At 44.6% G+C, this 72,089-nt stretch overlaps 2 protein-coding genes across 2 annotated transcripts; both read right to left on the bottom strand.

Annotated features, from left to right (window-relative positions):
- Positions 1 to 7,691: 7,691 nt before the first annotated feature.
- On the bottom strand, positions 7,692 to 8,865 carry T265_14656 (hypothetical protein; the record flags this gene model as incomplete). The annotated part of the gene is made up of 3 exons (XM_009174634.1): positions 7,692 to 7,934; positions 8,048 to 8,091; positions 8,613 to 8,865. Coding segments are annotated over 3 exons (540 nt in total), but the record flags the coding sequence as incomplete, so codon positions are not given.
- Positions 8,866 to 19,483: 10,618 nt separating this feature from the next.
- On the bottom strand, positions 19,484 to 59,163 carry T265_08743 (hypothetical protein; the record flags this gene model as incomplete). Its single annotated transcript, XM_009174628.1, has 21 exons — positions 19,484 to 19,979; positions 21,098 to 21,317; positions 21,801 to 21,881; positions 21,971 to 22,164; positions 23,281 to 23,556; positions 24,107 to 24,352; positions 25,414 to 25,833; positions 26,321 to 26,467; positions 27,142 to 27,283; positions 32,045 to 32,380; positions 36,530 to 36,820; positions 37,926 to 38,595; positions 43,832 to 43,904; positions 46,170 to 46,310; positions 46,497 to 46,571; positions 48,540 to 48,809; positions 49,181 to 49,627; positions 50,547 to 50,737; positions 53,599 to 53,657; positions 53,696 to 53,771; positions 58,797 to 59,163. 21 exons carry the CDS (start codon positions 59,161 to 59,163, stop codon positions 19,629 to 19,631), a joined length of 5,073 nt encoding a protein of 1,690 aa, XP_009172892.1.
- Between the last annotated feature and the right edge of the window lie 12,926 nt (positions 59,164 to 72,089).

The following is a 72,089-nucleotide window of genomic DNA, read 5'->3' as shown; positions in this document are numbered from 1 at the left end:
CCGAGTCTTTCAATAACGCTTGATATTCATCTGCATTTCTCGACGGCCTGTTTATTTTTCTGCTATGCTCTCCGGCTCTGATGTGTAGACCCCTGGCCGTCTGTCCTATATAGACTTTGGTGCAGTCGCTACACTTAATTTTGTAGACACAGTTCCTGGTTCTGTTTGCCGGGAGGCGGACCTTCAATCGCACCACTGCAGACCGCAGTGTTACCGCTCTGGAAAGCTACTTTTTTGTTAGCCGTATTTAGAGTTCTTCGAATGACCTCCAATGTTTCTGGTTTAAATGGAATAACAGCGTGTTTCGCCACCGCTACCAACAGCCTTTGAAAGTGACGCGTGATCAAGCTAGCTGGACATCCAGTACCCCGACGTTTGTTCTTTACTTCAATTTGGGTCGCTGTCCGATCAGCTTCTTCCGTGCGTAGGGCTCTAGCACGCCTAAACACTTCTATGAGAGCTTGTTAGTAGCAAATATTCAATGACCATGCGGGGATTTGAACTCCGGACATCTGACATGCGAGTGTGTCACCTCTACTCCACTAAACCACGTTTGACGCATCTGAATTTTCAAGTCTCAACAGGCGAACATGTTCACGCTTGAGCGATGTGATTGGTGTGCCCGACCCATCGAACGACGACCCAGTAACCGTCCTGGTTGTGACGATCGAATTAACCCGCCAGTCATGACTTTCCAGTGAGGTAGCGTCACACACGCCTGAAACCCAGTGGGCAACTTTTTGGTTGCGGTTTTGGCGTTAACCGGTGGGGAATTCTTCGGTCCGACGCAGCATAAATTAAGTAGTAGGGGAGACTCATTTAATTTTGGTAGCACGAAGCTATTTCTTCAACACAGGTAATATTAGGCAAACGGCCAACAAACGTTAGAGTAATACTTTAGTGCTGCTCATAACGTTCGTGATGGCGCTTAACACTTCATGATGGGTTTCCCCGTCTTGGAGTACATCGGGCAGACTCAGTCCCCAACATTTTATCAAGCTCCTCTCTTACCAGGACATCAGTAAAGAGTGATTCTTACGAGGCACACCTATACTGCCGTCACTGGTATTTATGTTCGGTTTAAGGACATTTATTAATCAACAGGACTCGGATGAATAAAGATAATTCCGGGTCAGATCCACCGTGGTGATCACATTCGCCTAATGCATTGTGGCTTTTGGAATGGGTTGGACAATGCATGGAAATATTGGTGGTTCACGTGTGCCTATTTGCATCCGGTTACTTTGCCGGACCTGGTCACTGGTCCACAGGAGTTGCCTCACTCTTAGATTTGATATAATAGATGTGCAATTAGGATATCGCATAGAAAGCTAACGAAATGTTACACACTCATGAGACAGATCACCAACCTCCTGATTAGATCCCAATGGAAAAATCGTGTGAGCTAAAGTAATTGGACGTTGTTTCGTCTCCCTGCGCTTGGCTAAGGACACCACAAATCCTGTATACATCGTCAAATGCGTATTTGTAACTTTTTGGAGTCCAACGGTAACATTCGTCTATGAACTGTTTTAGTTATATGTCATCGACATTGGTAAAACTAAGCCTCGGAATTGCCCCAGTAAACAAGTGTATTCAATTCGTATGTATCCTTTCTGAGCACTCTCACCAGCTGCGAGAAAATGGCCAGTTTCAGTAACACACATGCTAATGTGAACACCCTCACGCTAGCTGTTTTTTTTATTTTAAATGATGACATAATCTTAACAATGTCGAGCTTTTTAAAATTCGTGTCTACGTCTCTCGGCCAAGTGAATAAAATAGATCAGTGAACACCACTTTAGTGTGTAAACTTTCTAGCATAGACAGAACCTCGGATTAAGAATTCTTGACAGTATGACGTGGATTTTATCAGCAAATTGAAGCATCAGGAATATTCTGGGACCATTGCATCCAAAAGTAAGACACGACATAAATAAGACGGCTTTTTTACCAAGTGGAAATATGGCACTGTGACGTCCGCCACAGAGATGGCCCACACACATACAGTACACACAACACAAACAATATGTAATCTGATTGATGGTATCTTGGATGAATTAAGTTTATGAAATTCATGACCTGGGCAGATGAATTCAATGAATATCTTATTATCCTTAATGAAGTAACGCACATAATCTGTTGGCGCAAACACGAATATATTAAAGGAGGTCATCTTTGTCGTAGGATATTCATTGCAAGATGCCGCCTCCTGGGTTGTAAAATAGCGTTTGAACAACCGTTTTGATCAACAAAACATTGAATCTCGATAAATGTATACAAACAGACGTCAATCAGTTTATAAATATGCCAGAAAATGATAAGTATAGTGAAAGGAGTTAACTAGCTCGTTAGAATAATGGGCAAACTGAAGCTTCAACATTTCAATTATCGGCAGTAGTTTCGTTTGTGGTAGACGTGCTGGCGTCGACAGCATGCAAAACACTCTTAATCGCCTGCTTGCGTACTGTGTGCGATGTGGCTATCAACAAACAAGGGTTCAAGGCTGCGCTTAGGGTAATTAATAGGACACCAACTTGTTGGCTCACAGAACCCACTTCGGATACAATGACACCCACATTTGCAAGAATATATCTGATGGACTCGTACAAATGGAAAAACACAAGCGAACCGGCCATCATCGACGTCGTGAGGATAAGTCGTCGGGCACTTTTCCGAACATGCTGCCCGCTCTGCTGCGCAGCAGCCGGATTACGTATCCTGTAGATAACATATGCATGAGAGCTGACCATAACAAACGCAGGTAGCAAGTAGTTGAGTATCATCCACAGATATGATTGTATCTCAAAGAACTGTTCAGTAGTGGGACTATCGATGGTGAATGCGGAATAACACTTGTTCGATTTGTATAGACGCAAGAAGAAATTGGGAGTAAACAAGAACAAAGTCATCAACACCTCATACAGGAAGAACGCAACAGCTGGTCGTATCTGATGTAGTTTATAGTGCCTTGGAAAACAAACGGCATAGAATCTATCGAGCGATATGCATGTCAAATTCTGCACACTTGCTGCGACTCCCAACCAAAACAAATTATCTCTGGACCACAGATAGCAAAGAATCTCGTCCAGCACAGGTAACCCCGTGTCGATTTCTGGTCCAGCAAGCTTGTAGATTAGTATGATGAAACAGGTGTATGCGTCAACTACACTTTGAGTTCGAAGTAGCAAGGTAGTGAGGCGCGAACCGATATGGCACTGACACAGGACGTATAGCTGAATAGTGTTCAAAATCGTACCGACGAAACCGAGGTTGGAAATGAGTAATAGCACAGCAACTGAAGCCTGGTCCATTCACACAAACCTTTGGTGCATAATCTTGCCTACTTTATCTCATGTGTTTAATACAGGATAGCGCACACCCACGATGACTGTGATTGGGCAATACACCCCTTCGTCTCAAAGCATAATTTGAGGGACATTGAGAGAGACATTGAGTGGGACAACAGTCCTGGTCCGTTGCTTCCGTTTCCCCTTTTTTTGCATCGCTGTGAGGTTCTTGGTCCCCAATCTACAAATAGTTTTGTTGTTTGAAACGTCTCATTATGGTAGGTTGAAGTACGTCCTGAACCACCAATCTAGGTGTGAAAACGAGGCTTATTTTGTAAGCCGACTGACCTCTCGTTATTTCAAAAATATCATTGCTAGAATGGTCTAAACAAAGTCCATTGACCAAAGTCACCAGTAAACGATGTTCCCCCAAGGGTTCAGTCACAATAAGCCAACGACCATCTACGCTACCTGAACTACTAACATTTACCTCTATAGAAAACCCTAGGATTTTTGAAATCAAACAGTTAATGTTCTATCTCAGACGACCAATGCCTGTTGAATTCACATTCTTCTTGACTGGGCAAGACTTCAAAAGTAAAACAAACACCAATGTGGAGAGAACTATAGGCGGTTCAATTTACAGCTTTTTATAACCGAACAACCATGGCCTATTACCGCAGCAGTACCTAACAGAAATTTCTGCACACAGGAGAAGAGATCACTGTTAGAATAGCCTCAACAATGTTCAAGAGACTGATAATATTATTTCCTTTGAACGGGTTATCTTAAATCGCCTGCATGCGAATGTCAAAATTCGAAATTGACGCTCCCAATGAGCTCACGGCACACCAGCTAACTTAAAGTAGTGTCCCGGTTGAAATTTTACATTCCCATAACACACATATCCGCTCCTTCTTACTGGCACTCTATCCTCAAGGTTCAGGTACTCAATGCGCTAAATATGGTAACGCCAACAACATGTGACAGGCAGGAGTTTTTGTACATGGAAGTGGAATTGGAAGTACCTGCAGCATGGACCAGGTATGATGTGATCCTGATTACGGAATGTGTCATTGCGGGAGTACTACCTGATGGTACCTGCTACACAGTATAAACATCATTCGACGGCCCTGGTCTGGCGCGATTATTTAGGCAATATCATCATTTTATAGCTACATAAACGCACGTGGCCGACCGGAAAAAGTAAACTAAGTTACAATGCCGAAAATGTCGTTAATAGTATTAGTTTAATGACGGAAGCGATTGATGGAAATTATGTACCTCTTTGAGGCACTCAAGGTGTCTCGCTATCCACACAGAACACCGTGTTGTCATATATATGCACTGTTAGCATATTTTTCGATCAGCCAGGCCATAGCAGGGACAACACCGAAATACCTTCAAGGTTACGCCCACATAAAATAAGGAACAAGTTCTTCGAAGCTGTCAGTCTGCCCATAATTTATAACCCTGTAAGTGATCAGTGCTTCGGTGTCATGTGTATTGTCCGTCACATGTCAAAGAGTTGGGTCCTTCGAAATTTATGAATTCTGAGGTTCATCTCTATTTCTGAAAGAGAAGTACATTGGTTCACTAGGTAACTGCCTTCTCTGACCACAGCTCAATATATTTATTGTTGACATAGGTCATCATACCTGAATTTACTGGAGCATATCTGCTTTTATTTAAATCTCATCTCACCAATTTTATTAATCCAAGTACCAGTCAACCCGAGGATGTTGTACAGAAACGAAATTCATTAAAAATGGGTGTGATTCTAAAAATTCTTTCCTCCCAATGAATCTGACCGTGCCTAAACATTCTATTTACAAGTGCTCTACAGACATTCAAGGAATGTGAGGTCTCACAAATTAAGGCATGCTCAGAACCATTGCGTACTGATTGACTTGTTGTCTAACGTACAACATTTACACAGCAGACTACACGTCCAATCGAGCAGGCATTCTTTATGGCAAAAGGAGACGTCGCAGGAGGGATGCGAAAACTTCTTCGGGTGAACGACATTCATTTTGTGTTAACAACAACATATTTGTAAATTAGATTCCTGGGTTTGAATCACTACAGACTAGTGAAAATGTTTAGTTATGCTGCAGTAGTATAACTCGCTCGGTTTACGCTTGATAGATTTTATTACTGTAAGTAGAAAGATCGATCAAGTTAATGATGAAAGGGAGCGTTGAGAAATGATGTAGTGTGTAGGAGAGTGGGAAGAAAAACAAAATGATATAAGGAAATACCAGCAGGAAATGAGCACATGTTTCAAGCTACTTTGCCGCAGTTAAATGCAATCCGGTGTTCATTGGCGTGACGAAGTTGACGGTGATTCATAATATGTGCAAATTAGAGGAAGACCAACAAGTTACTTCCAAAAGCAACCTGTCCAAAGTTACTGCTCAGCTTTATGTGGTGTCACACCTAGGAGATCACGTAGATATCCAAAATCTTCTTTCGAACGCAACACACGGTTGCTTTTGTATATGTTTGCTTCAAATCATGTAGGAAAGATCCATTTACGACCAACGTTTTCAATATACCTCTTTGCAAACACATTTCAATGCGCTTTGAAGCAACTACAAAGGCGATGAACACAAGAGATAATCAGTCGCAGAAGCGCTAATGCCTACAGTTGCTTTGGATACGCCCAAGCCTGCGAACCAAACGGATACAGCGTAGTTCGAAATAAGATCTAGATGCGCAAATCAGTACGAGTAGTATATGCTGATACTTGAATGCCAGACTTTTCAATTAAGGAATTTGAGGCTACGCAGACAAACCATATTACTTCTCTTCCACACCGCATGTTCAGAGAACTCGAGCCATGTCTCGCTCGACTACGAAAGCGCGAAATGGGATAAGGTAGATGAAACACTTTTTCTATTGAGAAATGAGCTGAAACATGAGACAAACATAGGCATATAAAATCAAAATGTTCCGGGGAGGAATTAGGCAGTCGGCACCAAAATAACCACGCGGCTGAATCTTCAGTCTATGTACTCTTCAAAATTGTAGTTCTCCGAATAATCATCATAATCCCCTCCATGCACCTTGTAGTCGAATACTGAAAACAAGAGAAAGTGAATAAGCGGCCAGCATAACGAAAGCTAAATCACTTAGTTTAGTTGAACATGTTCGAAAATCAACCAGCCACCTTACGATTTGATTGGTTCTGTATATAAGGAACAGAAATTGAATAATGTTTTATGCTTTTACCGAACGACTTGCTTAAGTGGGAGGAGTTTTTTCGTCTTAGATGGGAAATGTTACCTGCATCAGATGCCCTTTGTTTGATCGCGTGGAGGAGAAACGCCACTCATGAGCGTTGGAAATTCGGGTAATGAGTTCTATGCGGTAAGCGGGAGCTGAATGACGTCACCCAGATAAGTGAGTGGTTTTTTATTCCAGGGGCTCAGAGGGGATCCATGACCCCTCAGGGAGTTAATGTGACGGCATGCACAACCTATCTTGACAGAATGTGGTCAATGCTGTGTACTATTACGACCATGATTTGGTCAGTTATCGGTCCGGATTTTAATCCGACAATACTCGTCTGTGTTTCGCCAGCTACAAGAATTGGTACCTTTGGTCATATCTTCTACTTACACAAGGAAATGAGTTTAACCTGCCTTCAGCTGTGGAGAAGTTTCAGGCTGGGATTATGAGAAGTTCAGTCAAATTTTTTTGCAAAGCGCTTACTTCATTTCCAATCGATTAAAGTCGATGTATTTTTCGACGATGTGGTTGTTTTCACCCTTCTTCCAAAATTACCCCAGTAGCATCCAGAATATTCCGGCAACGCTATCCACTATAAGTTGAACTAACAAAGCTTACTGTCATTTCTACAGTTGTGTCACATGTGGTGACCAGTTTGGTTGACTACGTTGACTCGCGTTATGTGTTAGAACGTTCGATATACAAACACCGTGTTTATAACAGTATTTGATGCGCTATCCGCATAATCGGAGTGACTAGTTCAATACGACGGCGACGTTGAAACATCGAGCAACAACACTCACGTGACCTCTATGCCCGCTTCGGACTTCAGTTGACTGTATCGCCTGAATCACATGGCCGGCTGAACAGGCTAAATCATGATTACTGGTGCCGGCACAATACCATTCGCTCATCTGATTTATCGCCATGCTTGGCTGTCAGGTTTACGTAACTCGAATTAAAGTGCTTCAACGAACGGCATAACCGGATGCAGTTTATAGTTGAGCCCTTCAGAATCCATCCATTCCACCGAGCAATAAATACCGTTTGGCTTAGAATATAAATGAATCTAGCTAATATGACACAATGTTACCTAACCACAAGAATGAACTGAAAGATCCCACCAATTGCTTCCTGAAACGAGAACAAAAACCAACGCCACCTACATTCTTCATCCTGAACTCCGCCCCAATAGCCGTTGAACAGACACTCCTGGGCATCCATGTTCAACTCTTGCAGAAACAGTGTATGCACGTCGTAATATTCATACGGATCAAGGTCGCAGCGAAACTCCGTCGTATCGAGATAGTACTTTGCCAAAACATGACCGTCTACTGGAACAGTACTGTTTTCGACGGGTTGACAACCGGACACGTAGAATCGTCTCCTGTTAAACATTTTCTCATCCAGCTAGAGGGCAAAGTGGATTAGATGCATAGGAAACATTATTGTAAGCAAGGATGTTTGGCCGAACGGCACAATAATTTCTATAGATCCTGCTTCATACTCCACCCATATCTTACCTGATCACAAAAGCCCTCCACATAAGGTCCAACAAGAATGAAACCTATTTGAGTGAAAATGTCATAATGAAAGTATTGCGATGGAGGCAAAGTGAGTTTCATTCTCAACAGGGATTTGAAATTTCTGCGCAACGTTCCAAGACACAGAAGACCAAAAATGCATTTTCACTGGAGTACAAATCTACCCCCAACCTCTCTTGCCGTGGTAGCTTGTTACATGCATGCCACATATAATCAATTCGTGAATTAGCATTATCCATAAACTTACGGGTCACGTGGCATGGTCAGAGCCATGTTCGGGATAACTGTGAAACGTGTCGAGGACAATGTCTTTGAGTATGAAGTTAACCGGGTGACTGTGACACCATACAGATTCACGCAATCCACGCACTTACATTTACGAGGCGCGTACTCGGAGACGTGCGTCGATGCTGAAATGCATATACATATGCGAATGGATGAGCGTTCAGTTGGTCTTAGTCACCGAGTTTCTGCCCTACGTCCTCACAAAACAAAGATCAAATTGTGGCATTTTAAGCACAACTGTGACCAGGATTTCACTCACGTATCGCGTCTTTTGTCTGGGCTCTGCCGGTTGTAACAACACATGTTGTATTTCCCCCATTCAATAGACGATTCAAGTACCACATACGGAAATCATACGACAATTCAGCTGGGTAATCCTCTGGTAGGTTGCTGACATTCAACTTGACATGCATCAACAGTTCCCTTTGGTTGCCGGTTTGATTCTTTTGGGTCCTTATATCACAACCGTACACTGTCTTGTCCTCCCAAATTTTTCGATTCCGCTGTATTATCTGAAAAATTGTGTGAAACACAACCAGGGTTATGCAACAATTATTTGTTCGTGTTCACAAAGTTTCGTCGTCAAAAATTAGTCTACAATGTGTGGTTACAACCCGGGGAACCCAGATGGCTCCACGGGGAATTTAGAAGCATACCTGATTGTTCTGACCGAGGGAGTGTCAGTGATCCAGGGGGAAACCTCAGTCTCCCATACATACAGCTCAGTGATCACCTATATACAGTGAAAATGCTTACGAAATATGCCCCTTGACCGAAGCTCCATTAATCAGCCAAGTAAGAAACAGAAATCCGCCTGTCCAACTGTACACTTAACACTAATCCGCTATTTCGCACATACGTATCAATGTCCTGAACAAGCAACCTCTGGAATACTTCCGGCTGTTTCGTCGACTTTCTTTCGAAGCTATGTTTATCCCATCTGTCATTCTTACCCCTCTGTTGCTTGGCTGTATAGTCTACGCACTTGTACAAGACGTCCTTCGCTTGAAAATAGGATTTTTGAAGGGAATAATGCACTTAGATTGACCTGATATCTTGATTGCCCGAACCATGATGGTTCTAACAAACAGGTCTTTATAATCTGGTTGTTCAAACTCCCTCATAAAATCACCAAATCACGCAGCTCATCTGTGAGCGATACTTCTACAAATCTGATTATATACACTCATATAACACTGCTTATAAGATGGATAGAAAATGTGGACCGTCTGCAAGGTTTCGTCCTTCTCGAGACGCATCAGGTAAGTCTAATCCCCGAGTATCCAACAATCGTACTTCGTAGTGAGTATTTGTATCCCTCAGGTTACCTTATGAGTTTTCATTGTTTTCAGAAAAATAGTTCGTGATTCATCATCAGAACATGCATAGGTTTCCATTTTGGAAAATCATGTCTTGCTATGAGAAATAATAGCACGTGATGCGAATAAATATACCATCAAAGTTACTATACTACACTATACTATACTATCAAAGTAATCAAGTGAACATTCAATTCAATCCAACACTCAACTCACCAGATCACAATCCCCAATTCCGCCCGCTTGTTCGTTTGGCACAAGAAGTGAAACCTCGACTACTAATGGAAACAAGAGTATGAAGTTATTGTGAAGTGAATAATATTGGTGAATGGGCAAGCATAAAAAACGCAGTGACACATTTGCCATGATTTTCCCTCAATCCGTACTCTGCCTAGATCCACTTACATGCCCAGTCGGCTTCACCGAGATACGTAGCCAACAAAACGAGGCATGCACTAAGAAGTAGCATTGTTTAACTTGTGTGTGACTTCGTCTGGCAAGTGAATCCGAACCGTTTAAATAATACCAACTGTTCAAGGTCGGTACTGGTTGAACTAATATATAACCACATGAGCATTCAAACTTTCTAATCGTCCTTCAAGTTTATCTGTGTGAATGTTTTTCTTGTTTTATGTAGATGCGATTGAAATCCTTAAATCTTTGTCTCTGATGGAATGCTATGGTTATTTGGTGATATAACCACATATGATTGTATTCCAAGAATGGACGACCACTAAAGTCTGTTGGCATATGAAAATGAGGGACACCACTTATAGAACTTCGCTGGAACACGCACACCATGGGAGCCGATATCCATGATGCTTTGGAAGCAGTCACTTTAGTCCGACTCAATAGTTTTTTAGATTAATTTTGAGTCTCTGTCTCTGAGCGGAATCTGAAACAGGGCCTCTTCTTATACCCCATTTCATACAGCACTGTTTATGGATTTCTAATAGCCTGCTGAAGAACGGCTATAATTCCTAGGTTTTGCCATTGTCTCTGCTATCCATCGGTTGATGTTGCTACCGCCAAGACACACGGTGCCAAAGCTTTTGGCAACCTGAGCACGGTGCGTTTGCTCGGTGTGTTCTGAAAACGAATATCAACCAGGGAAGAGTATTTGGGAAATGAGAGCCTAGGGAATTTCTAAAATTATGAAGATGGATACACAGGGCGTCTCTGGCGGTCTCTACACCTTCGGTTACTATGACATCATATTTGACATGACGCGTTTCATTATGGCGTACGCCTTCGGCAGATACGTCTCTCTTGAACATTCATAAAAAACAGACGGGGGTTGGGGAAGTCAACGTTTGGGGATCTGTTTGTGTGCTGCCTACTGAGGTGCTGAATACACGGAACATCAGGAAATGCAGTGGAGGCATTAACCTCTGAGTAGTCTGACGGCAAGCCTTGCAGACATTTGTACGACAGCTTTAGAGTAACCATCCACAATACAATAAGCCGCATTGCCTAGAAATTACCTCTTGGCGCTGAATTACTTTTACCTCTATTGAATCTCACTTGACAACTTGATAATTCCCCCATTCATTTACATACTGTGTTTGCTTTGTTACTGATCTCTAGTGGTTTAACTCCACACCCCCTATTCACCTTTCTCGTAAAAGCCGCCATGACTGACGCTAACATGCTAGCATGTGTGTTCATATGTGCCACTGTCTTATTCGTCTATACGCGTCCTTGCTCCGTTTGCTCGGCCTCACATAACCTGTTCCGCCCTGATCCCCGTGTGATCGAACCGCCAACTGGAATCAAGTGATTAATTTTCAAACATCACCATAAAGCCAAATTTGCCTTCACTGTTATTTGGTGTACGGGCCTTGACGCGTCGCTGCACCGGTCAGTGGCAAACTTATACTGTTGTTGACGTGGAAGCTTCAGTTTGTTGTATAATTGTGGTTATTTGTGTGTAAATAGTACTGTGGACATTCGAACGCAAGTTTTATAATGGGGCACAAAAACTAGGCTTAAAAATCCATTCGGTAGAAAGCCCCAGCACCAAACGAAGTTCGCGGCTGATATTTAGATGAGTCTTCTGCACCAGGACAGCAATATCCCCTGGACAACGTTTGACGGCAGAAAAGAAAGGAAATCAGTCTATATCTCTACATTTACTGATTCAATTTAGTGTCCTATCCTCGGGTTTTACAATAAGCAATATTATTACCATATCACTTCAGGGAACGAACGGTGAACAGCCTAATTTAAGCGAATCCGTCTCATTTCCGCCGGCCACCATTTTGTCATTGAGTGTAAGACTGAAGTTGGAAAACGACTTTACTATATTTTCCTGAATCCTAAGGAGCGTGATCATTTCTCACATTGGTTTCTCTTGAGCGATAGTTCTTCTAAAAGCAACAGATAGACATCTTAAACGCATACCACTAAATCCGGTATTTTCCCTAGAGAATGCACGTCGAATGTGTGCTAACATTAGTTGGGTTACCAGCATATTCTGCTAGTTTTGCAGTTATGTTGGTTATTGGACTGGTGGGGGGAAATATCTTTGGTGTTACACAGCCCAGTACTTGTTGATGACAGTTCTATCTTCCTCTACAGCGATCAAGATAACTCACCCCAAATTGATTGACTTTTATTAATTTTCCTGGCAAAACGTTATTCCCAGTAAAGAACACCTATCGATGGAGAACAATCCTAGTCGGTCTCCATAAGAGCAGTGTTGGTCCGGTTTCAGTTTACCACAAAACTTGAGTAGTATTTTATGAAAATGGAGCAGCAACTAAACACGGATTTCCCCTTTCTTGGACTAAGAAAGTGCCGACAGAAAGCGATCGTACTAGGATACCTGGAGAAAGCGAAATGTGGAACTAATAATCCTCATTATTAACTCTGCCTCCAATCAGCCCCACTTTTCGAAAGGTCATCGAACATCGTGGTGAAAATTTCCAACTTGAAGTTATCATATGTTATCCCGTATTACTTGATGCGGATATGTAGGACTTCATTATGAATACCTCGATAATCAGTCATTAGTAATTATATACTAATATAGGAGATCACGTACCCTGAAATATGTCTGCTTTCATTTGGTCCGAGAAGACCTTAAACCGTCTGACATCCATTTAGCACCCCATGATTCCCATGGTCCAATCCGAATTCAGAGCATAGTGGTAGTGCATTTGATTGAACCTCATTTGACGGTCAAATTTATAAGTGGATTATAAGGTTTAGGGGATCCAGATCGTACTGGTTAAACCCCAATAGTTGAAGACAAACGAGCGCCAGTATATGGTTTACCGTCAAAAAACTTTAGTCTGGTCAATTTGCGAACTTCGCTGGCTTCGTCAAAATGAGTTGCGTAAAATACATCGTTAAATTCTGTCCCATGGGACTCAGCCGATCCGACCCACGACATCCTTGATCCGAATCGTGAGAACCCTGACCGGGAAGAGATACCGTGGGATACTTGCGTGTAGAAACGTAGTGCACCGTATTGGACAGAATTCAGATAGCGCATTGCAAGTTCTCGCCGCATACGACTGCCGTTTGTAAGCAAAAAGTCAGCTCTCGTACTTCAACCAACAGTCGCTTGTTGAAAGGCTTTCAGTGCAATGCACGTAAGAATATAATTCACCAGTACACCCTTGCTTAACACGAGTCTAAGTGATGGATTGAAAGTCTGTGACGCTTAACATCTAATCTGCTGATTTTCTTGTGAATGTTCCGCAAAGTATGTATGGCTTGGTGTCTATATCGGGGGGTTGTGGGTTAAAATCAGACAAACCGAACAGCTGACCAGTGCAGCTACATGCTACCTGTTCGTCAAGGATGACCGTGTTCAGTCAGCTTGATCGTTCAGTGCAATAGCTTCAGTGTCAGCTAATCTCTTAGCTACCTGAACACACGATAGGACAGAATTTACTTTGGCCAAGTAGTGATTTATCTCTGAAGGTGACTATAATATTCTTGACTTTTAAGCAATCTGATCTCACTTATCATTCCCACATCCTGGAAAGCTGTCTGAATGCAAATGTGTAATCGCAATGACCGCTGGTAACCATCTCAACGTGAAATTTCTTAAGATCTTCGCGTACAAATTCAACAAATGGCCGCGAATTCGGTAGCCAACCCCTTCGGCTGAAAGACGTTGGATTATTGAATGCGCTGGTTAAAACCGTAAGGAAAAAGTCAATAAGCTTCCCTTGCGTGCCTGAATGCGAAAATCGATAGAAGCTAATTGTTTGGACGACAATTACCGGAAATACAGAGTTACACCCTAGTACAGTTAATGTGAGAAGACGTGGACTTATCATGCACCGCTGTCCAATACGATTGGCAACACGAAACAGCCTGAGCACTAATTATCATTATGCTTACTGGGAACGCCTTGCGTTTACTATGTTGATTTGATATCCCGAAACCGCGGACAATGGGACCAAACTGTTTAAACTTGACTGTATTGCACTAATTAAACTATGCAAATAAATCTGAGGGACTTTCATCCTATAATCCTAGGTTTCAAGGAGCTTCAGTAGCGAGTGATGCTTCTTTGCTCCAGGCTAATATTCCTCATTTTCACATCAGTTAGGCCACTGAAGCAAATTAATGGTCATGAGGTCCGAAAGTTTCTTTCCGCACAAAGATAACGTTAATTGATTGTCAGAAAGCAGATAAATATTCACTTTGAGGATTCATGTCACGCCATGGCGAGTCTGAACGACAGGATGTGGTGCTCAGCAGTAAATTAGTGAACGTTTATCGCAAAGCAATGCAGTGATCTCCAAATAGCGGCCTCCGACCCCTTGATGCTTGTGCATTTGGTGGAAGTAAGGAAACGATAATAGCTGGTAATGTAATAGTGCACAACAACGTCGTTTCCTTGGCAATGTGTAGTTCAGGGGTGAATGTAAAAATAAAGCAGATTTGAGGTGACCTGGATCAACGCACGCACCTACTTGGCTCCAGTGAGCAATGATCATATTAATCAACGTATGAGACAATTATAGAAGGTGAGAGTACCAAGCAGTTGAAATGGTAGTTCAGCTAAGAAAGGCCATCGTCTGAATTGCTAAAATAATCAAGCACATTAGCATTAAACCTGGTCAATATTCGTGAGGTTTAGCTACGCACAGCCAGGTTTGTGAAATGTGAAATGTGGCTAAGTTTTCGCACAGTTACCTAAAACGCTTGGGTTGGTAATTAGAGCGGCTAACCACACTTGTGTTCAAGTTGATTGACACAAGACAAGTTCAGTCAGGTAGACCACACAGTGGTATTAACAAATGCGACCTTAGTTATCTTGCTACTTTGTACTGAGGTTCATAAATTTAACTTACATAGTGATAGGTCGGTTTAATTACTAAGTGCTACACAATGGACAGTTTATTTCGTACTAGGAGTTGTGCACCAAACCACAGGATTGTATTTCGGGATAGAGTGGTCCATTCGTTCGGCCTCGTACTCTTCAGCTTGAGTAACTTGACCCATTAGTACCCGCTACCAATGTTCCGGCGAACAGTAATCTACCACAAACTATGGACAAATGCAACTAAGCTATTCATCACTGGTATGGGCTTAAAAGTGGATTTCATGACTCCACAAGAATTCAGACAGACATCGAGTGGGTTATCTCATCTGATTGTTTCACCAAAAACCTTCTGTGACCCTCCCAAGTTAGACAGCAAGCACCTCCAATCGGGAGCACCAAAACGCGTCTAGTCGACCGTACCAACCCAGGCGACCATTTGCTTCAAACTCCACTGTATGTCGTAGCATATCCTTGTACCGAACCGACACACTGCACCTACAGGCATAGCTGAGGAGAGGGATGCTACTAGTTGACCACCCATGCAAACGCTCTGTTTGCTGCAGAAATCAGAGATTGGGGTCATGTGTAATGACATTAGTTAGAAGGATAACTGGATGCTTATGATGGAGTGGATTTCGTATTTTCCGGTGATTGTAAGCCAGAGAATACGTTCCACAGAAAGCCTCTAGCAGAGCACACAAATGAAGCAACTGACCTGATTCATCTTCAAGCCCTGCCAGGAATGTTGCAACCTATGAATCCTTTGTGAAACCTATGATGGTATAGTTTGGCAGTTTGTAAGCACAGGTTCACGTTTTACTGAGCAGAGTTAAAACGGATACAGTATTTGTACAAACCCCGAAAACCAAGTCAAAATTGCTCCATGTTTAGCCATATTGTTAATAATTTCGAGAACCGGGTTCAAAAGTGCTGAAATTCAAACCAGCAATCCGGTCACTATAGAATATGACGCAGTGAACCAGGGAGCATACGCGTAGTTCAGTCAGCCACGATAAGCAATTTCCAAATGTCCGAACAGAAGTTTAGGTGAAGAAAGCGTAAACACTGTAAAGAGTGTGGGATGTGGGAAGTCTAACGGCAGCAATAGACGACTTACAAAGTTGCAAAAACGCTGTTCAGTAAAGCAACATAAAAACTAAAGCCACCAGCTTCTGGCAAATTTGAACGCAGATCCACATTCAGACGGTTGTAATATTTTAGAAAATATATTTCATCGAAATTGACGGTTATCGGCAACCTTCGCCAAAATACTTTCCCATACAGTAACCACTTATTGGTGAGACACTTAGGACTGCACACTTCACTAAGGTGAGTCGGATAAGCCTAAACGGGCTTCCTGCATCGTGACACAGAGAATATGAGAGAACTCGTCGAGATGTGTTTTGTGAGGCTAGAAAGGATTCGTACTCATTAGAGCGACGACCTTTAGTAACAAATATATTTCAATCCATAGAGAACTAACAGTACCGAATCGGACAACAGCACTAATGATCCATCCTTGTCATTCGTATTACTTGATGCCAGTGGAATAGGAAGAAATCAATATTGCACCAACCAAGACGGAACACTATGGTATCCGTTAAAGAATGTCACAGTGGACTGATGGCAATTTTACTTGAATAGCTCTGTTCGGACGCCGTAGAAAACCTTTACTGTTATTTCTATCGAATCGTAGACACTGTCATAAACGACGATCCTTCAAACTAGCCAAGTTTTGGCCTTCATAGGTTCTATTAGCCAGTACAGTTCATTTTACCGTGAGCATTCATATTGGAATATGAGTTAGCTTTCAGCAGTACGTACGTGAAGTTAACCAGACAGATTATTCCTGTACGTCCAAGTGGTGAACGAATGCTCACGGAAGGGCAAGATGAGAGCACAAGAATATTCGGAGGACACTTTTCGGGTGACCTATATTCAAGTAAGGCGTCAAAGCATCAAAGGTGACCAGGATATCGAGGTAGCAGTGAGTACGGTATTCACGATGTACAAAGAACATGCATTTACACTGAGTTCTTATCGCGAGTGACCCCCAATCGGGAAAATTCTGCCAGGCGAAACAACATGCAACCACACGGTTCGGAACGATCGGGTGGAGGACACGACATGCATACCCCGGTATGAATCAAGACCCACAATTTCGAATTGCATGTTAACTGTGTGGCATTAGCCAAACAAAGCGAGGAAACAGGGGTCCATTTTTGTGCATATATGCTTACATACAAACCGTTGTAAAGAGAGAAACCTTTCGCCGCAAAGCCAATATCATCAAGTACAAACTATGGAACAGTAAACGACTCATATGCACATAATTAAAAAATGAGCATTCCCGCTCGTCTTCTTGAAGTTTCACGGATATTCATTGACTATCACGCAATTGTAAACGGACGCTGCGAAGCAGTACCACAAGTTCCGTAATAAACCCCACATTCCATTAGACGTGGGGCAGAGCTTCGAGAAAATCAGACCGCGCGCATGCCTCATTAGTAGTATCACCCGTTACACCAGTAGTGAACAGCCTATGTGAAGCTTTGGGCACAGCGCATAGTAGTTGCGGAACACATTTTAGGTAGTGTTATCCGAGTCAGCTGACAGAGACCATTTTCAATGAGATTGGTGGAGGAACAGCGGACAGGTTTCATCTAATCCACTTTCCAAGATCTACCCTATCGCCACAATTGTGCGAGTGGCAGCGTAACCAAATTTCCCTAGGTATATGGCTAGGTTATGACAGATGCAGCACACTTCGCGTGTCATACCTGCATGGGTTTTTCTTAGCACAAAAGCTACGTGATGATCCACTGCGTCTCTGATTTCTGACTCTATTGAAAATACGTTTTAGCAGCAATGTTATGGTGAGTTGGAGGTGGGTGAGGAGAACCTGGTGGTTAAAATGTTGGTCCGCTTTATAACGATCTTCGCATACCAGAATAACGTGTGTTCACTTCTGAGCCACATAGGATTCCCGATATTTTGGGAATTGGAGTGAACAGCCAGAGTAGAGATAGCATTTTGGAAAACGAACACTGGATTCCGCTACCTCTAATTCAACCTCGGTCTAAAAAAGTAGTGAGCAATGATGCATTACTACTTAGAAGGTTGGTGAAAACCCTTTGACAACCAACGACCATTCTTTGGAGACCACGATGTAGGACGGGCTCAACAGTTTCCAACGACCTAAACTCCTAACAGGAAACGCATTCACTGAAGACTTGCTTAAGCAAATTTTACTAACAGCTCTCAGTCGGAAACGCAAAAGACCTGGCATCTAAAGGCTATGTTCACGTATGACTGTTCGTTTTGACATAGAAATCCCTATGATTTCACGCACTACAGTCCAGTCAGGCTTCCCATATGACTTGCTTCCACACAGTTTGCATTGAAGGAGATAGGCGTTTTAGGTGGTTCTAGCTTGACTCTAGTATGCCGGGTCCATACCAGTGTGTTGGCGTAGACCATTGTCCATTCAATCAGTGCTTCGCGAGCGAAGGTCGGAAAGGGTCGAAGTTTTCTTGTTCAGATAGGTCCTCTACCACATGACAACATCCAGCAAACAAATAAGAAATATCGGACTCATGTCTACGCGAAGACCTTCTAGCATCCCTTAAAAGTTATCTCGAAAAAAGTTCTGAAATGATCCGTCGGTAATATTAAGCTGGATGCATAGAAGACTAAAGGTGGCAGGGGGTCAAGAATGCCATTTCTTTCAGTTCGATGCTACAGCTTAAATAGCATACGAAGCAGCTTAAACTGACATCGACTCACCTTTAGATTCCTATGAGGAAGTTTGGGAGTTCGTGTCATCAGTCTAAAAAAAGGTATCATTTGAAAGCATCTCAACTTGGACTTAAGTGATCAGATGGTCCCCAGCTCGGGAATTTCAAACTAGGCTGGGACTGACATTTTGAAAGACCATTAAAACGGTACACCGCATCAATAGCGTATTGCGAAGTCAGCTGGTGACTGGTGAAACTGGAAATTATGCTCATTGGTAGCATGTGTAGTGTAGCTTGGCTGATCGGCCTACCCTGCTGCTTGATGTTTAATGGATCGATTCTGTTACGCAAGTGTGTCGTCTCCATAGTTTGTTCCTCCGTCACTTTGACCGTGGTGCTCTTCAGAGGTGCATCGGATACGGAGTCACGACCGGATTCTATCAGCCGAATGGCTAGACAGCAACCCTCTTTAAGTCACACAATCCGCCTGCTTGACACGGCACATTCATTTTCGGCTACTGATGTGTCACAGAGTAGTTGGAATACAACGCTCTAATAAATAGATGAGTTATTCCAAGCCCAACCCGTGATAATACCCGTATCAAACTGTCTTCCAATGTCAGCTCACACTCTGTGTCTCTACACACCCATGGTGTCAACTGAAAGCCAATTCTGCAAACTTAGTTTCGACAAGGAAGCAAAACCAACCGGAGACGTACCACCAGGAGGACAGTACTGTATAAAGCAGCTACCACGGCCCAAAGATGGAAGGCATAAAAGAATTCACAATATGTTTTTCTGGAGAAGAACGTACAGAGTGGGATATTAACATTTGATTTTACGTAGAGACAGAAAAACTGAACATCAATCTGGAGATAAACTAAAAAAATACACAAAGAGACAGGGTGATAAAACTTTTGAATAAGTGTTCAATCTTCCTCTACATCAGAGCGGTCCGGGTCATCGTCCTCCTCATCTGAGCTGAACGCAGCACGTGCTGCGCGACGTTTCTTTTGTCTCTTAGAAGCGGCACGGGAACGCGTTGATCTACTAGAGGTACCTTCGGTTTGAGGTGGCTGTTGTGCTTGCGAGTCTTTATCGGTCTCCTCCTCCTCTGCATCGCTTCGAATTACCGGGGCAGTGGTGCGAGTGGCCCGACGCAAATTACGACGAATTGATTCACCAGTAGGGCTGGAAAATCGGCCTTTACGTCTCGCCGTCTTTGCAGCCATTTCTGCTCGATGAACCGCGGCTTCATCAGATACACCTTTTTCATGAAACTATGGATGTAAAATAAAATGCGACAACTTATTTTTTGGTGAGTAGTGCAGAGTCAGTGCGTGCAAAGATGTAGTTGTGTTTAAGAGGGTTGGTGGAGCAATGCGGGGCAAACCAAAAAGATCAAGTCAAATAACAATAGAACACGCATCAGATGGACCAATAGCGAGAAGTCTCGTGGATGGTAAATGCGTTCAAAAAAGTGTTCAAAAAAGTATTCTTCGAATAAATGTCCTGCACAAAGGTCGCCTCATTATTAAGTTTTCACTATCAACCTGACATCGGGTTGCTGGCTTGAAATGGATGTCCCATAGAGAACAAACGCTTCTCGATGTCAGCAAAACTGGTTCACACTGAGTTCGAAAATGCACCAAAATAGCGAACGATTTAATATTCCGAAAAGCGCAAATGCGTTGGCAAAATATGGCAGTGTTTGCTTTTTTCAAGGGAGAGACTAGTTGTAAGAAGATGCAACTATCACTTGGTTCTTCAAGAGTGTGTTCATGGTCCAGGGAAGAAAAAACATTTTTAGTTGATTATTCGACGTGGTCGCGCGAGGCAGGTCGACTGTGCACTTATGTCCTCTCGAAAAGACCCCGATTTAGAAGCAACTGTTTCCGTAGGCCCTTTTAATTGGTCTGTATACAGAAAAACAGGTACCGTGATTGTTCCCCCTGAAAAGGTCTTTACATGAGCTCAAAAAATCCAATCTCAGTTGATAATTTGCAGGAAGGACTTAATCATTCAAAGCAGTGGCCTCATCCGCAGGCTGGTCTCCACATAAAAGCCCAGTGAAAGAATGCTGCATTACGGTCTTTGTTGAGAGTGAGTTTTGTGCCACAAGGACATCTTTTCAGGAGGGAACCGGATTAAATTCGGGGTTCCACTTTCAGGAGTGGAAGAATATTGAAGGGAACTACTCTACATAGGCAACGAACGGTACCATCGCTTGCTTCTGGAATTGCCAGTTTCAAACTCGGTAAAACACTCTAATATGAAAAACAAAGGAAAAAATGGAATGAAAGGAATGAAAAAGTGGGCTGATTTTCAATATAAACCCGTGAGGACTGTTGGACATTTCCGGGTAAAAATTCATAAATATTACGAAAACATCGCTCACCTCCTTAACTTTGGACTCGAATTCTTCCAGTCTGGCCAGACCATCCGGTTTGGTGAACTTCTTGGCATTGGTAATGAGCAGGTCAAAAGCAGAATACACTTCAGGAACGCAAAGCTTATCCGCAAAGGCTATAATATTTTCGTACAGAACTCGCATTGTGCGCTCATTGAAGGAAATAACGGTTAGACAATAGGCCAAGTCACGCCACTGGCGTTGAGTCCTGAAGAAGTGAACAAAATTATACCATCGTATAGAGGTACCACACAGAGGTAAAATAAGTGTACTGAACCTGGAAACCGACGGATTGTATCAAACGGTGTTTTAAGTCTGATTAGGGTTGACTGAAATAGGCAAAACATATTTACCAACCCATCTGACAAATAGGCTTGAACAAAAGAAACAATTAAATAGCGTGATTCTGGAAAGTGAAAAGCCAGTAAAGGAAGACACAAGGCAAAAATATAGACACCAGGAGTTGTAGCTAAAAACTACTATTAATGTTTAATTCACACAACTATCGTTTGAACGGTCGTCCTCCTGTTCTGGCTTAATTATTCTGGTGAGCCCACACCAAAGGGAAGCATTGGGGTTGAGTTTTGCCCTTATTAGAGCTTATTAGCAGTGCATATCCAATGGCGGACGCAAACAGTTCAGAACAACAGATCCTTAGGCAGCGTGTCCCAATCGGATAAAATCCACTTACCTGGTCGAACGGAAGCGAGCACATATCTTCTCCACGAGAGTTTCACATAAGCGTTCTCTTCCAATAAGCGGCAGAAGAAATCTGAAAACGGGAAAAAATTTCGCGTGTTCAGTGTTATGGAGCTTTCGGAACTATTCGCGGTGCACCAGGTGAAGAAAAAACACGCTTACTCGACGATGGAGTGAAAGTGGTCCTCACTAACACCAACGTCCGGATCGCTTAGACGACTGATAATGTCGGGCACAACATTGTAGAGCGCCGTCCCCTTTTGAGCCAGCTCCGTGAAAAATTGTCGGGCAAGTACGTTGAGCCGATCAATCTCATCGACTAGACAAACTGTCATTTCACTGATCTGTCCCTTAACCTGCAGTGACAGAATTACAAAAAAATGGATCAGCCCATTCGAAATGAACTACAGTCACATTAACACGAAATCCTGACACTGAGAACTTCAGTGTTGAAAATGAGTACTTTTATTCTACAACTCGACAGCGGACCATCTGAAGAGAGGTGACAGATAATATACTTGGAGATTTGTTGACAGCAATGGATCGATAAAATGAAGCCATATAACGGAGCAATTTCGGAACCGAAGCGCGACCGATCCCTGATAACACATGCCAAACGTAAGTGTTTGACGTACGGAAGCTCGATGTTGTTGTGCTAAAAAGGGAAGAACAGCATACGCTGGCTGTAGCTGGAAATCATGAAGGGTGCGCCAGCAATTGGCCTGGAATCAAGTTTCTTCGGCAAATGAAATGAAACCTTTGTGAAGGGCCGTATGGGCATCTCCGACCTACACATTTCTGATAACATTACACGCTGCAAAAAAGGATTGAATAATGTCCACACAAGAGTATTGCCTGTCATTTGTGGTTATCGGCTACGTATTTATCCATCAAATGGACCAGTGAAAAAGCAGCCAAAAATGCCTAACCAGTGATCTGACATTCAAAAAAGAAACGACATGGGGTGGAAGTTAGCTATTTTGTCGCCTCTTAGCACGGAGCGACCGTCCACATAGACCAGAGTTCCTCAAAGCAATATTATTTAACGAAGTGAGATTACAGAAGAACGATGCTGATAATTTTCATGCTACGATTCATTGAAAAATTAAAAAAATCGTTCAGCTGTAGCACCCTTTCGGTGCCTAGCTGCCATGCCACACGGAAGCAGGAGGGCTGGGATACTGCCAGGTTGTCCAAGCATAAATAGGGGAAGTCGAAAGGCAGAGGTCGTGTTCGAACCACGGACCTTCCGGTTAGTAAACCACTTGGTCCATCTCGCCTCCCAATGATTCGTTTTTTAGAAAGGAGCGTCTCCTCCACGAGTAAGTGGTCTTTTACTAAAGGTGGTCTGTTTCAATGAAAAATTGAGGATTAAAAAGTTATCCCTTATCAGGGGATGGTTTGAGTATAAAGGTAAACTGTACGCCAGGCGGTAACGGTCGGATAATGTAACGGAAAAGCACATCACATACCTTGACCATATCATTGAGGATCAAATGGCTGAGAGTGTTCAACGCATTCGTTCGCACTTTGGCTGAGCTATCTCGGAGGCGGGCATACATATTTGGCGTCCACGGTTCAAGTAGATTAGGAAAACGCCGACACAAATCTCCTAAAGCTACGATGAGATTTGCACGCACCACTTCTGACTGGCTTTTCTCAGCCATGGTGAAAAGAAGCTGAAGACGAGGTTCACACACTTCCGAATTAACGAGCATCATTTTGGCCAGAGCCAAACTAGCTGATGCCTGAAATGGGAACCAATAGATTAGTCTTCCCTGAAGGGTAAAATGTACGACGAAATAAACTGAAAAAGTGAAATTAGTTGGAAAAATTCACACAAGAATCACACGGCAACATATCCCCACAGGGCCATCATACAGCGCCCATTCTTGTGTGTAAACAGGTGTTGAAAATTATTTAGGAATTTATATCAGTCATATGGACGAAGACCGAAGATCAAGGTCAGGTCCAAATCTTAGTCGATGAGTTCAAGGACCTGCAAACTTGTCTTTTAAGAAACATCCCAAATATTCTCGGTTGACTCTGTGGATATTAGCTATCGCGGAACAAACTAGAACTACACAGAACAAAAAGAAATGAAGGTATCCCTTTCTCTAGGGGGCATAGCATGCAGTGCGAGCACCTGGGGCTGACTGAGTTACGCATTACAAGAAAAAAAAAATTCCTCAAATCTAAGTCGACGAGGGAGAATTACTCCAAAGGGGAACTGTGCAATAAACAATTGTGATTCACACTATAATAACCCATAAGATTGAGTGAGGCAAGTGCACTTACCTGAACATTCTCGTTTGCATAACGGACTGGACTGGAACAGACGTGGGTGACCAGATTGAGAAGTGGGTAAAAGAAGTGATTTGGTGCCGTCAGCAGTTCGTTGTCACAGATGTGGCGAATGTAGTCAGCTTCGGCGTCATCGGCCGCCACTCCTACCAAACCACAAGGATCATCCGGTACCGCATTTCGGCTCGTTCCGTTCGGGCCACTCACGGTAGATGCGTGCATGAATGAGGCAGTAGATAGCTGTAAAACACGTGGGTATGCGGCCAAAAAGAACTCGTGATGAAAACGAACAGTTTGCGCAACAAAAGAGGTGAGGAACCGAATTTCAGTTGCTTTCAATTGATTTCGAACAGTGAATATGATCAACGGAGGGTGTTTTCTTCTTAACAACCCTTTTTCTATACGGACCAAGATTCTCGATTGGTCGATATGAATCCAGCCATGGGTAAATAGGGAGTGTATGACATTTAGGTGTACGCTGTTTCTATTCGGCTTCGTTTATGTCACCAACCACCGATAAGTTCACCGGTACAATTCCCAAACATCTACGGGCAAACCTTAGAATGAAAACTCCAGAATCTGGACACTACACGTTTGGTGAAATTATGTGACAGTGAGCAGCAAAACCGACCACCCATCCTATTTTGACCACTTTGGGCCGGCGTCTTTAGATTTTCGTGGAGACCATTATAGTGAGTTATATCCTTCTAATGGTGATGGTCAGCACCATTATGTTCCCATGTCATCTCTACAATGGTCATACACACTGATTATCGTCTCAACTTAAGGGACTGACGCACGTCTGTCCACCATCAAGCATATGCATGTAACACATAACCATTCCAACTGCAGCACTCCACTTGTGGCCGAAATTTCATTCACTCAGCCGAATTTGCAATGATCGGCAAGCAGTTAAATAATACAGGACACTATAAAACTTCCACTCCTCTGAAATGAGTGATCACTGTAGAAAGGTTTCGTCCTATTGTCTTCTTCGGCATCTCGTCTGGGACTAAAACATTCAAAAGATTAAACCATGGGCGTGCGAACTGAAGCACCTTCCGACAACATTACACCACACACTACAAACGATGGATGACGCACAATTCTATTAAAACCCATCCTCATCACACTTATGTGGATCGATGATCTTAATAAAAATTTCCCGCTAACACCGGAATGCTAATTAGCATATCATCCAGGCATGCTTATCAGAAAAAAACTGAGACAAACAACATTAATCATCAAACACATGAGTCGTTTTATGCAAAAAAGGAGGTTGAAGGTGAAGTGCAACCTACCCGCGACTGACGGGCATTTTTACGTGACTTTCGCTTAGACTTGGCATCAGCATCCTCCTTGAGTGCAGCACGACGTTTCAATTCATTGAGTACAGCGAATTCCAGGTGCACAAGTTGCTTTAGACAAGCATGCCCAGCAAGAGCCATAAACCGGGATAAACAGAACGACGGGCACGCTAGTGCAACTGGTTGAGTGAATTTCTCTGGATCTTCTTTAATCTGTTGCAGCAGATTAGGAATTTCTTCATCCCCTACTTTTGCCACGTCGGTTGATATGGGCGCACTACCCTCTTCCGAGGAGTGCGTCACCTGAGCAGCTTTCTCCGTCGTCTGACGCAGCAATTTCTCCGCAGCCGAGCTGATAAGATTCAGGGTCAGTGTGTCGGGGGATTCTGCGAGGTCGTAGATAGCACCAATGGCCTGCAATAGACAAGGGCTGTAACATTCAGTCGTTTACCCAAAATTGCAAACTGAAAAGTCGATGTTAAAGCAAATGCCGCATTGCTGGTGGGCCCGATAAGAAGTATCCTTTGGAGTATGAATGCTTCTGTTTGCTCGGCTATAGACTAAAGCATAGTGTACGGAGAGAAACTGAAGGCCAGCAGCAAAATGTCAGAGGAGAAACAACAGTCTTCATTGAAAAAAGTACTTCTGCGTCCAAGGTGCCACAAAGGAATACTTCGTTCTTAAGGCGATCCTAAGTAGGCCATCCAGCAATGGAGAAAAAGACTAACAACATAATAGACTGCTACTGCTATGTATAGTCATCTACGTGCAATAAAATCATCAGCGAAAAATAACGAAGATTCACTCCGGAGTAACCATCTTCTATTGTGAAGATTATTTTAGAGAATTATGGGATGCGTGTGCTTTCCGTCGAATTGCATTTAGATGGGGAGCGACTGACCTGTTCCATCATTGGAATCCACATGCTCTGCTGTGCTTGTGTCAAAGTAGACACCAGGATGGATCGAAGTCGTGAGAACAGAAGATGATTCGTGGGAAGACGGAATGGCTCGCTGGTTGTTTTACTTCGATTGCCTGACTTGTCGGCCTGAAACACGCAAATGACATTAGCACAGGGGATGAAATAGGCACCAAATGTACTATCGGATCTATGGTTCGTTCACGAAAACATGCACAAAGAACCCTCAGAGTGAAGACGGTTAAAGGATGTAGAAGTATCCACTGCCTCACAAGAAATTCAAAGTTTCTTTGATAAGCAGGTGCAGAGGTCACGGAGGTTTTTTACAACCACTGCACTCCTTTAGGTAAAAACGCCTTAAATAGTCAAAGCATAATACACTGGTTCAGTGACCACGAGATTGGACATTTCGGGGCCGTCTGGGATCAGTATTAAAAAACGGAAAACCTAGGAAAAGATCCTCAGAATGTTGCATACATCGGTGCTTCGTTTAGCGACACAGCGCATCCGGAATTGCTTGCTATCCAAACCGCTGGACCACAAGAGATTTCATGGCACAGATCAAGCGACTTATTAGATGTGGAATCGAAAACACATACCTAACAGGTTGTAAAAACATCGAGGCCTGTAACAGCTGATAAAGGTGGAAGCATCGCTGTGAGCGCGACGTCGCCACTATAGCAGCGATCAATGGTACTACAGAGAAGGGAGGTTGGTGAACGTAAATTGATGGAAAAATAGCAACAGATACTCAAGACCAGAATTAATGAACTACTAACTAAGAGAATGTGCTTACTACTTACTTTGGGTTTAGGGACCATTCGTTGCAACACATCACAAGTGAATTTCACACGTTCTAGATCCACTTTATGAGGCTCTTTTGCAAGGTCCAAACCGTATTGAATGAGTGTGTCTAGGTGGCTGTCAAAACTTTTGGGCCCCGATCTGAAGAAAGAAAAGATCCATACGGTGTTCAAAACGATCAATTAGGTAAGGTATGATAATCCGCAAAAGGATTCGGGAAAGTGAAATAACAAGGACGCGATAGCCCTAGAATGCAAATTTAGAAGCTCATCGGTCAGAAGTGAATACAGAAGCCCAACCTTTCCAAAGTCACGTGACTACACTGAATAAAATAGCCTAGGTAGGCTAATCGATTTGCATTTCGCTCATTGCCATTACAAGCGACAGGCGGCAATGCTGACGATGGTCACTTGAAGAATTTCGTGAAAACTAGGAAAATTAGAGGAGAGGGTAAAATGACGATAGTTCTTCCCCTAAGGCACCCAAAAAGTACCTCCGCCAAATTTTCAAGGAATTCATGGGCACGTACTTGGATCACATCAAAATTATTGGAGGTCAACTAAAACCCAGGCTCGTGGTCCTATGGTGCAATTTATTAATTTGAGGAGACTGAGAGTAGTCCGTGATCAAATGGCTTTGAAATCAACACAGGCAAATATTTCATCCACAGCGGTACGAAAGATCAAATTTTTCTAAGTGGTCATAGTTTTTTATTGGACACGGTGACACGATAACAATATCACCTTAGTTGCTCTTGCCGTTCGAGAACGCAGTGAATGTGACCAAAGTACTGAATCTAAAAAGACTATTTAGTTTGAATAGAAAAGATAAGGGTTCGCATACAACACCCTTTCGGTTCGCAGCTGTCAAGTAACCCGGAGAAACGAGAGCTGTGATGTTGTCAGGTTGGTCAAACTTGGACAGGGGCTTAAAATAGCCTGTCCCATGGTGAAGTGGAGGATGGAACGCAACAACGCAGGTTTGCACCATATCCCGGACTTACGTCGCTGTGTTTTATCAGTCATGTACAGCACAGGAGAAAAATATCATGTCAAAGGCTTGCCCTGTGGTTTATCACGGTAGTGCCAACGAAACAACAAACTGCTTCTGCTTATACAGGTCCAGCTTCCACTTACGAATAATGATGCCCTCAGCAAACTTTAGGACTCTGCTGTTTGCTGTGCTGAACACGACGTTAAATGCGGTCGCTCCACCAATCCTATGCTTGCTGTTAACCCGATGAAGGAAACCGACCAGGTGTATGCTGTTACCCTGGTTAGCTTTAATGTTGTACCACTGGATCTGACGGGCCAAACTATCTTCGTAGCCTCAGCGACACGCCCTCGAAGCCTCAGTTGTAGTTGCTATTCTGTTCTGCCAGAGTAGATAGCTGTGTATTCACACGCGATTCGGTAGATGACGCTGTATTTGGCGCGTAATAATGGAAGTTTGACTGGTGGCACTGGGATACGATTTGTGAGCAAAGACCGGCCTGGGTGTATCGTAGGGTATCTGAACTGAAGCTCTCAGACAATATGAATGCGCTGATGTCGTTTCCCATGAAAGATAGATTGAGCAGAGTGCCAAGTCAGAGTGTGGTGCTGACGCCCTCCAGCTTGGGTGTCTGCACATCATTATCATTATTATTATCAACTATAAGTACAGTGGTTGTAGCTACCACAATTTCGTTCGCCGATGATTTGGGGAGATAAGATAGGTATTGGAGAGGGGAGCCTGCATAACTGATGCGTAAATACAGAACTGACGCTGGTGTTCTAAGTGGGGGAACTGGAAAGGGAGCTATGCATCGAAGGCAATATATTGAATGCACGAGCGCCATTGAAGGTACGACTAGCAAAGCTTCGGAAAGCTTCTAATGCGTTCGTCCTGTGACCAAATCTGGGCGTTCAGATTAGCAAAAGCTGTTCTGGCGTTCCCAGTTGTAAATATCATCGTTCGCAAGACGACTGACACAGCTGCCCAGGTAGACAAACTTGTCTGCTACCTCATCCGCATGAGGCTAAAGTTCGAGCCCACGGTCTTACAGTAGCATTTTACACTTTGCAGAGGTGAAGCTCATACCAAACCGTGAGGCAGGAATATTTATATCATTTAACATTGTTTGCATTACCAGATGATCATATCGACGAAAAGCTATGTAGTCTGCGTACTCGATATCTGTAAGTGACCGGGAAAATCCGACCTAACCGGCATCAGAGGCTGATATTGGGTCTTCCGTGATCGTATGCATGACGAAGCTGGGGAGAAAAGATGAGAGAGGATATTTCTGTTCGACATTCAGAAGCTAAACTTCCCGTAGATCTTCACACGGCCGCGGGAGTTGGCGTACAGCGCCTTAAGGAGAGTTATAAATTTATGGGGGGATACCTTTGCTTCAGAGACACTATGAGAGTGTCTGACTATCCACATAGTCAAAGGCAGCTTTCAGGTCAAGGAACAACCATTGTTGGTTGCTAGAAGTAGTGTCGCTGTTACAGAATCTGTCGGAGGGTAAAGATGTGATCAATGCATCCTCTTGGTTATCCCGTATCTGCCTCTCCCTGTCTTCAGTCTACCGCCGAAGGACAAGACCAGTGAGTATCTTCGATGCGAACGTTTATGCTGAAAGTTCGTACTTGTCAAAAATAGTTCATGATCAGCATACGATTGAAGGACCGCTCTCCGTTATCTGTGCGATGAGAATCTACTCTGATTTCAAGGCGCTGAGACGACCGACTTGAACATTCATATCACCCACAAGTATTACATTATCAGTGCTTCTGGCTTGACAAATGAGGCCCGATAATTAGCGATGGAAAGTATCCTTCTCAGCTTCAGAACTGCCTGCAATTGGGGCATAAACCAAGGTCACAAACATGCACCGCTTTTTATGCCGAGAGGCGTTGAGCTTTAGTGAGCTGGATAACCTGACAGCGAAAAGACGACTGTTCACTGAGATCCAATCCAGCAAGGTGCGTCCAGCAGTGAGGCTGAGGGGAACTCCAACATCATATATGCGAAGAGTCACCGCTTCTGGGTCACTGGACACACGGAGGAAGGAATGTGAAAGACCTGAGTTTGTCCGTGGCGTTCTGAGATTCATAACCATGCTTGGGGGTGCATGATGTTTCGGGGATACAGCACACATCAATTTTAAAGGAGTACAATGTTGCAGCCAATTTGACATACAGTACGGACGTTAGAAGCTCCCTCATAGAAAGGATCTGGTGGATTTAGGAAGGTTGTAAACAGGCAGCGGGGAGCATAGGGCCCATCGATCAGATGACTGACAGTCAAATGACGCAGCGACTTTTGCTTGTGTGATGGGAAGGGGTTAGGGAGGGAAATCAGTGAACATAGAACTGTGCGAGCAAATGACACTTCCCCGTTGCTCAGGCCGAGGAACGGGGTTTATTCGAGCATTTGAGTCAAAAGTCTGTGATCCGCAAGGCATCGAACAGCAGTTTTTTGTGAACCCTTCCCGGAGCCGATGACTCAATAGTGAAAATTGGCCTAGCCGGAGGATGCAGGTGGTAAAGCATTACTGTCTCACCCCTGATGCGGTTGCGCGCAGCAGGTGGTTTTTGAACAGCACCGGACTTTCGGTTTTAAAAGTATTTCGACCATATTGAATAGTGAACCGGCAGTCACGGTCAACCGTCCGGTGATTGAAGTGTGCGGTTTTTTTATAGCTTAAATGTTCTAACACATCCTTCCTCAGGGGAATGCAGCGTCGCTGCTTTCATGAATATGGAAATACTGGTCCCCCGGGGAAATCACCTTGTTACTTTCACACTCCTTTCACCGAGGGCACTACGACTTTACCCCCAAAACCGCCTCATAGCACGACTACTCGTAATACGGGGTCTCGCTGCTCTTGGTCTGAATGCTCCCTCTTGGCCTTCCTGCAGTGTTGTGCCTTGTAGAATGAAGATCGAGCCGGCGTAGCCCGAAGGATCATTGCAGCACTTAAGCCCGACCACGCCGTAAAGGTGGCAGCTTTAGATTGGGTGTCTGCTCACTGCGTTCCTTAATTAAAAACTCGGGATAGCCGTTAGACTCGACAATCTATCCAAGATTATTGAGCTCCACTTGGAATGTATCATTAGTGCAAACCTACCCCGATCGCTTATATCGTATCGGCACGAAGCTAATGACTGTCTCCAGTTCAAGTGTACTCATACAATGGTATGGATCGGAGTTAAATTGCGTATCTCAGATGGAACAACATCCCTAATAGAATCCCTTCAATAGCAACAGAAAACTGCATGACTCCACTTAGTTCATGAATAGCTTGCGATTGGTAATCTCCAAGTAACTGGGGTATGAGAGTTTGTAAGGACCAGATAAAAGTCAATAAGCAAATGAAGAAGTTGCTGGCCGTTATCCCTTAGGTGATCATGGACTCCGAATCTACTGCGTACGTTTGCTTCTCTTAGACTTAGCCATCCTACTTGGAGGCTAATACCACCCCCAGGATGAACCACTACCTGAACGACCTTGTCCAGAACATTGTGCGGTATACCGGAACCCGGTACCACTCCTGAGTGCGCTTGTACCAGCAGATGTCAAAGGCAGAAGAGATGTTTACAGACACTCGAAAAATGATCTTTGAATGGCACATTCTGGACGTAATGAGATCGTTATGTTAGTAGCAGAGTCAGAATAGGTGGATGACCTCGACAGAGATAGCACAATGGCAACCGACTCTGAGCAAAATAAAGCACCTCTCCTGGTAAGATCATCCCTCAGAGAAAACGATCCTTACAAGAGTCAATTTGACTCTTCAAAGTATAACTCCATAGTAAACATTATCCAAAAAGAGATCACCCTGCACACACTATGATTGGTTACTTGAGGTGATGTGACAGGTAGGAAAGGCTGACGAAACACATTCCTTACTTGACGATCATTTTCAAGATGAGAAGCATGGATTTGGCATCCTCCCGACCCGATGGCGTGTCTTCTTTGGCAGAGGATATGAAACGGCGCCAGAAATGTGAGCTCATTCTGGGATTGAATAGTTCGGAATGTATCAGTTCCTGAATGATACGCTCCATACTCACCATACTTCCCATATCTGCCGTATGCAGGAATTGACTCAGGTTGGTCACGATGATGTCAGCTGTCCCGGTCGTTAGTTCGGCTTTTGGACCCAAAGGCTCATCAGGATCCACCTGGAGATAAAGCTTCCTGTGAGAGAGAAAATGACAAAAATGGTTTGTTTGCAAAGGATCTCTTATGTTATCGTGCCGATTAGTTCGCTTGCAAATAGGTAGGAGAAATTCGTTATTGTACACAGAAGGGAAGCAGTCAGACACCATGATTGATGCAATCTATTTTGGGAGGAAGACACCATCATCATTATCAAAGTCATGAACCCACGAGGAAAGAATGCCACAGTTGTGGAAAGAAAAGTATATAATAAACAAAGAAGCTTTAGCTTTTGAACAACGACGCGATATGCCATTGCAGCTGCAGAGGCACCTGAGATTTGTAGCAATGTCTAGAGAGTGAAGGTGCCAGCTGCTCCATAGCCGTACTTGAATACTATAATCACGTTTAAGAAATGTAGCAGATGTTTGCTACAAGATCCGCTTGCTAGTTTGCTTGTCCAAGATGCTGTTATGAAGACGAGAGAACAAGATATAAACAACGGACACGCTGCACCATACATGGGTGGTGGGATGAAACTGATCACTTCCCATGTGCCTGGCTGACGTGCTTAGAGTTTGGAACTGTTGAGGAGTGGCTATTGGATGGGATGATAGTGGAGAAGAGTAGTCACATCTTCTAACTTGTCCCCGCGGTCGTATATGCAAATAAGATACTCTGGTTTACGTTACCAAGCGAAGACAGATGCCATATGAAATAGTGAGCTGGATAACCTGACAGCGAAAAGACGACTGTTCACTGAGATCCAATCCAGCAAGGTGCGTCCAGCAGTGAGGCTGAGGGGAACTCCAACATCATATATGCGAAGAGTCACCGCTTCTGGGTCACTGGACACACGGAGGAAGGAATGTGAAAGACCTGAGTTTGTCCGTGGCGTTCTGAGATTCATAACCATGCTTGGGGGTGCATGATGTTTCGGGGATACAGCACACATCAATTTTAAAGGAGTACAATGTTGCAGCCAATTTGACATACAGTACGGACGTTAGAAGCTCCCTCATAGAAAGGATCTGGTGGATTTAGGAAGGTTGTAAACAGGCAGCGGGGAGCATAGGGCCCATCGATCAGATGACTGACAGTCAAATGACGCAGCGACTTTTGCTTGTGTGATGGGAAGGGGTTAGGGAGGGAAATCAGTGAACATAGAACTGTGCGAGCAAATGACACTTCCCCGTTGCTCAGGCCGATCGATCAGATGACAGTCAAATGACGCAGCGACTTTTGCTTGTGTGATGGGAAGGGGTTAGGGAGGGAAATCAGTGAACATAGAACTGTGTGTGCGAATGACACTTCCCCGTTGCTCAGGCCGAGGAACGGGGTTTATTCGAGCATTTGAGTCAAAAGTCTGTGATCCGCAAGGCATCGAACAGCAGTTTTTTGTGAACCCTTCCCGGAGCCGATGACTCAATAGTGAAAATTGGCCTAGCCGGAGGATGCAGGTGGTAAAGCATTACTGTCTCACCCCTGATGCGGTTGCGCGCAGCAGGTGGTTTTTGAACAGCACCGGACTTTCGGTTTTAAAAGTATTTCGACCATATTGAATAGTGAACCGGCAGTCACGGTCAACCGTCCGGTGATTGAAGTGTGCGGTTTTTTTATAGCTTAAATGTTCTAACACATCCTTCCTCAGGGGAATGCAGCGTCGCTGCTTTCATGAATATGGAAATACTGGTCCCCCGGGGAAATCACCTTGTTACTTTCACACTCCTTTCACCGAGGGCACTACGACTTTACCCCCAAAACCGCCTCATAGCACGACTACTCGTAATACGGGGTCTCGCTGCTCTTGGTCTGAATGCTCCCTCTTGGCCTTCCTGCAGTGTTGTGCCTTGTAGAATGAAGATCGAGCCGGCGTAGCCCGAAGGATCATTGCAGCACTTAAGCCCGACCACGCCGTAAAGGTGGCAGCTTTAGATTGGGTGTCTGCTCACTGCGTTCCTTAATTAAAAACTCGGGATAGCCGTTAGACTCGACAATCTATCCAAGATTATTGAGCTCCACTTGGAATGTATCATTAGTGCAAACCTACCCCGATCGCTTATATCGTATCGGCACGAAGCTAATGACTGTCTCCAGTTCAAGTGTACTCATACAATGGTATGGATCGGAGTTAAATTGCGTATCTCAGATGGAACAACATCCCTAATAGAATCCCTTCAATAGCAACAGAAAACTGCATGACTCCACTTAGTTCATGAATAGCTTGCGATTGGTAATCTCCAAGTAACTGGGGTATGAGAGTTTGTAAGGACCAGATAAAAGTCAATAAGCAAATGAAGAAGTTGCTGGCCGTTATCCCTTAGGTGATCATGGACTCCGAATCTACTGCGTACGTTTGCTTCTCTTAGACTTAGCCATCCTACTTGGAGGCTAATACCACCCCCAGGATGAACCACTACCTGAACGACCTTGTCCAGAACATTGTGCGGTATACCGGAACCCGGTACCACTCCTGAGTGCGCTTGTACCAGCAGATGTCAAAGGCAGAAGAGATGTTTACAGACACTCGAAAAATGATCTTTGAATGGCACATTCTGGACGTAATGAGATCGTTATGTTAGTAGCAGAGTCAGAATAGGTGGATGACCTCGACAGAGATAGCACAATGGCAACCGACTCTGAGCAAAATAAAGCACCTCTCCTGGTAAGATCATCCCTCAGAGAAAACGATCCTTACAAGAGTCAATTTGACTCTTCAAAGTATAACTCCAGGAACGGGGTTTATTCGAGCATTTGAGTCAAAAGTCTGTGATCCGCAAGGCATCGAACAGCAGTTTTTTGTGAACCCTTCCCGGAGCCGATGACTCAATAGTGAAAATTGGCCTAGCCGGAGGATGCAGGTGGTAAAGCATTACTGTCTCACCCCTGATGCGGTTGCGCGCAGCAGGTGGTTTTTGAACAGCACCGGACTTTCGGTTTTAAAAGTATTTCGACCATATTGAATAGTGAACCGGCAGTCACGGTCAACCGTCCGGTGATTGAAGTGTGCGGTTTTTTTATAGCTTAAATGTTCTAACACATCCTTCCTCAGGGGAATGCAGCGTCGCTGCTTTCATGAATATGGAAATACTGGTCCCCTGGGGAAATCACCTTGTTACTTTCACACTCCTTTCACCGAGGGCACTACGACTTTACCCCCAAAACCGCCTCATAGCACGACTACTCGTAATACGGGGTCTCGCTGCTCTTGGTCTGAATGCTCCCTCTTGGCCTTCCTGCAGTGTTGTGCCTTGTAGAATGAAGATCGAGCCGGCGTAGCCCGAAGGATCATTGCAGCACTTAAGCCCGACCACGCCGTAAAGGTGGCAGCTTTAGATTGGGTGTCTGCTCACTGCGTTCCTTAATTAAAAACTCGGGATAGCCGTTAGACTCGACAATCTATCCAAGATTATTGAGCTCCACTTGGAATGTATCATTAGTGCAAACCTACCCCGATCGCTTATATCGTATCGGCACGAAGCTAATGACTGTCTCCAGTTCAAGTGTACTCATACAATGGTATGGATCGGAGTTAAATTGCGTATCTCAGATGGAACAACATCCCTAATAGAATCCCTTCAATAGCAACAGAAAACTGCATGACTCCACTTAGTTCATGAATAGCTTGCGATTGGTAATCTCCAAGTAACTGGGGTATGAGAGTTTGTAAGGACCAGATAAAAGTCAATAAGCAAATGAAGAAGTTGCTGGCCGTTATCCCTTAGGTGATCATGGACTCCGAATCTACTGCGTACGTTTGCTTCTCTTAGACTTAGCCATCCTACTTGGAGGCTAATACCACCCCCAGGATGAACCACTACCTGAACGACCTTGTCCAGAACATTGTGCGGTATACCGGAACCCGGTACCACTCCTGAGTGCGCTTGTACCAGCAGATGTCAAAGGCAGAAGAGATGTTTACAGACACTCGAAAAATGATCTTTGAATGGCACATTCTGGACGTAATGAGATCGTTATGTTAGTAGCAGAGTCAGAATAGGTGGATGACCTCGACAGAGATAGCACAATGGCAACCGACTCTGAGCAAAATAAAGCACCTCTCCTGGTAAGATCATCCCTCAGAGAAAACGATCCTTACAAGAGTCAATTTGACTCTTCAAAGTATAACTCCATAGTAAACATTATCCAAAAAGAGATCACCCTGCACACACTATGATTGGTTACTTGAGGTGATGTGACAGGTAGGAAAGGCTGACGAAACACATTCCTTACTTGACGATCATTTTCAAGATGAGAAGCATGGATTTGGCATCCTCCCGACCCGATGGCGTGTCTTCTTTGGCAGAGGATATGAAACGGCGCCAGAAATGTGAGCTCATTCTGGGATTGAATAGTTCGGAATGTATCAGTTCCTGAATGATACGCTCCATACTCACCATACTTCCCATATCTGCCGTATGCAGGAATTGACTCAGGTTGGTCACGATGATGTCAGCTGTCCCGGTCGTTAGTTCGGCTTTTGGACCCAAAGGCTCATCAGGATCCACCTGGAGATAAAGCTTCCTGTGAGAGAGAAAATGACAAAAATGGTTTGTTTGCAAAGGATCTCTTATGTTATCGTGCCGATTAGTTCGCTTGCAAATAGGTAGGAGAAATTCGTTATTGTACACAGAAGGGAAGCAGTCAGACACCATGATTGATGCAATCTATTTTGGGAGGAAGACACCATCATCATTATCAAAGTCATGAACCCACGAGGAAAGAATGCCACAGTTGTGGAAAGAAAAGTATATAATAAACAAAGAAGCTTTAGCTTTTGAACAACGACGCGATATGCCATTGCAGCTGCAGAGGCACCTGAGATTTGTAGCAATGTCTAGAGAGTGAAGGTGCCAGCTGCTCCATAGCCGTACTTGAATACTATAATCACGTTTAAGAAATGTAGCAGATGTTTGCTACAAGATCCGCTTGCTAGTTTGCTTGTCCAAGATGCTGTTATGAAGACGAGAGAACAAGATATAAACAACGGACACGCTGCACCATACATGGGTGGTGGGATGAAACTGATCACTTCCCATGTGCCTGGCTGACGTGCTTAGAGTTTGGAACTGTTGAGGAGTGGCTATTGGATGGGATGATAGTGGAGAAGAGTAGTCACATCTTCTAACTTGTCCCCGCGGTCGTATATGCAAATAAGATACTCTGGTTTACGTTACCAAGCGAAGACAGATGCCATATGAAAGTACTTGCTCTACATATTTCATGGCTGAAAAATCAATGTTAAACAATCTGCGAAGAGTATGTTCTATAAGCCCGTTACATCATGGCAAGATATTGGTCTCGTTTATCATATCGGTGGAGAACACGCGTCAACCAGCAAATTTGATTATAGAACCCCTTACGAGCAACAGGGTTGCCTTATCTCCAAAAATAGATATCCAGTCACCGTGAGCTGTAAGCACTGCCCTAAAGAAGACTGTGTTCACTCTGGATGGATTCGCTCAAGTTAAAGGGGAAGTATGTTTCTGGTGTCGATGGGATATATTCAGTCCTTGTGTGCTTTCAGATTAGGGGAGCAAGCTGGAGTTTCACTGGGTATACGGTACCTGAGGGAAAATATGAGCGAGGACAAAGGATAGTGTTCAGTTAATTCCAAAAAGATTAATACATGAGATTAATGACATACTGGAACGCTTCAACAACAGCTTTTCTAATGGGTTCATCCTGTGACCAAATCTGAATGAAAATTTGTTGAATGCCAGCCTCCAAGCCACGAACGCCTGCGTGTTTGGCGGTCACAAAAAACTCAATAGCTTCGGTCACATCAGTTAGAGTTTTTGAAGCCAGCATCAACTGAAAGTCCTGAATCGCCAACTGAATGAGTGAGGAGAACGCCGAAGTCTCTCGAAGATAGGCAACACAAGCCCGTTGTCGCATAACTTCAGCTGAGAGTTCACTGTGAGCAACGGTTGTTGATCTCAATGGACTACGCCCGTCCTGAGGAGTATGGGATGCTATGGCTGCAGCTGAGTGGATGGCCGCTTCTAAAGCCGCCGCTGCATCCGACTCAGCACCATCTACGGGCGAAGGGCATTCCAAGTTTTCTTGAACGCTATCGTTCTCTTCAGCCGAAGAGTTGGCTGCATCTGAGGCATCGTCTTCACTGTCAGACAATCCACCCTCGTTTTCTTCCTGACTAACGTCCGTCCCATCCGTATGGTGTATCTGCTTCTTGTGCTTTTTTCCATTCTTTCGCTTTGAGTTGGAGACTGGTTCATTTCCATTACTTGGGGCAGGTCCCTCAGGTTCTTCTGTCTCTTCGTACGGGCAAACTTTACCTGGAAAGAAAAAGCGGGCGCTAAAAATGAAAATTAATTCTAGAACTATCTCGTCCCTATGTATCATATGCGCCTCTGCATAGCGAATAGCGGTGCAAATGTAATCCTTTCACACAGCGATCTGCACTTACGTTACTATCGCAAGAGATGAGATGGGTATTAGATGCACCAACTGAACACATGCAATCGTAATGAAGGGCCCTTTTCGACCTCAAAAACAACTCATGCATTGTTTAGCATCGCGGTGGAACACGAATCTTTTATGAAGGGAAGGATTACGCTGGCCATAATCTTGACTAGGACTCGCTAGACCGCTGTGTGGGCTTTCCATGGAGAAGCCGCTATCCATCAGCCTCACCTAAGGTTTGACTTTCGAGGCAATTCGGACACAACCGGGACGGTTTTATCAGTCACCTGAGAAAGTTACATCCTGGTGTATACACCCCAAAGGTAACGAGTTTTGTCACAAGTCAGAATCTGTTAAATCATAGGGGAAAATAGGACTATATTTGTAATGTACTACTCATAAAGTTGCTGGAAATCCATCGACAGCCCACGACCGGTTTCGTCCTTTTTGGGGCTCATCAGGTAGGCGCAGTCTTCGAGTTTCCATCAACTTTATGTTCTATTTGAAACCAAATTGCATCAAATTAGCGAATATAGACTCATTTGCTAACTAATTTGGTTTCTCGAGAGACTCAGTTAGAACCCAGCTGAATCTCTCGGTTTTGCTGTTTCCAAGCAAAAATGGGATTAGTTGTGTCGACCGTTCAAGGGAATTATATTGTATGAACACCGTCCTCGAGCAATGTGTGGTAATAATTAGGGTCTATTATTACTTGCATTTGTACTTTGCACTTCGATCAAATTCTGAGACATTAGTGGGAGAGGATGGCAAAAGATGTCTATATGGGCCTGAAGTGACAACCACTCACCGACAAGAATAAACTACATATTTTTCATGCTATACTGTTCAGCCATTTTTCGTGATGGAATCTCATAGTTCCTCAACAGAAATCCACGGAACAATCTGTCCCCCGATATAAGTTCAATTTCTCAGGAAAACACAAATTGAAGTTGAACTGGTATATGTTTATCGAGATATTTAAAGATTCAAGCCGTCAACTCAAAAAGAGCGGAATGTGTCCCTTCGAACACCATTAAGTGCACTAGAACGCGAACAGGAAGGTAGCTGGATTGAAATTTCCGACAAGTTAATACTCCCTTGGCGTTTGATAGCTCTACCCAGAATACCCCGAACAACAATTACCGGCAGTTGCCACTCACCTGGATTCTACAACTGACGTAGAACGCTGGACGGTGAACGTGCAACTCCCTATAGGTCTCGGAGGTCTATGAATGCATATGTTATCTCGGGAGTCACCGAGCTCCTGGTTCGGATGACCCCCACCCGCATTGCGTAAACATGGGGATGAAGTGTTCAGTCACGGCTTGCATGATCTATTCGCATGCATTTGGGAAAAGGAGACTGTCCCAGACAAGTAGAGAGAATCGGTTAAGGTACCCATTTTCAAAAAGCGGCTCGTAGTGAGAGTGCCAACCACAGGTAAATCAGCTTGACCTCGATTGCAGCGATACTGGTGGCATCAGTTGTGTTGCGTCGACTTACGGTGGCTTGTAAAACCGAAAGAAACCATGATTCCGGCCTGAGAGTTGTTTTCAAATCTTCACACTCCGTCCGGTGATTGGACAACGCCAGAGGTACAAAAGACCCACAATTTTAGTATTCCTGGATTTCCAAGGCCCATTCGAATCGGATGACCGGTAACACGCTTGCCCATCAATGAATGTCGCTGAAGTTTATGAACATAAAAAGTTCTTTGTACTCTCGGATTTTCGTGTGTGAGACTACAAGGAGAGCTTTAGGAAAGCTTAAAAATCCACCATACACAAAGCGGTGAATGTCAGGAGTGCCTGCTCTCACTGTTCCTAATTAATTTCGTCGCCGATGAGATAATGCGATGAACGCTAGAAGGTCTTCAGAGAGCTTCTGACGAAAACCTCACCGATCTGCGGTATACAGACAACATCGCTCTTGTGTCTGAAGAAGAGAAGGTGCAAGTGTTTCGGATGAACTGACCAAATTTATCCCGTTGTTTGCAATGAACTTTGTACCTACAAATGTTCGATCGAGCTTCGGGATAGGCAGTTACTCAACACGCCACGTATGATACAGGGTGAGAAACTCGAAGTTGTGGAGCGTTTTACGCATCTTGGAAGTTGTATTAGCTTCATTTGTAGTGTGACATGTAAGGGTCATGCACGAATTTCTAAGACTTGGGTCACTTTTCCTAATTCCTTATGGCGTCAAAGCGGTATATTCCTGAAACTCAAGGAACGTGCGTATCAGGCCACAGTACGGGCTGCTTTATTGTGTGGTTGTGAGACTTGGCCTGTTCGAGCGGCGGAAATGGAACGTCTTTAGGTGTTCGATAATCGGTATCTCAGAAACATAGCTCGTGTGAGTCGGTGTCGGCGAATTCGTAACGAGGCGATTAGAAAGCGAGTGCTCGGTTGCGAAACGAGGAATTCCGTCGGAGAATGTGTTCAGCACCAGAGGCTGGGTTGGTAAAAGCCATGTATTGCGCATATAAAACCATCGCTTTCAATTCGGACTAGCGGAAGCAGAGAAGTGGTCAACCCTTGACCTGGCGAAGGGGTATGAAGGAGGTTACGAAAAGTCTGGGTGCTGTAGGCGAGACCCGGCCTCCAGGATGAGGAAAACGTGATACCCACTGCACCTGGTTGAAGACGTTGCTGCTAATCTGTCAGTGGCATCCTTGTTGTCAGTTTCAATCCAGATTGCAAGGGTGAGTGTATAGAGGAGTAAGCACCTCAGAATGACTGCGGTGACAATAGTAATGATCGTTCAGCCGTAACATCCTTTCGATGCCTAGCAGCCATGCCACGCGAAAAAACACTAGGACTGGGACACTGCCAGGTTGCCCAAGTCTAGACAGGAATGGTTGTGGTAGGCTAGCACAACGTCCCTTCCTTGTCCCCTTTATTCTTTTTTACAAATAAACCATGGTTTTACAGCAACGAAGCATGAGTGTTAAACACTGATGTCATGCAGCCGATGATGCTGATGACGGTGACTGATGATTTCTTCCCTATTGATAATTACCATAATAATTCTTCAATTGTAATAATCTTGCGGTGTCTAGCTGCGATGCCAACCGGAGGAAGCACGAGGGCTGAGATACTGTCAGGTCGCCCAAGCCTAGATAAGAGCATTCAAAATGAAGAGGTTGAGTTCGAATCAAGGACTTTCTGGCCAGTAAATTTATGCTTTAACCAATAAGCCATCTCGAGCCACCTGGCGAAAGGGTTGGAACATGAAACATACCGAATGGTTTGTAACATAGAAGGCAGTAAAATTGCGAACAATGATTCCACATCTAGGGCTCAGGTGAAAATGGGGGAAGTAGTTTTCGACTACCGGTTAGATGGCAAAATTGACCGTTGAACACGGTACTGGAGGGTGTGATCAAATAAATATATCACTGTAGCAGCCATGGCACAACGAAAGGAGGATAGAACAATGACAACGACAATGAAGATGATAACGTGCTAGTCAACCTAGGACTGTGAACCCACGTTTGACGAACGCCGTGGCTGCGACATGGAGTGTTTGTATTACATCACTCCACATGGCCGGCATCCACCGACCTTCTGGAGGAAGTGAGGCTGGGCTGAGTACTCGTCAAACTAAAATGCGACACAGACACCCAAGCCAATCCTAGTAAGATGGGGCATCTATAAAAGAAGTGACATCGTTGTAATCGACTGTTAAGTACAAATAGGATTCGGATTAGTGGAACCAAACTGTCTAGCTCAATGAACACACCAACGACCGTCCGCCTTCTTTCTGGAGTGAGTACAGCAGAGCTTTAATCTTTTAGGGAGGCTCACGGGATGATTGTTCCATTCGCTGAGAAGTACTTCTTATCCTAACAGATAACAAAATATATATCGACACCTTCTGAGGATACCCGAGGATTGTCGGTTTACGACATCCGTTCAAATAGCATCGCTTGAGTCTGATGACGGGAGACAAAGAACTGTATCGAACAGTACTGAGCTCACCAAACCCATCTCTAGGGGCCTACATTTTACCACATCAGACTGTCATTTTGAGCACCAGTTGCACTCACTAAACCAGAGTACACAAGAGTGCGGACAACAAATAGCGCTGCAAAGGGATATGAAGAATTTTATTGTAGGCTTCTGGAGTGAAACTCAGGAGACTACGAGACAGTGGATATATATATATATATATATATATATATATATATATATATATATATATATATATATATATATATATATATATATATATATATATATATATATATATATATATATATATATATATATATATATATATATATATATATATATATATATATATATATATATATATATATATATATATATATATATATATATATATATATATATATATATATATATATATATATATATATATATATATATATATATATATATATATATATATATATATATATATACCTCGATGTGTGTGAAGAACCCGGTGCCGGATGATGGTTTGGGTTGTATTCAACTCAGGCAATGACATGGAAGTCCTCTGAACCCGATGAGAATTGGTACCGTATACACAACGATTTTCTGCTGCCTGTAGAGTGTCGATGATGTCACTTGTCCGGTGAACTGAACATGATCAGCTTTCTTATGCAATTGAGCCATTATTAAGATCGACTTGGATGAGTCATGGTTGCATAGACTTGACGCAACTTCTCCTTTGGTATAGAAAGAAACCGCGTCCGCAAAATAGGATTACCTAAAGGAGAGGTGTCTGGTTTCACCGCAGCCTGTAAATTTACAGGAGTGACCTAAGGCCTTTCAAATGTTGCATAGCGAAGCTGGGGTGAAATGCCGGGTGCACATGCAGACCTAATCGGTGAACGACGTCAAAAGATATTCAGCGCACATTCATGCCATATATGAACCTACCCGATTTCTTAAGCTGCCAGTGACCAGAATGGGGGCGTTTCAAGTTTCTTTTCGCTGGGAATCGATGGGATATAATGACACAATATCCACATGAACTGATTACTATTTGGAAGTCCCATAGTATCGAGCAGAAAACTGTACTACAGCGGAAATAACTGATGTGGAAAATTGTCGATTGTAATTTAACAATCACTAGAATGGGAAGAATAGAGCTTACAGAGAAGTTCCTCCAGACCTTCAAGGCGCTTTGTTTCCTTGAGGAGAACTTGCTGAAGCTCAGCTGGAGTTAGCTGCCAGGCAAAAGACATTAGAAAGTACATGGTATAGTGGCTTTAAGAAGTTGACTAGATTGGTAGATCAGTACAAGTTATGTCAAACGAGTGAGTGTATATAAAATCAGACTTTCTTATGTCGTATTTCAAGGACGTCTAATATTGCTGGAGGTGAGCTAAAGTGAATTCTACCAAAACATGACGTAACAAGCCAGTGAGTGCAACCTAGTAGTATCAGCCGCCTGACTCACTCAAATTATTCTATATTACCGTTTACAACTGTCAAGAGACAAATCAAGAAGGGGTGCCATGCCTTAGCTGAAATTTCCATTCTCTCTTTCCTTTTTCTCGAAGGCTATCTTGAGGTTAACAAGAAGAATCCACACATGACTTCAGGGACCAAATTGTGCCTGTCATGCGGAGGTATCATGTCGACAGTCAAGATCGGCTGGTGTAAGATTTATCAGCACGATTTTGAGGGGTGGCAGCAGAACGAATAAGTTAGAGCATTATCTGAACATGAAGCGAAGCCCAGGGAAAGCTTGCAAGGTAATCCACACTTCTAACGTATGAGACTACCGTCAAAACTAACCACCTCCAATTGCTTTTCTCACGAACCAACAAGCACGCCCAAAACGGCGCTAAGCAGACCCACAAATAATCCACTTTCATTTCCGATGGCTGAATGAGTCCCTGAGAAAAAACGACCATGCCAACGGTATGTACAATAGACAGAAATCATGAAGTGAGAAAATAAACGCCTACAAGCATTGGGAAATATGAGAAGCTCATCCCTATTTCGACAGATACATTCATTTGCAAATCAATTTGGTTTTCACGGGAGACTCATGTGAATCTCTCGTTTATGATGTTCTTCAACCGAACGAGCTGCACATAGGCCGCCTCGTGTTTCAGTTGGTACGATATTCGAGATATCGCCGTATATTTTCATAAAGGAAACTACTCACAAAGTTGGTGAAAACTCTTCGACAGCCCACGACCGGTTTTGCCCCTCTTGAGGCTCATCAGGTGGGCGCAGTTGACGCAGGGTTGACGGAAACTCGGGGACTGCGCCTACCTGATGAGCCCCAAGAAGGGCAAAACCGATCGTAGGCTGTCGAGGAGTTTTCAGCAACCGTGTGAGTAGTTCCTTTCATTCCTATTTCTTTAGGCTACAAACCGCATACCGCAGGAGATCGGGTTCCAGCAGCTATAGTTTCATTAACAAGAGATAAAGTAAATAGAGGAGCTACGAGCTGCAGGCTACTTTCTGACCAGCATGACCACACCGATGTGATTTACTTCTATGGTGGAATGGGGTGCCTTAATAAGCAACAGAGTAAAGATGGCGACGTTCAAGCAATAGTGGCACCGGCTGTACGATCCAGCTATGCTACGATTGCCATCGTAAATTTGGGCATCGAATCCCATAGGCTCCGCCCGAGAAGATGCCAATTTCTAATCAGCCCTATCAGTTTTTGCTTCCATACTTTACCAAGCCAAAGACAGAACACCTTTGAGTCTCATCCACCTCGTAACCTGCTAAGTAAAAAGCGCTTTGCGGAGACAACGACCCTGGGACATCCATCCAACCAGGGTAAACGATTAAGTACACATAGCCAGCCCAATTGTGGCCGAGTGACTAACTTGAAAATCCAGCTGACATACCTTGGACGACCGATCTCATGGGCTTTAGCGCTCAAGTATTCTTGTACCTTCAGCGTAACCAAGAAGTCAATGCGGGTCGCACCATGGCACCACATATCATAACAACATATTATAAATGGACGTTAGGATAGTGTGGTACTCTCTTGAACCTCGATAAAACCAAGCGAACGCAGTCGCATTGGAGGCAGTCATACTACGAAAAAGTACTGTGCACAGCCATATGGTCTTATGGGGAGAGTTGCCACGTAAAAGTCATTACAGCGAGTGCCAAACGATAGAGCTCGACGGTCTGTAAAAGCTGCACTCGCCTTTCTGCTTCAGGAAGCGAATTCTTCAGGTCAGTTCAGCGGAACTTATGTTGCAGCTGAAGTAGAGGAATTCATCCGCCACCCACCAGCCTGCATAAATGCAAGGAGATCGTGTTAGATCCCACGGAGAGGTGGGTGTCAAAAAGTAGGGTTCGAAACATCAATATAGACCCGTTGAAAACGTGTCAAGCAGCCATACTAAGCTCTCTTATGAAGGAAATCACGCTCGTTAGATATAACAGCATAGACAACAGTAAAACGTCTTCAGTAAGCATTAAATGCACTTTATAGTTGGTGAAGCAAGTACCTTCATGGCAGGACACTGTAACACCATGGCTGTTAGCGTTTTGCAAGCGTAGCGCCGTGCCAGACTGGACACATCCCGCATCGCACCCGAGGGACCAACGAGCAGAGCAGCCAGCTGAGATTGACGACGAACTGGCAATCCCTGAGGAAATGAATCAATGGTGAGAGCAATTAGAGGAATATAGCAATCTTGTCTCGGACCAAATTTTTGCCCGATGCACCAGATAAAACAAACAAGTCAAAAGCACATCCGGCTACTAAGCAAACTATATGCAGGCCGAGACGAAAATACGGTGCACAAAGAAAACGCACAGGCTATTCCACTCACTCGAGTAGATACAATCGCATGCCAAATTTGCAGCGCCTTGGCACGGACATACCCATTGACGTCATGGATGTGCTCCTGTATAAGTGAAAGAGGGGAGTTCATCAGATCGATCGGAATGGAAACAAAATATATGAGGCGTTAATATAAGACCAGTACCGTTCACAAAACAGCGGACTGATCCAGAGAAGGAGCTCAGGAGGAATAATTCACAAGTTGTGCGAACCTTCCACAGAAAAGTAGCCACTCGAGGAACAAGCCAACATGTGGTGAAGTGATGTGAACTCCCTGATTGAAAAATGAGTGGCGATATATCTTGTCTAATCACACTGCTGACTGGTGGATGGTACCTCAAACAAAAAGAAGAGTAAATGATTGTAGAAAGGACTGAGGCCATTTAACCTAATATAAGTGGAGAGAGTAGAGGACCAAAACCTTTGCGCTACAAAAATATTCTCTGCCCCGGTATATAAAACACCAGTACAACGGTCACTTCCAATAAGAATTCGCTTCAAAGATTGCATCATTCCAAAGCAAAGTTAACGGCAGGGGCACTGAGCAAAACGATGCTTATTACATGCTCTGAAAATAAAACATCCATCAACGGATGACAAAGTAAAAAATAGCATTAGGAAATAACCCAGACCACAGTAAGCTCCTTTCGTGTTCACCATCCGTGGACATTTGAGTAAGCCTTGTGTGATGACTGGCCTAGTACAGAGTCACACATGAGTTTCGGTTGCTAAGTTTCTAACAATGGAGTTCAGGTGGAGTTTTCTCAAAAGAGTAGTTGAGGAGCGGGAACTGCACCTCACCCTCCCGAGTCAACACGGACCCGATTTAGTGAGAAAAAGTGCCAAGCCAGTATCGTGTTCGTGTTGTCCTACTTGTCAAGTAACAATCTCACAAACACAAACACCTGTCAGTGAAGAAAAAATATTATGCAGCTCTCCACGCATTCTGGTCAACTCAGTCATCACAACACAAGTTAAGCTGGTCAGGGAAACGCTCAGTTGTCGGTGAACCTGGTGGCACAACGGCATTCACAGTAAGCTGAATCAGAGAGGTCCACATCCTAGACGGTTTATGAGTCATACAACCAAGCACGGAATGAATCACCGTGCAGTAGGGACGCCGACGAAAGGCAATGGAGAATTCGAAGTTTGAAAGTATATTTCCAGTAGGGAGCATATCGCTCGACGAACAACAATATGACTGAGTGGTTAGAGTGCGGTTTCACTGACCGGAAGGTTTGTGGTTCGAACCCGACCTCTGCCTCTCGATTTCTCCTGTGTAGGCTTTGGCAGCCTGGCAGTATCCAAGCCCTAGTGATGACTTCCAGTGGCATAGCAGCTAGGCACCAAAACGGAATCACCGCTAAACGATTATTTTTCTATCTTATCGGTAAGATGAAATTCGAACACATTTGGAAATCGAAGGTGTATACACCCTCTCGATAATATGGACTAGGTTCTCAATGGTCCTGCTCAATAGTGAAAGGTGGGGGAAACACACGCATAAAATCGTTAGCTAGAATGAAGCTGCCACAGGTCGAATGCAAATAATTGCGATAAGCTTCTCGTAATACCAGGTGGTCTTGAAAACGGGGAACTTCTGTATACCTTAATCGCTGTTATTTTGGACAAGTCAGGTTGCAAGGATGGAACGGTCGATACTCGGGAGGACCTTATAGGAGATGTGACTGTAAGATAAAAAGATTATGTTCCTTGAATTGTAGTCGACGGTTCTCGATTGTGATTTACACATCCAATGGTAAATCTCATGGGCCTATCACCACTTTGAAATGGAAACTTAGATAATGTTAACGGAGTTTTCTTATCATTGACATTACCTCCCTGGAAACCAGCAACACAACAAGCAAACGTGAAAGAAGTTCCGTGCGCATACAACCCGTAGAGGACCGATGCTTTTACACAAATCTTGAAACAAACTATCTCAGCGTGTACGTAATCCAAGTTATCTCATTAGTAAAATCGAGGAAATGAGATCCAGTCGGATTCGACAGTTGGAAAGAAAACCACTCACTTGCAACAGGTCCATTAGTCGGTCCCGCTGTACCGACTCTTTCGGATCCAAATTTTCGCGGCGAGCAAAAGAGGGTAATACCTCACCTATAACTCCAAGAACACAGTTGCGCATTTGATAGGGATCTTCGTCTAAGTGGGATCGTAGAAGAGGTAACATTGATTGTCCGAGATTCGGATACGCACTAGCCACTTCCAGCAGAAAAGCAGAGAAGTTCTGAGTGGTCTGAGCATCACGTTCCAGATCTGCGCCGCTATAACTGCAGATTTCCTAGGAAGTTGAAGAGATTATTTCAACAGATGGGGTAAGTGTTCTAGACAGAAAATTGGCAGTCGAACTGGGACACGAGTGAATCAAGGGCGAGCGGTCGACTTGAGAGGAGAAGAGCGAGTTGTCATTTAGGATTGCTGAAGCTGGGTAGCTCCAAACAAACCGTAAGAAAACGCAGATCCCTAAAGAAGGACTGAAAAACGCCAGGATAGCATTCATTGGTTGATATACACGAGAAAACCGTTATTGACATTGGCTTCAAACTCCGCCCCAACCAGTGGCGTTCAGTAGCTAGCATACCTGACGCAGCATTGATACACTATTGAAGCCCAGGCACACAAACTTAAGAAAATGTAGTGGGGTCAACCAACCTTGAGAAGTTCACGAACGACACCACCTAAATTCTCTTCCTCCATGAATGAACGAACGAAAGAAAGGAGACAATTGACCATATGAGGATGGCACTGCAGCAATTGGGTCAATTTCACAGAGCACGCAATCGAATGGCCATACCGTCGCACCAGACTGGCAAGTAGACTGGTCATTGCAGTGCGCACACTGGCGCTGCTCGCCACTGATCGGTTTTCAAGCAGCTTGTAGCAACAGTTTGCTGGTAGGTTGATGAAGTCTTCTTCCGCCACTGGTGGATCCCACAGTTTGTTCAGTTGAAGACGACAAAGCTGATCCAGAATGGTCACGGCCTTCTCACACTGAATATTCCAGTCCATGGAGAGTTCACTGTCGCCTGGACCTGGACGTGTGGGTGAATGACGACGCCCACGTCCAGCGCCACCACATCGAGTTTTCTTGGTGCCGATCTGATGGGAAAGATCATGAAGAGTTCGCTTCAGTTACACAAGCAATAAGTCATCGAACTCAAAAGGGCGTATCGTAAAGTTTGAAGCACGGTCGATTTGGTGGTATCTAGTAAACAGTACCCACTAAACAATGTTAGTAGTTTGTGCCAGTCTAGCCTAGATAGAAGCTCATTTTGATTCCTTGCAAGCGCCCGCGAAATAGTTGAAGGCCAATAACTAACAAACTCCCGCATATTAGTTCCGGACGGTAAAGGATATACGTACTGAGATGTGTGCTTCAAACGAATAACATTAAAGAGGTGTTTGAAGGAGGCAACAGGTTACGGAGCTCAAGATAGCTCAGTGGTTAAGGCGCCAGATTAAGAAACGGAAGGTCCGCGATTTGAACCCAACCTCGACTGCTCCTGTCAGACTTGGGCAACCTGGCGGTATCCCACCCATGGTACCTCCTTCCATTGGCATGACAGCTAGGCACCGAAAAGGTGCCACAGCTGAACGATTATTTACATTATATATAATAACCGGTTACTGGGCATGAATGTAAACACACTGTGAAGCACTATACCATAAACTAAGGTGTCCCAGAGTGAGGTAGCCACGTGGTGACCATATAATCCATCAACTTGGCGTAAGTGGTATAAAAGTCAAGTCCTGTGACGTATGCTCAGGATTCTCCGGCCGGTACCTGCAGTTCAGAATGAATGCCAGAAATATAGCTTCTGCTATAAACGGAGTGATGGCGGTGAAAGAAAGTGGGGTGACTCCACAAAGAATGAAAGAGAATACCTAATTTCCAAACAGAGGAGAATAACGATTTCACATCTTCAAAAGTGAACATCTATGGTAGATGTGAAAATTTATATGTAATACAACGGCGTTTTTGAAAATTTCAAAACAAACTGAAACTCAAGTAGCACACCTTGGTAGCCGTCGTGGATTTGGTCTGTTGGTTCAGGTCGTTCTCAAACATGTCCACATACTGACAAAGCAGATACACATGCATCCGCAAAGCATTTCGATTCGCAGCCAGTTTGACCCGATCATAAGTCAAAGTACCCGAATCTTCAGATTCCAGTAACGAAGACAGCTGGTGGACACAAACTTCACAGCCTGAATATTGCAAATAGAAAATATTGCATTTGAAGTATACTAATTTGGCAAGGTATCGCCGCATAGCTCAATCCAAAAATATCACAGCGTGCTTGGGTGAGAGTAGTTTAAGGTAGTTTGGGGTAGGTTAAAAATATAAACCTAACCACTTCGAACAAACGACAGAAAAGTAGCGCGCGAGAGTATGAAGTCTTTGATTCTGTTGAAGAGGGCTTCGACAGAATGAAGCTGACGGGACAATATTAAAATGTAGGGTACCACGTGTGGAAAATGGGTGGGTGATCCGTGCTCCTAGGGACCTCTTCCTGTGGCATGTGAAAGCCGAAACAAACTTAAATAGCTGCCCGTAAGCGCAAAGGGCATGGAGTAGAAATAGAGCACTCATAGCTTTTTTATTCTACGGTTAATAAAGCTACATATGGCCGAAACAACGGCAAGACAAAGACGTCGCACACAGACAAAAAACAAATATGTTTCTCCGCCATTGGGAACTTCTGGAGCAAATATGCTCTCATCGAGAAGAGCGTTTTTGTAGCACAGGATTTTGTACTCGGCTTGCGTTTCCCATCGCAAATAACTTAGCAAGTATATGCTTGCTTACCTAGCTGTACGTTTTACTACCCTTATATTCACCGACTCGACCTGCTACATTACTACAGGAGAGGACCCACGGCACGACAACGAGAACTTGTCTTCACCATTCAGGTTGAGTTTATCGGGTAGCACAACAAAGTCAAGACTACTGTTCGTTAGTTGGTGAAGACCACGACCATAAGCAACAGGACGCGGGACTTTTCCAGTGCAACCTCCACCCTGAAAAGATGAGGAGCAGACTTTCTAGCTCCTTAAATGGCTGATATATCACCATCACATCACACCGAACATGCCATAGGCCAACGGTGGACTGTCAAATCAAACGCTTACATAATAATGCCTGATTGCATTGATCAAACTAATAAGCCCCTCGTTATGGGAGTTGACTTCACCGACACACTCACATTGTGGAAATATGCCACAATGGCAATAAGTTTATTAGGGTAAAACGTCGGAGGGGCAAACGACCGTCGAATCGATCTTCATCAAGCATCTCATCACTATGATTGTCTTTCTCCTATATTTGCATCAGCGTTCGTCACAGGAGCCCGTAGCTTATTGTTCATATTCGAATTAAACTAACGGTCATTAAGTCTGTTTATAATGTCTCAGACTACAGGGCCTGAGAACTAATGCATCTGTTGCCGACATGCGAGGAAGAAGCGAAACATCCAATGAGTTCCGACTGTAAAACCCGGGGATGACTAAAGTACAGTTATTTCTATGGAGATTTTTATACCTCAAACTCCATGTGGGATCAAACCCATCGAACAGACTATAATTTACATCTCAACGGTTGTTCCATATTACCCACCCAGACCCTAATTATCAGGTCGTGGACTGCTCTCCAGTCTTCTAAGAAATGTCAACCTATTTTTCTTGGAATTGCGCTCAGGAACGAGTTCCAATTATAGTCCATCGATTCTACCTACCCTTATGCATAAGCCTAAACGAAACCACTCACTCACAATGCCCAAGTGTGGAGCATCTCCGGCCACGAATGAAAGTCCCACTTACATCGCGCGCATGCCGTGCAACGTTCCAGAGAGCACCTTGGTCAACTGATACAAATGGTATAAATGTTGCTTTTTGGGTAAAATCATTCTAGTAAGAAGAAAACAGGTTAAATCTTAGAACCACAATGACGAATGACCTAGTAAGGGTCTAAGAAACAGCTTGTGTTTCACGTTTATCTTCTTATTACCCGTTCCAGATACGCACATCAAATAGCGAATAGGATTTAGGCGGTCCTCCTTTCTTGCGCGTTTTACTGCCAGCCGTCAGCTAGTAACCATCGTTAACCGAGACTCATAGATTAACTCTCGTCATAGAAAGCCATGGTTCAGACCAAATTAATATAGCAACGGTCATCTAAGTTTCCCGTTCTAATCCAAGCCGTTTATTTGTCAAGACATTCCTTGATGTCACTAACAAAGTTAATCCTTTGAATTAAGCGAACGACAGTGAATGCCGTAGATGCATCAACGACAACCGTCATTTGAGGCTGAGCTGTATTTAGTTTGAAGCCTAACAATATTTCCTTTGAGCCAAAAATAACGCCGTGAGTGAAATATTGGGTAAAGCTGGTCACTTGCAGTCTAGCCGCGCATCACTGTTAACAGTTAATTGACGGAGAGGCGGAAAGCTGGATCAGCATGAGAAACTGAGTACATATAATGGAAAGCACAGAAACGATCTGACGATAACCTTGCCTTCCAGATAAGTGTCCCGGCAGCTGAGCTACCTAGGTCATGCAAATGAAATCCTACAGTTATTCACCGCGGGTTTGGGCCCAGTCCGATAGCATTTCCCTTTGCATTATGTTCCTGCACTCCAATTCTAGATTCACCAAGTTACTGTTTCTTCTATACCAAATCAGACCCACGCCGTCCCGGTAGCCGGGGGAATTCAAATGTTGATTCGTGAAAGTCACAGTAAAAGGTATTGGTAAACATCAGCCAATGAGCAGGTGTCGCGAATCGGTACAGAATCATCACCGGCAAGGATTCGCGTCCGCCGGCTAGTAGATTACTCATCAAGAAATCGAGAGGTCGAGGATTCAAGGCTTTATGACTTTTGTTTGGATCACATGTAGTTGGGCTCCTAACCTGAACAACGACTGAAGCCTCACTAATAGGTCCAAGAATTAGGGTGGGTGTATTTTTAAGTGGCCTTTAGCCTTCAGAAAGCGCCTAAGCGGGTGGAAACGTACCAGAACCGGAGGGCCAGTGAATAAATCATAGCGATACCATGATGAGGAAACCAACCTTTTAACACGAGTTCCCAGGCTTCTTCCTTCAGGTCTGTAGGAGCCCCGGTCCACTCACTTAAATGACATGATGCTCATTGAAGTCGAGAACTTACTGTAAAACACTGAACAGAATGTCGAAGGTCCGTAAAATGTACAAATGACCCTCACTGCTGAGGATTCTCAAACATTCTGAAATGAAAAACGAAGTTCCTATCAATGACACTACAGACCACATAAAATCAGAGGCAATTTATCGCAGTCAGATGTGATATCCTACAGCTAGCTGTCTTGGCAGGGGAAATGAAAATAAAGTGTATGCTGGTTGAACAGGAGTACGTACAATCCCAACATGTAGACCTTATGCAGCGAATGATTCTCATGAATCCACTTGTTGCTACAGTAATTCTACCACGGTGCGAATAATATCACCCTCCCAAAAACTTCCTCCCCAGGTTTTATATTGCAATCCAAACAAATCACCTCTTTCGATCGAAATAAGGAGGGGGCACCATGTCATGTACAGATTAAGCGGAAGATGCGGAAACCAAGGAGGAAAACGGAAACGTAGTTAGCTGATGCGTGCGCGTGGACTTGAGTACGGAAATCATTCATCAGGCTGTTTTGCAACCGGTGACAGATTGTCACCGCTACACGAACTCCAAACACTGTTAAGTGTGACGAATGAAATCATGAATGGCCCGTTTCAGTTCTAACATGACAGTTGGGTGAATGTATTAATTCGGTCTGACGTTATCCTTTTATTAACAAGGATGATGAGTGATTTCATCGCGTTGGCTATTGTAACATACACAATCAGTGCAGCTGTTCAATTGTAAGGAGTCCGTCAGAAAATTAATCTAATTAATTTTTTGCGAGAATCTCAACATAATTCGAGAAAAAAAGGGTGTAGAAAACATGGAAATCACCATTATGACCTAGCGGTCAGGCAATAAGGGACTCACTTGGAAGTTGAGTATGCAGCTGCCTAACAGGAAACACCTCATTCACCACATAAGCGTTGGGAGTTGCTCTTTTCAAAAGATCACTACGGGATACCGGGATAACAAAATCTGGCATGGTTTATGCATAACAACCTGAAAGACAGGAAATACAGATGAGAATTACCCCGGGTTTCGTATAAGTAAAAACCCTGAGAGCACATAGAATTAAAACTCTAGAGAAGTTAACAGCCATCCAAATAAACTCGTGCCAAGGAATCACGAACACCTCAAACAGAAGATGGAACCGGTTTCGAGCCTTACAGTCCATTGGTAGAAATATGACCGCCCTCATGGAAACCGACGTCTAATGTGATTCTCACGTCGGGGGACTCAGAATGGGTAATTGGCGGTTGCAAGTACAACTTCTCCGCGTTAAGCAGTGAAAAAATTCACAGAGACTACGTCAGACGGCCAGTGAAACGACATTTAAGGGGCGCCAATAGGTTAATAATGCATATTGGATGGAACCCGAGATTGATGATTCAATGTTTCTACCTAATAAGAAAGGTGTACCAATCGACGCTAAACTCGGTTTGCAGTTATTAAGCTTAGTTTGCGGCCTTGTGCCAACATCTCCGAGTCAACAAAACACATTCTGTGGCTTGCACAGATATAATTACTGTTAGGACGGTCAGGTCCTAACAAACAATTCTATCCTAGGTAATAATTCACTGAGATTCCACGTCATCTCTGTCGTAGTCAACCTAGACGCATGGCTCCTTCTTTAATTGGTTCATTTGCACTACCGCCGATCTTCATCTGACGTCCTTTGTCTTCTTCCTTGAGGTTTTCCCACTCAGGTAACTAAACTATCATCGTGATAGAGTAAATTCCACAAAGCTCCAAAATCACCCAGTTAGCTCCCACGGACCCAACAATTACAATAGACAATATTATTATACAGTTATTAAGCGAACGAAATGGTAATTGAATTAAAAGAAAAACATGGCACATCTATGGTGGATTGTTAGGATACATGTCAACACGTGTCTTGAAAAGATGAAAAGTACGGGAAAGTATAGAGAAAGCGTAAGAGAATACCAAATTGTGGCACCTCGAAGAATGAGAGAGGTGGAAAGATCAGACTCATAGTCGGAAATTGTGGCTTCATAAGAATGGCTTGAAAACCAGAGGCAAGTTGCAAGAATTCTAACCCAAACATGATTAAAGACCAAGAGTGGGGAACGCAGCCGAGATCAGCAGAGGTGCAAACTGGAAGCGGGGGAGGGAAATAGAGATAATTAGAATGATCAAATACGGCTGCGATAGATGATGCCCACTTTGTGACTTTTGGATGGCCGGCATGATGGTGACTTTTATTCGGTCGGCATAAACCCATGGCGGTATACACCTCAGGCAAAAATAGATGGAACAATGCTGGGTGACATCGTCAGCTATCACAACGATGCTGAGAAAGCAGACGGGGGAGGACTGCAGATAAACAGTAAATGCAGAGAATATAGCCGATCCTTGAAAGATTCTGCTGGGATACTGCGGACAGTTTAGACAGCTCAGTCCAGACGACATAGAGTACATGGTACTCGATGAACCAACTGAGCTAACTTGCCAGGTTTGAGTACATTGGATGTCTGGAAGGGATATTAGCTTGCCAAACTTGGTCAAAGGTTTCAAAGATGCATAGTGATACCAGACGGGTCTCATCAAAGGAGTGGCCGTGGCTAGTCCAACTATCATGGTATGGTCAGACACCCATTTGTCCACCCGCAACCCCGCACTTGCACTGAGAACTTTACAATTGTGAAGCGCACATCAAGAAAGCAGGAATTATCCTTGTTTCAGTGCGCACACATCGGATCTCAGAACCGCTACTGTCGCTCCTTGAGGCTAGATCCTGTTGACAATCAGACACAGGGTATAATTCGGCAACACACCAAGTAAAGAGATAGGCGTGGTGGGACCAAAAAGAAAAGGAAAAGGTTAGCGTGATCCGGGATACGCCCACGCTACTTCACCTAATCCGTAAGAAACCGAACCAATAACCTGTCTGCTAACCAAAGATGATACTGGAAATCTAAAATAACGTAAGAGTCAGTGTCCATACCGCTACGCCGGATATTACCAATGACAGGTAAACGAAAAGTTGACTGAAACTCGGAGACTGCGTGTGCCTGCTCAGCATCAAGAAGGGCGAAACTAGTCATGGGCTGCCAAGGGGTTTTCGGCAACCTTATTGAATGGTGTCCCTTGGAAAGAATCAATGTTGCATACTCTAACGGACAGCTTCTACGCCTGCGCAAAGATAAGTCTTGGCCTACAATCTAACCAAAAACGATGCTATACACTTGAATACAAAACATCTTGATATCTTAACTCGGATAGTCGAACTGGGGACCACGACAGTAAGGTAATAACCATTAATTATAAAATGAGTCACCTCTATTTGCTAACCTCTCACCCGACTGCAAGCCTATCGCCACGAAATCATGGCGTTATAAACCTCACGATGAACAATTCATTTGCTCTGAAGTTAGTCGACTATTGGATAAAAGTATAATTGAACCTTCGAATTCTCCCTGGAGGGCTCAGGTACCGGTTCCGAAAAATTCAAACCACGGATGACGCATGGTAAAACCATTAATCGGTTCACACGCCTGGACGCTCATCCTTTACCGCGACTGGATAAAATGATTGAAGAAATTCCCCACCAAGCTATCTTTGGCACTTTAGACCAATTGATTGCTCACCATCAAGTTCCAATCAGTGAGAAAGACAAACCGTATGCGGCTTTTGAAGCATGAGCAGAGCTGTTTCAGTTCCATCGTATTCCTTTCCGTGTCACAAACAGAGTAACATGCTTCCAACGTACTGTTGTCCATAAAACCAAGTCCGAGAGCTTAAGCGGCACCTAAGCTTACACCGATGTCACTATTTGTGGGACTACTCAAAGTGAGCATGACCAGAACCTCAAACATTTTTATCAAGTAATAAAAAAGAATTATCCTTAACTGCAAGATACCAACATAACGACCAAACAGTGACGCGTTCTCGGTTATGAAGTTTCTGAAGGAATTATTAAACCAGCCCCATTCTTCAACTTCCTTATCCACATGACGCTAAATCCCAACGAGTCGTTGGCGTTGTTCGCAATGGATGCCACACTTCTCTGACAAAATCAGTGAGCATGTCAGAAACAATACTTTCCTTTACTGGAGCGTGTACATCAGTCCTTCGAGAATTTACATAACTCAGAGAACACAATGGTTGTGGCAGTCGATTACAATGCACTGTTGGTTGTCAAGACGGACGCCTCAGACGTAGCCATTGCTGAATCTCTGACTCAGGACTGCCGACCGGTGGCCCTCTTTTCTACAACACTGAAACCGAGCGAGAACAATCACTATGCTATTGGGAAAGAGGCACAAGCCCTAGTTGAATCTATCCGGAAAGCAATTCAATCTTATCACTGACCAGCTGTCGGTTTCGTCTGTGTACGTGTGCACGGTTGGTTGCAAATACGAACAAACTCTTTGCCTGGCTCCAGCCGCCCCCAAAAGCGTTCGTTCTAATATGCGGAACCTTTCGTTCCGATTTCAACTATTTCTGTGGAGCTTCAGTCTTGCTTTCCACAAAGTAATTTTCCGTACACTTCGCGTTCCAACTTGTATGTTGCCACCAACTCAATATTCCAAGGAACTTTTACACCTGGCGTCACCGCAACAGCGACACCAGTGAATCTTTACAGTTTCACTGTGCACCAGATTCCTGCTACCATTTATCCGCATTGTTCATACATTTCACCCCCACTTACGACCTTCGTGACTCTGGCCATAAGCCCAACAGTCCAAGGTCACGAGGCCTCAGCATTGGTTTGAAGTTCTAGTCTAAATCGACTGACTGGATTTCACGGCTTCACAGATTGATCACGCTCCTTCTAGAACCCAGTTTAAAGCACTGTTAGACATTTATTTATGCGAATCCTCGCGCTGGCAAGCATACTGCCCCGCGCTGAGAACATAAATAGCAGTGCTACACCCTTTTTTTACTTGTGCCTTTCGGGTGAACGACAGCCACTGACCGACAAGAACAAAAGCGACCCGGGAAACTTGGGCAAAAGCCTCGAACCCGTGTATCAGTCCGTGAATCCGTGCCAGCGCGAGGATTCGCATAAATAAATGTCTAATAGTGCTTTAAACTGGGTTCTGGTAGGAGCGTGAACAACCGCCGGAAGAAGGTCATTCCACGCAGCTACTACCTGAAATGAGAAAAAAATTCTTTAATGAATGTGTGTGCTCTGAGCTTGTGTTTGCTGGGTCAACGGTAAAAAGCCTGTTTGCCAAGCTTTGTTCAAACAGGGCATGAGTAAGAATTCGATCACCTCGGGGGCGACGGTACTCCAGGGGAAAGAGATCAAGCATGGCGAGACACGTTTCGTAGTCCACGGATTTGAGCCTGGCAACCATTGTCGTAGCGGTTCGCTGAACACGCTCAATGAGGGCGACGTCTTTGGTGCGTCCTGAGTAGACAACTTGGTTGGCGTACTCCAGGAGCGGTCTGACGTAGGCCCCATAGGGCATTGTGGAGTCCATGCGAGTAATACGGGAGAAGGTGCGTCGGAACATCCGTAAAATGGCGAATGCCTTTTGGGCCATTTCTCACGGTGCAGTGAGAAGCACAAGTCTGAGGAGACCCAGATGCCCAAATCGTTTTGGCAATATCCTCGTGATGTTTTCTGGTCCTTTCTCACCATGCATAACAAAGGCATTCGCTGAATCCCCTCCAAACGACACATGGACGCACTTTTCATCATTCAGAGGAAGGTGCCAGTCCAACGACCACTGCTTGGCAGCGTCTACATCCATTTGGAGGGCGCTGGCATTGGAACTCCAGGATTTCAAGTCGTCCGCAAAAAGTAAACATGGACTCGCAAGAACGTCTGGGAGGTCGTTGACGTAGATCAGAAACAGGAGTGGTCCCAAGACGGAGCCTTGAGGAACTCCAATGGAGACCGGCGCTGGAGAGGAATAGGTTGAGCCTATTCTCACTCGGAATGACCTGTCTGATAGGAACGCCTTGATCCAGCGAAGGATTTTCCCTTGAATCCCGTAAGACTCGAGTTTGTGGAGCAGCGGGACGTGTGGGACCCTATCAAATGCTTTTGAGAAGTCGAAAAATATGGCATCCGATATGAGTCCTTCGTCCTTGGCTTGGGTTAAGCTGTCCATAAACACGAGCATGTTTGTCACGCAAGAACGGTTTGGGAGAAATCCGTGTTGAGCTGGAGATATCAGATTGCTGGAAGTAAGGTGATCTAGGATGGCTCGCTTCAGAATGCGTTCCATCACCTTGCACGGCACGCTAGTGAGGCTTATAGGCCTATAGCTGCCAGGCGATAGTCGGTCACCAGTTTTGTAGATTGGCGTGACAATCGCTTCCTTCCAAGCAGAGGGAAGGCGGCCTTCGTCAAGCGACTGACGAAACACCAGGTGTAAACCAGTGTGGAGGACGTTTCTTTCAGGATCCTTGGATGGACCTCTTCGGGCCCCAACGTGCAGAATGGGTTGATCTTCTTTAAGAGTTGACGAATGTCCTCCACCGTGAAGACCAAGTCGGTTAGAGGCTGTTCGTAGCTCCGCCTTGACAATAGTTGATATGACGAAGACGCCGGGGCTGTGTAAACCTCAGATACCAATGTTGGGTCATTCGCCGGTTCTCCGTTTTTGTCCCTCAGAGAGAACGCGAATGGCTTGTTTCTGCGGTGATGTCTCATGGATCAAACCAACACAGCTGCTTCACCAGATCCGTTGTTCTGGTTCCCCAATTTCCGCAGTTTTTACTTTTCTTGTAATGTATTGGGCGGGATGGCTGTTGTTTCTCCCTACTCGTCTCGTTTTTGCCTAACATCTTGAAGTCCTAACGGCCTGATCATACTTTTCACGGATTCACGGATTGGTACACAGGATCGAGGCTTTCGCCTAAGTTTCCCGGGTCGCTTTTGTTCTTGTCGTTCAACGGCTGTCATTCACCTGAAGGGTACATATGAATAAAGGGTGTAGCACTGCTCTTTATGTTCTCAGGGCCGGGCAGTATGCTTGCTAGCACAAAGACTAGCATAAATAAGTGTCTAATAGTGCTTTGAACTGGGTTTTAGAAGGAGGAAGATTATTCCACGCAACTACTACCCGAAATGATTAAACAATTTTGTCCAATGAATGTGTGCGCTCTGAGTCCGAAAGTCATTTTGCCATATCCCCGCTGTGTTTTTCTGGGTCAACGGTGTAAAATCGACCCGGGAAACTTGAGCAAAAGCCTCGATTCTGTATATCACTTAGTGAATCCGTGAATAAGTGAATGTGGTACATCACCTTTCACAGCACGCTAGTGACTCTTATAGGCTTTTGGCTCCCAGGCGCTAGTCGGCCACCAGTTCTGTAGATTGAAGTGACAATCGCTTCATTCCAAACAGAGGGCAGACAGCCTTCGTCAAGCGACTGACGACACGCAAGATATAAGCGATTTATCATTGTAAACGAGGTTTGCCTCAGGATCCTCGGAAGGATCTTTTTGGGCCCCAACACGCAGAATGGGTCGCTCTTTCGCAAGAGTTGACTGATGTCCTCCAACATCAAGACCAAGTCGGCTAGAAGCATTTCGTAGTAACGCCTTGACAAGAGTGGATGTGATGAGGACGCTGTGGCTGAATATAAAGCTTATGTAAACCTCAGATACCACCTTTGAGCCGCTTGAGGGTTCTCCGTTCCTGTCCCTCAAGGAGAACGCGGATGGCATGCTTCTGCGGCGATGTCTGAAGCAGTTCAACAGGGGATTTCTCTTTTCTTCGAGCGGGCTTCACAATGGTGGCTAATTTTCGCATGTTTCATTGGCGCATTTTTTATTTACTGCGATTCCGCGTTTTACGAAATACCAGCTTACCTTCCGTGTCCAATGTAGTCAACTTTTTAAAAACACTCGAGAGCTTTTCTCTAGAAGATTCCAAATCCTTTTGGGTAGCCTCCGGCACATCTGACCCCGTGCTTATTTTGTTTGGAACAGCATCGCGTCGGCCTTGTCAACTTCTTGGACAGTGGGCTTATATAAGTCCTCTACTGAAGCTGATCCCGGTTTAGATTGTTCAGGAAAGATGTGCATTCCTGAGAAGTCTACATGGCAGAAGTCCCGAAACCACGTTTGAGGTTTAGAATTTCTGCCTCAGTAGCAGATGAAACCAGAGGTCGGCACACATTGGTCCAGTAGAGTGGTAATTAATACCTGATCAACGAAGTATCTTTCGTTAGTGATTACCAAATCCAGCAGAGATTGTAGTTGGCCTGCATTGTATCTGGTGGATTCAACGACATGTTGAGTGCACGCCCTCTGTGGAACGACTTCAATCAGCGCAGCTGCGAAAGTCCACCTGATCCGGTTCTTTGGAGCTCCAGGAGGCCTCCGGAGCGTAAAATCACTTATCGGCAGGAGCTGAGCTAAGTGGCAGCTTGAGAAGAGTTGCTCACTTGTTCGTGTGAGGAATCGATCATCTTCAGGGAGACCCGAGGGGGTGAATCCGTGAATAAGTGAATGTGGTACATCACCTTTCACAGCACGCTAGTGACTCTTATAGGCTTTTGGCTCCCAGGCGCTAGTCGGCCACCAGTTCTGTAGATTGAAGTGACAATCGCTTCATTCCAAACAGAGGGCAGACAGCCTTCGTCAAGCGACTGACGACACGCAAGATATAAGCGATTTATCATTGTAAACGAGGTTTGCCTCAGGATCCTCGGAAGGATCTTTTTGGGCCCCAACACGCAGAATGGGTCGCTCTTTCGCAAGAGTTGACTGATGTCCTCCAACATCAAGACCAAGTCGGCTAGAAGCATTTCGTAGTAACGCCTTGACAAGAGTGGATGTGATGAGGACGCTGTGGCTGAATATAAAGCTTATGTAAACCTCAGATACCACCTTTGAGCCGCTTGAGGGTTCTCCGTTCCTGTCCCTCAAGGAGAACGCGGATGGCATGCTTCTGCGGCGATGTCTGAAGCAGTTCAACAGGGGATTTCTCTTTTCTTCGAGCGGGCTTCACAATGGTGGCTAATTTTCGCATGTTTCATTGGCGCATTTTTTATTTACTGCGATTCCGCGTTTTACGAAATACCAGCTTACCTTCCGTGTCCAATGTAGTCAACTTTTTAAAAACACTCGAGAGCTTTTCTCTAGAAGATTCCAAATCCTTTTGGGTAGCCTCCGGCACATCTGACCCCGTGCTTATTTTGTTTGGAACAGCATCGCGTCGGCCTTGTCAACTTCTTGGACAGTGGGCTTATATAAGTCCTCTACTGAAGCTGATCCCGGTTTAGATTGTTCAGGAAAGATGTGCATTCCTGAGAAGTCTACATGGCAGAAGTCCCGAAACCACGTTTGAGGTTTAGAATTTCTGCCTCAGTAGCAGATGAAACCAGAGGTCGGCACACATTGGTCCAGTAGAGTGGTAATTAATACCTGATCAACGAAGTATCTTTCGTTAGTGATTACCAAATCCAGCAGAGATTGTAGTTGGCCTGCATTGTATCTGGTGGATTCAACGACATGTTGAGTGCACGCCCTCTGTGGAACGACTTCAATCAGCGCAGCTGCGAAAGTCCACCTGATCCGGTTCTTTGGAGCTCCAGGAGGCCTCCGGAGCGTAAAATCACTTATCGGCAGGAGCTGAGCTAAGTGGCAGCTTGAGAAGAGTTGCTCACTTGTTCGTGTGAGGAATCGATCATCTTCAGGGAGACCCGAGGGGCTGCGGTAGACCGCACCGATAAGGATAGAATCGGAAACGCGCAGCAGTATTTTGATCCGCGGTGCACTGCAAAAAGGTGGGGGAGTGGCATGAGAGGGGACAACGTGGGCGGACAGAGCCACATGTTCGTACAAAGCAACCCCACCAGCTCTTACTCGGTTTGAGTCAGTTCGAAAAACGGAGTAGCCGTCTATCGAGATCTCCGCGCCAGAGACATCCGGGTTGAGTTAGGTCTCTGTGAGTGCAGCTATGGACAGCTGTTCAAGGTAAGCTGACTGCTTAATAACGCAGAGTTTGTTGAAAAGGCTGAGGCAGTTTGTGGACAAGCATTTTCAACATTCTTGCTGCCTCCGAAAGTGGGAAGTGACCAGTTTGACGGTTGCATGTCGAGTTTCGGTCAAACCTCCGAAGGGGCCTTAGCTCAATATTTTACCCTAAATGACGGGTTTTAAAAAAGTGACAAAATGATAAATCAAAATATGTTTCCCATGTGCTTCCCTGTCGGATGCACCAGTTCACTCCCAGCCATTCAGGGCGGCGGCTTGCTCTCCAGAAGGGGCTGCAATTTTTTTGATGTCCGCTCAGGGCGGAGTAAATGCTGGTCTGCTTGCGAGGAATGGAGGAGTGTCTTGCACGCTGACGCAAAATTTCAGTGTAACAGAGCTGTTTACCATCTGCGGTATGCAACTATCGATTGAACTGATGTTGTTCATAGTGTCTCTTACTTCTATGAATGTCTTGATATAGCAGTTGAAGATTTTGTGCAAATAATGTCGTCGGTTAACTGTGTCAGAACGACTTTGGTAGATAAGAATGTGTCACAGTTAAGGATTCCGAAGGCAACGACACCCAGTACCACTGTCCCGTTTTGTCCGCTTTGCGTCCTTTGAGGTTTTGTTGCGGGGATTAAAATGCCCCTGGAAGTGACTCGCTGAGATAAATGCAGTTTGTATATCTATTCTAAGGGAATAGTGCGCTGTGGGGAAATGTGAGCTTCAGGTTCATGCCACCAGTAATGTAGCCGTACAGTGAACAGCGGCTCTACCCCACCGAGCATTAGATATCCTGCTTGCGTAGCTTGGCGAAGTATGCTCCGAAGCGTACCGCTACCCTTTGCAGCGAAACAAGTGACCGGTTCGAATCCACCAACAGGTACTAACTGAGTTGTCCGCGGTACTCATCAGTGTTCAAGCCATTACTTAGAGGAATGAGCATTTGAAAGCAAAGCAAGAAAGACATGTTAGCGTTGGTTGAGTCCAGTAGTAATAATAAAAGTAATGTTTATTCCCATCTTGTGGTTGGCATATCGTTAGTGACTATCATAATTTTACAGTTAGAATAAAAGCATCATTAGCGGAGATTGTGGGTACAGGTGGTTTAGGAAAGAGGATATCGTCATAGGCGGTATGCATTATTCGATATAGATGTGGTCATCACTAAACCGACACAGACAATGAATCACAGTTAATTTCAGTTTTTTAGAGAGAATCCCGGGCAATATCGGGTCGTTAGAGTTTGAAGGTGTCGGGCGAAAAAACAAAGCGAGGGAGGAGAAAGCAAGAGGCTTCCTGCGTGACACATGACAAGAAAAATGGGGGAAATGGGGGACCAGAACATCCGATCTGTTGAAGCAACAAGGTTGGCGTCACCCAGTCGGTCAAACCGAACGAAACCTTGGCCTTGGGCTTTTTGGCATATGGCACATAAGCGTAAGTGGGGGTGGTGAAGTCGATGGATAATCAAAGCGGATAAGTGGTAACAGGAATTTCAGAATTATGGCGTACAGTGAAACTGTAGAGACTCACTAGTGTCGCTGTTGCGGAGTCAGGTGTAAAAGCTCCTGGGAAAAGTGAGATGATGAGTCAGGAGTCGGAACACAAACTGTTTACAAAGTTATTGCATTTTGCGAGAAAACACAGACAATTAGAAATGGTTACATTCAAAGAAATGGTTCAGTAGATTGGAATTAGCATATCAGGGCGGCAGTCGAAGTCAGGTGGGAAGCTTGTTCGTATTTGCAATTAATGGAATGAGTCGGCGAGAATGTAACGCCGAGAGTAGGAGGGGAATAGTTGCGGGTGTGCTATCAAACTGGGTATGGCAGTGCCGCGCCATAATTGGCTTGACATGCTTCGGTTTTTGGACAGCGGGATTCTTTTCTGGTTGCTAAGGAAGCAAAGTAGAACAAAGTCTATGTAAGATCGCTGGTTTTTGCCCGTTTGGGGATCCTGTGGATGTAGATCATAGGCCAGGTGGAATGGATAACAGCCAGCCGGGTCGTCCAAACCGGGGATTGCCGAAGTGCAAAGCTTGGGGAGGTGAGGTGATGGAATGAGATTATTAAAGCATGGTGAGTTTGAGGAGCATCAAAAAGGATAATGTGCATATATATACATAGGAAGAAGAAAGTTGACGTCTGCTGCTATTAGGGTAATGACCCCAAGGGATTATATGAAATGGGATGGGGAGTGATTTATACTCAGTAGACCGGCGACAAAATGTTGGGTCCGCTAACATATGATGTCAAAGTACAAGGGATCTAGTGTGATCCGATATAGGCACGCAGCGTTGGTGTGCCAGGGAAATCCAATATGTAAGGGCTGATGCGATTGAACCTCTGAGGCGGTGGACAAGTTAACCTGGTATCTATTACATGAGTTGGACAGTACAAGGAGCGGAAGTAAGTGTAAGAGAAATAGTCATCAGTCCTCGAAGCACTGCTATCAGCTTCTAGATGACAAGCAGTGGCGAATAAAAAAACCTTTGGAAACCAGTCATGCATACTGGTGGTGGACGTTTAGGAACCTCTATATACGCATAATTCTCATTGCATATGTTCACTCCTAGGATCACTAGGTAGGTGGGTGTGTTCTGTTTGGTTGAATAAGTGGGCCTAGGTGCGGCACAACTCCAACTATGAGAAGGGCAGCTATAGCTCCGCATGTCGATGTAGGCCTTGGGCATCCTAGAGTCTCCAGGCTATTTCATCTGCCCGTATTTTAGGAACTACTTTTTCTGTAGGTGGCCGTTGCCACTACACGATGCTCCACCGTTAGCCATCGGTGCTGAGACCAGGGTGTTATTACGTGCTGCTCCCGAACGTAAGCCATTTGAACGAGCGTCGTTCGAATTATCGCATCGGATATTTGCTAGATAATTATCCCCCTATGTTTGCCTGACTTTGGTGTATGCTATCGTTTTTTGCGAACATGTGCTGATCAGGTTTGTGCAGGGCGTGCGTGTTGAGTGGGTGGGTTTTTCCCCTGAAAAATTGATCTCCTCTTCAACGTAGAGTGACAGCGAAAACCAGTGTGCATATTTCATGCAGGCTTATAAAACGGGGCTATGTTTACTAGCAATCAGTGGCTCTCCCATGAAATTTCTTTCATTCAAATGTGATTGTCGCATCCCAATTCCACGTGTTAGTAATTTTGTTCTAATGAAAATATATATGAAAACATATTCCTGAACTACCGTATTCACATTCATGACGTAGCAAGCGTCACGGCAACAACCCGGCATTGGAGACAAGCTTGCGTAGGTAACAGAGGGATTGTATAATGTTCAAGTTTTGTGCATAATGGTTGGTAGGCTAATCTAGTACTTCCAAGCCAAAGGAGGACAGCGTCTCCAAGCGCCTTAAGGTGCGCGTTTGCATATTTCGCCCTTGTCTCCACATTGTCCGCATTCTGTGGCATCCATAATACTAAGTTACAGTTCGCATAGCTCAATTGCCATGACTACGCTTCTGCTGTGCTTCATTTCAGGTGTTTCACCGGTAAACGGTAAGTCGTTTACACTGTCACCATTTGAAACAGCAACTAACTAGGTGTTATTCATTATGCTCACTTTTTATCAACACGATCACTCACGGAGCATCGTCCATTTGTCGGAGGCAAACTTTCGTTCGCTTGGAAGGAAGCGATTGTCACACCAATCTACAAAATAAGTGATCGACTACCACCCGGCAGCTACGAACCTAGTAGCCTAATTGGCGTACCGCGCAAGGTGATGGAACGAATTAGCCGGGTCTAGCTACCAACAACTTGATATCCCCAGTTCACCACGAATTTCTCCTCTTGCGTGACGAACATGCATGCATTCATGGACAAGCTAAGGCCGAGGGCTCATACTTTTTGACCTCCCATTAGCATTCCATCGAGTCCCATGCGTCCCGTTGCTCCACAAACAAGAGTCTCACATGACTCAGGGAAAAATTATTTTCTGGTGAGACAGTAACTGCTGGCAGGACACTCCAGCGAAGTCCGATCAAACAACTGATGCTGGCTGGCGAGGAACAAGGTCGGATCTCACCTAGATCCCAGCTTGACCATCTTGGACCGTCTCATAGCCTTCTTTGGGCCGGACAAGGTGTAGAACTCCGCCACAGGAGCTTCCCTCACAGCGGCCTGATCCATCTTCCGAGAGCCCTAACTGATCGCGTTCAGGGACACATTCACCCGGCCTCCACGGAGCATCATTTGTCGGAGGCAAACTTTCGTTCGCTTGGAAGGAAGCGATTGTCACACCAATCTACAAAATAAGTGATCGACTACCACCCGGCAGCTACGAACCTAGTAGCCTAATTGGCGTACCGCGCAAGGTGATGGAACGAATTAGCCGGGTCTAGCTACCAACAACTTGATATCCCCAGTTCACCACGAATTTCTCCTCTTGCGTGACGAACATGCATGCATTCATGGACAAGCTAAGGCCGAGGGCTCATACTTTTTGACCTCCCATTAGCATTCCATCGAGTCCCATGCGTCCCGTTGCTCCACAAACAAGAGTCTCACATGACTCAGGGAAAAATTATTTTCTGGTGAGACAGTAACTGCTGGCAGGACACTCCAGCGAAGTCCGATCAAACAACTGATGCTGGCTGGCGAGGAACAAGGTCGGATCTCACCTAGATCCCAGCTTGACCATCTTGGACCGTCTCATAGCCTTCTTTGGGCCGGACAAGGTGTAGAACTCCGCCACAGGAGCTTCCCTCACAGCGGCCTGATCCATCTTCCGAGAGCCCTAACTGATCGCGTTCAGGGACACATTCACCCGGCCTCTAGGGGGGTCTCCAGTGCTGCCAAATTACCTCGACCAGTCTGTAGTCCAGCCACCTCCGCAAAACAGAAAATCCTCCAGGAAATTCCGCACATTCCCAAACCTAAAAGGTCGTGACCACGATGCCCCTAATAATTTCGGGTCGCGAGATGTAAAACGGGATGCTCTTTACCGTGTTGTTTATTAGCAAACACCGAATTAACAGTGATAGCATTTCGGAAAGGTAAGTGAGCATCTCATATGCACCGTATTTTTAAAAACCGTACATACTCACGTGCCCACTTGAAAATTGGTGGATATTCACTGATTAGCACTCAAGTGTAAACGAACGCTGAAAAATAGTTCTAAAGTCAACGTAAGAGACCCAACTTACCACTAACTGCGAGGTGAAGTTACGAGAAAAACATATTACTCGCATGCCCCACCAGTAGAATCCACCGTTACATGGGCAAAAATTATTGATGTATTACCGCCTGCTGATTCCGAATGTCAGTCAACGGTGAACAGCGGTCGTTTCTCTTCTTGCCACGTTACACGAGCTTCCGCATCTCGCCGTCGGCCAAATAGGCTCCTCACCTCGAGAACATACTGATTGTTTTCTACACCTTCATCCCTCTTTTCGGCCAACTCACGCTGACTGACGGCCCGTATCTAGAACCCTGCTGCCTCAATGCCCATTTTCTGTTCGCGCTGTTTGCACCATTATTGAGTGTATTATTGTTTAATTCACGACACTTACCCGTTTATCTATAGATCCATCTCCTGACATCAATATTTTGTCTGCTTTCACTCTCTGTTCCGGTTGTCTACTGAGTACGAGCTGGGTATAAAGTGTTGACCGCGATCGTTCTGTGAGATTCTTAGTAGTCCGGATCTTACAAGTTTATTCAGTAATATCCGAATGCGTTATCGCAAGCTCAACAGACATTCTGGATGACTATTTTGCAGTGTCCGACCTTCTTGCACTAGATTACCTCCCTTCGGCGCCTAAGCGAGAGCTCTTCATCGATCTGTAGAAAGGAGCTACGTGCTTACAAATAGAGATCGCCAACGTCAGTCGAGGGTTGGCTAACCTTCGGAGGTTCACTACTGCCATACACAGAATACTCCTGGGACTCCAGCAGACATCATTATCTAGTTAACCACTACACTTAAATGTCCGGCGATTCTTCCCAAAATCCCACAGGCGACGTCTGTGACATTCCAACTGTTACCGTAACTAGTTAAGATTTCTGCATGGGCATGTCTCAGAGAAATGTACCCAACTTCGACGGTTACCCTTTAAATTACCGAAAGTTTTTAGGCGGTCTTACCAGCGATGTTGCTCAATATGTTACAGATAGCGCCAAACATATGGCTTTCCTGACCGACGCATGCAAAGACAACACACGAGAAGCCAGCGGTCACTATACTATACTGGAGATGGAACCTGGCTACCTAGAAGCATGAAGGATCCAAGTCGCAGATTTGGCAACCCTTTGGTTAGCACGAGGAAATACATTGCACCTATCGCCACCGGGCCACCAATCATGCCAGCCGACACAGCGAAGACCTGTTGGATAGTTCTTTCGCAACTAAATTATTCATCCGAGCTGAACATCAGAACGATTGTAGGTGCTATCCTTATATGTCTCCCAACCACCACCCAATCGCAGTGGTTCGACCGAGTCTCGGAAGCTATCAGGAGGAACCAGGAACCCTGTTTCATTGATCAGACAGATTATGTTCAAGACCAAGGAGACTCGCTATCGGTTATAGGATCATATTTGTCAAGCTGTTCTTCACAACGCAATAGGAGATCAGAACGCCTCCACAGCTTCATAACGATATTATTGCCAAGGTTCTCTACACTCGTGACGACTTCCGCGGCTATTAGGCATAGCAATAGAGAACACAGTGCGAAGACGTCCCCTGTGTAGTTGCATTGTGGCGAAAGCCACTACCTATCAATACGCGCAAAGTGTACACCTGGACGCTGACTCCTCTGCGCAGCTGCACTTTGCGAACTTTGCCTCAAGCCAAGACGTAACGCGAGACGGTGCCGATCGATGCAATGTTGCAGACTTAGGGGCCGCAAAGGTCTACACCAGCATTGCCCACTCCACACACGCGACCTTCGGCTAATTCAGTGAGACTAACTCTCAGATCTCAGCTTCACCTGCGACAAAGGGTCATGCGGCCAGATGACCATGGCGCCCGTTTTGCTGCAAGTTACTCTTCGCCACCCCCATGGGGTTCGCAGTCAATGCACTTCCTGACAGCGGCTCAAACTCTGCGGTGTTGGAAGAGGATGTCATTCTAAATCTCGGATTATCAGGATTGTCCACAAACATAAACGGAATGGAGTCTTGACTACTCGGATCACTTTTGACATAGATAAGTTGCCGCCGGTGGAGCCGTCGCAATCTGTCAGAGCACATACCGTTCGCCTCCGTTGATTGTTCAGACCTTGCCAACGAGCAAGAGTGGTCGAAGTACTGATTGAAAGGAATCCCGTTCAAGATTGCCGGGAGCCAAATAACTCCCCTCTTAATCGGGATGGGCGTACCGATGACACATTGAGTGCTGGAAAGCCGGTCGGGCAGGCCACATGAGCCCCACGCTAATTGAACACCACTTGGATGGGTCCTTTTTGGGATGGTAGATGACGCAAACGACAGAATGGATGGCGTCAACCAGCTTATTAGCCCTGTGGAAGGCAATCTGGATTCAAGCTTAGAGGTGATGTCTGATATCGAGTTCAGGGACCCACCATCTTTTTGGGATGGTAGATGACGCAAACGACAGAATGGCGTGGATCAACCAGCTTATTAGCCCTGTGGAAGGCAATCTGGATTCAAGCTTAGAGGTGATGTCTGATATCGAGTTCAGGGACCCACCATCATACGAACATTCCACTTCAAAAGCTGACAAATGGGCACTACCTATTATACTCTTCACCAAAACTGACGGATGGATGTTATGAAATTTCTCTGTCAAGGGAAACGGGTTGTCCGAGCTCATCATCAAACTGACTGGTTGTTATTCAAAGACTCAACCCCCTTGGTAAGGGACCTGCTACTGACGGACATCTCCACGAACTCTATGTGGCGGCCATTAATGAATATCTGGTCAAATGACATGCCAAACCTGGCAATCATCGCCTTGACACCATAGACACTGGAGAGTTTGGTACTCGCCACATCATCCGGTGGTTTGCTTTCACACACCGAATAAAATTAGAGTTGTCCTTATTGTTCATTTACGAGGACGATATGAGAAGAGGCCTCTCAAGCTATGTGTGCGTCAATATTCTTCACGGCCTTCTTATTTATGTATGCTTTGTCTGCAGTCCTGTAAAAGCGGCATGGGATGTGTAAGTCATGAAAAAATACTAACAGCGTGGTTGATCTCACTGGGGTTCCGTTTATGTTTTAGAGATCTCAGAGCACTTCCGCGACAAAGTAAAGAAGGCACTGTGCTCACCAAATTTGTTGGCCGGGATTTTGATGGCATTCACCCAGCCAAGAGAGAAGGATAGTCTAGGGAGAACAAAACTGTCCGGCTGTACGCAGTCGGACGTTCTGTGGGCTGCCAAAAATTGGTTTGAAGCATTTAATGAGCCAGCTTCTAAAACCTGTCAGACTCATTGTCAAAGCTGAACGCAGCAATCAAGCCAGCATCGGTAGTTGTTGAAAGAGAAATAAGTCTAACGCTTTTGTATCACTT

The sequence above is a fragment of the Opisthorchis viverrini genome, assembly GCF_000715545.1.
Source record: "Opisthorchis viverrini unplaced genomic scaffold opera_v5_238, whole genome shotgun sequence".
Taxonomy (NCBI): Eukaryota; Metazoa; Platyhelminthes; class Trematoda; order Opisthorchiida; family Opisthorchiidae; genus Opisthorchis; species Opisthorchis viverrini.
This window is presented reverse-complemented; position numbering and strand designations above follow the sequence as displayed.